This window comes from Amblyomma maculatum, chromosome 5 (genome assembly GCF_055883805.1).
Source record: "Amblyomma maculatum isolate TAMU_Amacu chromosome 5, ASM5588380v1, whole genome shotgun sequence".
Classification (NCBI taxonomy): domain Eukaryota; kingdom Metazoa; phylum Arthropoda; class Arachnida; order Ixodida; family Ixodidae; genus Amblyomma; species Amblyomma maculatum.
In genome coordinates this window covers 72683681-72754972 of record NC_139348.1, presented here as the reverse complement: position 1 = coordinate 72754972, position 71292 = coordinate 72683681, and the positions used below count along the sequence as shown (strand labels likewise).

The 71292-nt window shown below is 47.8% G+C and overlaps 2 protein-coding genes across 4 annotated transcripts; one reads left to right on the top strand and one right to left on the bottom strand.

The window, feature by feature from the left end:
* Positions 1 to 16246: 16246 nt before the first annotated feature.
* On the bottom strand, positions 16247 to 40199 carry LOC146188501 (uncharacterized). Its single transcript, XM_084603812.1, has 3 exons — positions 39979 to 40199; positions 39003 to 39104; positions 16247 to 22560 (listed from the first exon to the last, which is right to left on the bottom strand). Exons 1-3 carry the CDS (start codon positions 40179 to 40181, stop codon positions 22350 to 22352), a joined length of 516 nt encoding a protein of 171 aa, XP_084459938.1. The 5' UTR covers positions 40182 to 40199; the 3' UTR covers positions 16247 to 22349.
* Positions 40200 to 40329: 130 nt separating this feature from the next.
* Positions 40330 to 70723, top strand: Cox11 (Cytochrome c oxidase copper chaperone COX11). 3 transcript variants are annotated; one of them, XM_084603809.1, is made up of 5 exons: positions 40330 to 40720; positions 46301 to 46456; positions 49661 to 49786; positions 53480 to 53521; positions 59596 to 59810. In XM_084603809.1, exons 1-5 carry the CDS (start codon positions 40508 to 40510, stop codon positions 59626 to 59628), a joined length of 570 nt encoding a protein of 189 aa, XP_084459935.1. In that variant the 5' UTR covers positions 40330 to 40507; the 3' UTR covers positions 59629 to 59810. The 3 variants fall into 3 exon arrangements, with proteins under 3 accessions (XP_084459935.1, XP_084459936.1, XP_084459934.1); XM_084603810.1 differs by lacking the exon at positions 59596 to 59810 and adding an exon at positions 62570 to 62909 and having other exon boundaries at positions 40332 to 40720; XM_084603808.1 differs by lacking the exon at positions 59596 to 59810 and adding an exon at positions 68117 to 70723 and having other exon boundaries at positions 40339 to 40720.
* The last annotated feature ends 569 nt before the right edge of the window (positions 70724 to 71292 follow it).

Sequence of the window (71292 nt, the reverse complement as noted above, 5' to 3'; positions counted from 1 at the left end):
CGCCTCCACTACGGCTCCTCTTCCTCTCTTTCCACTTTCACTCCCATCTTCCTCCCTTCCCTTACAGCGCGGTTGGGGTGTCCACAGAAAAACAAGTGAGACAGTTACCACGCCTTTCCCTTCCTATCAATAAATCAGTTAAATCAGCAACGTCGCTACCCGGGTTCGAACCCGACCTCGGCGGCTGCGTTTCCTTCTTCCTACAGCCACAAACAACAACAACGTTAAAGATCAGCGCACGTTAAAGATCCCTAGGTGGTCGAAATTACTCCGACTTTTTCTGCAAGCTCCACGCCGCTCCAAATCATCTACCGAGTTCTTTTCGAGGTTTTCTTTTAACTGCGCTAATTCTTCTTTCTTTTTTGCCCCGCCGGGGTGGTGCAGTGGTAAGACACCCGACTACTGTGCCGGAGTACCCGGGTTCGAACCCGACCTCGGTGGCTGCGTTTCGATGGAGGCGAAACGGAGTGGCGTCCGTGTGCTGTGCGATGTCAGTGCACGTTAAAGAACCCCAGGTGGTCGAAATTTCCGGAGTCCTCCACTACGGCGTCTCTCATAGCCTTAGTCGCTTTGGGACGTTAAACCCCACAAACCAACCAACCAACCAACCTTCTTTCTTTTTCTTGTTTGCTGCCGAAGCTCGAAGAACTGCTTTTCTTTTGGTCCGGACTGCCCAGGGTCGAATCCGACCTCGGCGGCTGCGTTTCGATGGAGGCGAAACGAAGTGGCGTCCGTGTGCTGTGCGATGTCAGCGGGGCTGGGACAGGTAGGTCACCACCGCTTGCAGCGGAGGCTTAAATAAATAATTGCTTCACAAGAAGGGAAAGGCGCAGTATTTGTCGCATTTACTCGGGGGCTTGCCTGCCACCAAATTTTTGTGTTTTATCTGTTGTGGACCGTCATTGCCACCGCTTCGGTGGTGGACGACGGCTGTTGTTGCGGCGCGCGTCTTTCTCTCCCTCTTCTTTCTTCTCTACTTTCTCTCTTCTGTCTACACGAGGCAGCGGAGGTGGCCCAGCTAGCCCCGCCGGGGTGGTGCAGTGGTAAGACACCCGACTACTGTGCCGGAGTACCCGGGTTCGAACCCGACCTCGGCGGCTGCGTTTCGATGGAGGCGAAACGAAGAGGCGTCGTGTGCTGTGCGATGTCAGCGCACGTTAAAGATCCCCAGGTGGTCGAAATTACTCCGTAGCCCTCCACTACGGCTCCTCTTTCTCTCTTTCCGATTTCACTCCCACCTTCCTCCCTTCCCTTACGGCGCGGTTGCGGTGTCCACAGAAAACAAGTGAGACAGTTACCGCGCCTTTCCCTTCCTATAAATAAATCAATAAATCAGTGGCCCAGCTACAGAGACAGTAGCAGGCCCGTGCATTTTCTTTTTCTTCTTCCTATAGCCACAAAAGACACAAACTTAAAGATCTCCAGGTAGTCGAAATTATTCCATAGCCCTCCATTATGGCTCCTCTTTCTCTCTTTCCACTTTCAGTTCCACCTTCCTCCCTTCCCTTACGGCGCAGTTCAGGTGTTCACAGTGTAAGATGGGGGTTTATTGATCAGATCAGCCGGACTCGATCGGCAGGACTGGGCAGATCAGCGGCGAGCACAGCAACAGCAAACACCGTCAGGTCGAACACGCACAGCGATCACGATGCCACTGCCTAGAATGTTCCTCGTGTACTTCTTCCTCTTCACAATTACCCGCGGGACGAAGAGGAGACATCCTGGCGACTTACGGCGTGAGCAAGACGGCAGGGTCGTAATAGGGTTTAAGGCGCTGGACGTGAACAGTCTCGCGTCCGCGCCGGCGTAGATCATGAGACGGCGTAAGAGGTTCCACCACATAATTAACCGGAGAGGTGCGCTCCAGAACTCGGTATGGGCCATGGTACTTAGCAAGAAATTTTGAAGACAGTCCAGGAGCATTGGAAGGTATTCACAGCCGCACAAGAGCGCCAGACGAGAAGTCCGGTGTAGAGTGTTGGCTATCATGGTTGGACTTATGGCGGTACTGGGTGTTAGCCGTGAATGAACGGGCAATTTGTCGACAGTCTTCAGCATACTGGGCTGCTTGAGACGCAGGAGTATACTCTGATATGTCTTGGCTGATACGGGAGTATGGTGTCGATTGTAGCAGAGGGGTGACGGTCGTAGAGGAGAAAAAAAGGATAGAAGCCAGTAGTAGACTGCGTTGCGGTCTTGTAAGCGTAAGTGACATACGGAAGGACGAAGTCCCAATTTGAGTGGTTGGAGGAGACGTAGAGCATGTCGCCAAGGGTACAATTGAAGCGCTCTGTGAGGCCATTATTCTGGGGATGATAGGCAGAGGTTGTTCTGTGATTAATGTTACACTTGGTGAGCAAGGCTTTCACAACGTCACTCAAGAAAACGCGTCCTCTGTCGCTGAGCAGCTCTCGAGGTGCGCCGTGGCGAAGAACAAATCGCTGCAAAATGAAGAAAGCTACTTCTGACGCTGTGGCAGATGGAAGTGCGGCGGTTTCTGCATACCTCCTCAGATGATCAACGGCTACAATAGCCCAGCGGTTGCCTGCTGCTGTGTAGGAAAGCGGCCCATACAAATCAATGCTGACGTAGTCGAAAGGGCGGGGTGGGTTGGATAACGGTAGCAACTCTCCAGCGGAACGTTGAGGAGATGGCTTGCGACGTTGACAGGTGAGGCATGAGCGAACGTACTTGAGTACGAAGGTGTACATGCCCCGTCAGTAGTAACACAGCCGGAGACGAGTGTATGTCTTGAAGACACCCGCGTGACCAGATTGTGGATCAGCGTGGAAATAGTCACATATTTTCGAACGTAGCTGCCGGGGAATAACTAGCAACCACTTGCGGCCATCTGCGCAGTAGCGGCGGTAGAGGAGGTTATCACGAATGGCGAAGCGGGAAGCATGGCGGCGGAGAGCAAGCGATGGGGGAAGCAGCTGTGGGATTGGAGATAAACTCTAGGAGAGAATTTATACAAGTATCTTGTCGCTGCGCTGACGGCATGGCATCGATGTGAAACAGAGGCGGGGAATCATCGGAAGAGGAAAGGCTCGCGACCTCAGCTGTAAGGGGGCAGCGGGAAAGTGCATCGGCGTCGTGATGCTTGCAGCCGGAGCGGTAAACAACGCGGACATCATATTCCTGAAGGCGAAGAGCCCATCTTCCCAGTCTGCCGGACGAGTCTTTCAGTGAGGAGAGCCAGCAAAGCGCATGGCGGTCCGTCACTACGTCAAAAGGGCGGCCATAGAGCTAAGGGCGGAATTTAGTAAGAGCCCAAATAATCGCTAAGCACTCTTTTTCACTGACAGAGTAATTGGACTCAGCCTTCGTGGGTGTAGGGCTAGCATAGGCAACCACGTATTCAGTATAACCTGATTTGCGCTGAGCGAGCACAGCGCCGAGACCAATACCACTGACGTCTGTGTGGACCTCAGTAGGCGCTGTGGGATCGAAGTGACGTAGGACAGGTGGTGCCATGAGCATCCGGCGTAAAGTATTGAAGGCATCGTCGCACGTTGGCGCCCACGACGAAAGGTCGGAACTGCCGGACAGAAGGTCTGTCAAGGGAGCAGCAATTGAAGCAAAATTCCTAATAAAGCGGCGAAAGTAAGAGCACAGCCCGAGGAAGCTAGGTAGATCTCTGATGGAAGTCGGTTTGGGAAAGGCTGATACGGCACGAAGTTTGGCAAGATCTGGAGATACACCTATTTTGGAGACAACGTGGCCAAGAATAGTGAGCTGGCGGGCGGCAAATTATTTTTTTTTTCAAATTCAGCTACAGTCCGGCATCAGATAAGCAGGTCAAAACGTGCTTCAGACGGTAGAGGTGTGTGAAAAGTCAGGAGAAAAGACGACAATGTCGTCGAGGTAGCAGAGGCACGTCTTCCACTTTAGGCCATGCAAAATAGTGTCCATCATCCGCTCAAATGTTGCCGGAGCATTACAAAGGCCAAACGGCATAACTGTAAATTCGTACAAGCCGTCGGGAGTTACAAAGGCAGTTTTGGGGCGATCGGCCGCTTCCAGAGGAACTTGCCAGTAGCCGGAACGTAAATCTAGGGAAGAAAAGAACTCGGCGCGTTGCAAAACTGATTTATTTATAGGAAGGGAAAGGCGTGGTAAATGTCTCACTTGTTTTCTGTGGACACCGCAACCGCGCCGTAAGGGAAGGGAGGAAGGTGGGAGTGAAAGTGGAAAGAGAGAAAGAGGAGCCGTAGTGGAGGGCTACGGAGTAATTTCGACCACCTGGGGATCTTTAACGAGCGCTGACATCGCACAGCATACGACGCCTCTTCGTTTCGCCTCCATCGAAACGCAGCCGCCGAGGTCGGGTTCGAAACCAGGTACTCCGGCACAGTAGTCGGGCGTCTTACCACTGCACCACCCCGGAGGGGCTCGGCGCCTTGCAAACAATCGAGAGAGTCGTCGATGCGTGGTAGAGGGTCGCCGTCCTTTCGCGTAATCTTATTCAGGCGGCGATAATCGACACAGAAGCGGATAGAACCATCTTTCTTTTTTACGAGGAAAACAGGTAACGCCCAAAGGCTGCTTGAGGGCTGAATCATTAGGTCGACGTGCTCTTCGATAGCCTGGCGTTCGGTTGCAGACACACGATAGGGGCGCTGTCGTAGTGGTGCATGGGTGCCGGTGTCGATGCGATGAGTGACTGTAGCAGTTTGACCCAAACAACTTTGATGAGAGTCGAAGGAGGAGCGAAAGTGATGCAGTAGGCTCAAAAGCTGAGTGCGCTGCTCTGGAGGGGGCGTCGATGGAGCGGAGGAGCAAGTCTGTAGAGGGAGGAGCGGGCACAGGTGAAGGAGGGCTGAGCGCAGTCACGGCAGAGTGCGACGTGTCCTCAGGTTCCTCGGAGATCAGAAGAGATGCGATTGGCTGGATACTGCCGAGGCATTCACCATGGCGCAAAGCAGTAGGGGAGTTAAATGGGTTAGAAACCCATAACATGGAAAGGCCAGCGGAAATAGCGAGCACAGCGTAGGGCAATGGAAGACACTTGCGGCGCAGGAAAGTATGGGCTGGTGTGAAGAGAACGGTCTCATCGCTAACAGAGGCACAAGCGACACGAACAAGCACAGAAGAGCAAGGAGGAAGGTCAATATCTTCGGCGACGAGGGCTTTAGCACAGGAATTCCGTGAATCAGCGTCTGGTGAGGCATCGGGCAAAGTCGAGAATCCCACCAGAATCCCACCTGCGGCTGGGGCTAGCCTGCCACAGAATTTTTATCTGATGTTGGCCGTCATTGCGCCCACCACCGTTTTGGTGGTGGACGACGGCTGTTGTTGCGGCGCGCGTCATCTCCCTCTTCCTTTCTTCTCTATTTTCTCTTCTGTCTGCACGAGGCAGAAGAGGTGTTGCCCGCCGGGGCGGTGCAGTAGTAGGGCGTCTTAACGCCCTACTACTGTGCCGGAGTACCCGGGTTCGAACCCGACCTCGGCGGCTGCGTTTCAATGGAGGCGAAACGAAGAGGCGTCCATGTGCTGTCGAAATTACTCCGTAGCCCTCCACTACGGCTCCTCTATCTCCCTTTCCACTTTCACTCCCATCTTCCTCCCTTCCCTTACGGCGCGGTTGCGGTGTCCACAGAAAATGAGCGAGACAGTTACCGAGCCTTTCCCTTCCTATAAATAAATCAGGCAGAAGAGGTGACTCAGCTACAGAGCCAGTAGCAGGCCCGTGCATTTTCTTTTCCTTCTTCCTACAGCCACTTCTTTCTCTCTCTATCTCTCTCTCTCTCGAGCTCCCGCACCAGGGGGCGTTCAGGCTCCTGGACCAGGAGATGCTCCGGCTCCAGGACCAGAAGGCGATCCTACTCCAGGACCAGGGATATATCCTCATCCCGGGACCCTACAAATGCGTGGTGGATGAAGCGGAACCCGAGCAGCGACCGTAAAGAAGTAAGCTTCGACGGGGAAAAGGGGGTTCCCAGGCAAAAGACGAGAAGTATAGGAAGATAGATAGATTGGAGAAAGAAGTAAGGGAGCTTAAAGAACTGATTACAAAGCTTACCCACGAAAAATAAACAAAAAATGCAAATGCGGGCGGAGACCCACTCTCCCCGCAGTGCACCACCAAATGTTATAGCCAAAGCAAACCCTCCGGCTCCGATGATGGCAAACCACAAGTCGCTAGCGACCCCGGAGAACGAGAAAATGATAGTGGAACCTGTAGACCACCCCCAACGAAACGTAAGGGGGGGGGGGGGGGAGACGTTGACCCGGTGGCGGCACTTAAAAAGAAGGTAGACGCCAATCACGCTAAGGTCAAAAAGTTAATGGCACAAATCATGGGATCAATTAATCTCATAAGAGAAGAGATGGCTAAACAATTTGACCAATTGCATCAAAGACAAGAACAGACGCATCAAAGGCTGGAGCAGGTGCAACAGAGGCAGGAACAAAATGACAGCTGAACTGCAACTGCCAAGAACAGAACTTATTAACCATGCAGAATGGCAGCGAAGCACCCAGGAAACAATTATACAGCTTCAAAATGGCCAAAAACGCAACTAACGATTCCATCATCTGGCAATGGAACTGCCGTGGGTTCCAACGTAAGCGAGCGCTGCTGCAAAAATACCTAGCTCTAATAAGTGAAACAGCGCTAGCCATAGCCTTACAATAGACAGGTAAACCAGCCACGCTCTCGGGCTATCAGGTCTTTCATAGTGATAGGGGAAACAAGAGCTGCCACGCTCGTTAAAAAGAACATCGCTGCGATAGAACACGAATTCAATTCGAAAGACATAGAAGCAGTACTGCTAGAAATTTTAACGGGACGAAAGGAGAAAACAAGCTTATTCCGTCTAAACCTGTACACTACCCCGAAGCAAAAGAAGTTAAGGTTCAGGGCCCTTTTTTGTAAGGCGATCAAAGCGGCAGGAACCAACCCCTTGAAAATAGTGGGAGACTTTAATGCTAGGCACCAAGAACAGGGATACGCGGTACACGACCCTAAAGGCAGGCAACTATGGGAGGCCGCGCATGAACTAGGACACCCTGCGCACGGACCCTGAGTGTCCGACTAGAGTGGGAATTAGCTTATGTGCAGGTATCTCCCCAGACCTAACCTTCACAAAAACGTGACAAATCTAAATTGGTATAACTCGGAGCAGACGTTTTGCAGCGACCGCTTCATCCTAGCCGCGGTCCTCAAAAAGGGGTCAGGACACGTCGGGCGCGTCAACCGAAAGTAACGGAATGGGAGGAGTTCAGAGAGATACGAGAAAGGGACTCCATAGAAAGAATCACGAACATAGCAGGTGCCTCAATAGACTCCACGTCTTAGAGAGGCTCATGCCTTTTTCCATATCGTCGCATCTGCCACACCAATTTTATTCACAAAGTTTGATCGCGTAATCATCGATCTACCTATTGTGTCTGGCAAGTCTCTATCTGAGGTTGCGATTCAACCTTTGCTTTTTTAGCCAGCGTTGCATGCTGCAGTAGTTTGCTATCAGCTGTTTCTGGAGCGTTTTCCCCTTCGAGTGTTTTCGTTGCCTCTTCAACATGTCGCTTGAGGGGTTTTGCCCATTCGTCTTAAATTGGTTGGTTGGTTGGTTTGTGGGGTTTAACGTCCCAAAGCAACTCAGGCTATGAGAGACGCCGTAGTGGAGGACTCCGGAAATTTCGACCACCTGGGGTTCTTTAACGTGCACTGACATCGCACAGCACACGGACGCCTTGCTTTTCGCCTCCACCGAAAAGCTGCCGCCGAGGCCGGGATTCGATCTCGTCTTAAATTGGTTGGTTCACAGGAAGGGTGTGACAGTTACTGCGCCTTTCCCTTCCTGTGAACCAATTTAAGACGAATGGGCAAAACCCCTCAAGCGACATGTTGAAGAGGCAACGAAAACACTCGAAGGGGAAAACGCTCCAGAAACAGCTGATAGCAAACTACTGCAGCATGCAACGCTGGCTAAAAAAGCAAAGGTTGAATCGCAACCTCAGATAGAGACTTGCCAGACACAATAGGTAGATCGATGATTACGCGATCAAACTTTGTGAATAAAATTGGTGTGGCAGATGCGACGATATGGAAAAAGGCATGAGCCTCTCTAAGACGTGGAGTCTATTGAGGCACCTGCTAGACCCAACTAATTCAAAACCCCAATCAGGAATCATATTATCAAAAACCAGACATGATTGGTGGTGGTAACAACTTTTATTGCCACGAAATGAAAGGAATTATTTCGGGCTGGGGCGAGTCTAGGGTGGCCTCCAGTCGGGAGCGACCTCTTGAGCTCGCGTGACGAGGGCCAGTTGCGTAGTTTTTCTTTGGCTGGCCAACAGCTTGTCCCATTCCTCCGCTGAGGGAGCTGGCAAGAGTGTCTTTGGAGGGGGATTGCTGGCGCATTCCCACAGTATATGGTCTTGAGTGGCCTGCGTCCCGTCACCGCAGTGCCGGCATGCAGGGTTGAATTCTCCGTTTGTAATTAACGATAGTCGGTAGGGGCTAAGAATGGCCTTTGTTTGTAGGCGTCTGAGTGTCGTGGCTTGCGCCCGGTCGAGGTCGGGGTGAGGGGCGGGGTACGTGCATCTTAGCTCGCGATAAAAGTTTGTTACCTCCGCGTATGTGCGCGGTGCCTCGACAGGCGCGTCCGTTCCCGATAGATCTCCCGTCTCCCGGTTGGTTAAGCCTCGGGCTAGACGGTCGACCGACCCCTTCGTTTCCGGAGTTACCCGCGTGAGCCGGAACCCATACGAGACTGATGTTGTGATTAAGAGATCGGTTGCGCAGAATTCGTGCCGCGAGTGCGCTTACAGAATTTTTGGCGAAATTTTGAACGGCGCTTTTTGAGTCGCTTAGAATAGTTTTGGTGTGGGGATCCGCGATGGCCAGTGCGATAGCTACTTCCTCTGCCTCGCATATGGAGCTAGCATGAAATGTTATGGCGTTAATGAAGGTTGACTTTGGAGTGGCCATACATGCCACGTATGCTCCGTTTTTGATGTGCTGAGCTGCATCCACGTACACTGCTTGTGGATCGTCCTCGTACTGTTTCTCAAGGGTCTGTGCCCTTGTCTTCCTGCGGGCATCATGTCTACCTGGTAGCATGTTTTTGGCTATTGGTTTAACAACTAGTCTACTAGTTATGTCAGCCGATAAATGGGATGTTGCGCACACCTCCTCAGTGGGGTGTATGTGGAGCTTGTCGAGAATTACGCGTCCCACAAGGCTGCGTGACAAGCGGGTCACTTGTGCTGTCTTATGGGTTTCAATTAGTTCAGATAGTGTGTTAAAAATTCCTAACTGCAGTAGTCGATCTGAGTTAGCGCATACTGGTAAGCCAAGGGCCGCTTTGTATGCTGTTCTAATTATGCTATTAAGTGCATGTTCGTCCCTACGACGCAGATGATAGTACGGGCAAGCGTACATGATTCTGCTTATCATAAAGGCTTGAATGATCCTGCACAGGTCGGCTTCTCTCATACCCCTGCGACGTGTGGCAATGCGTCTCACCAGCCCACCTATCTGGTGCGCCGTGACGCGTAGCCGGCGTATAGCTTCTGTGTTCTGCGTATTATTCTGAATCAACATTCCGAGAACTCTGATCGTGGCTACCGGGGGTATCGGATGGTTGTCAATGTGTAACTGGATAGGTTCTCGAGAATCTGGTTTTACCTGTGAAGCTTGTTTGTTCCTTATAACTAATAGTTCTGACTTAGCCGGTGAACAAGTAAGGCCGTTTTCCTGCACATAAGACTGTACCGTGTCGATAGCTCGTTGTAATGAATCTGTAATATCTCCATCGGAGCCAGAATTGGTCCATATGGTGATGTCGTCGGCGTATATGGAATGATGTATGTGTGGGATATCATCTAACAGACGCGGGAGGCCGCTCATAACGATGTTGAAGAGAAAAGGTGAAAGTACGGCGCCTTGCGGTGTTCCTCTCGTCCCTAGTGTAATTTTGTCGCTAACTTTGTCAACGAAATGGAGCGTAGCCGTACGCGCACTCAGAAAGGCAGCGATGTAGTCGTATGTCCGTTTGCCTACGTGTAACTGTGAGAGGTGATTGAGGATGGAAGCGTGTGACACATTGTCGAAGACCTCGCTCACATCGAGTCCCAGGATGGTTCGCGTGGCTCTTATGCGGTTTGTATCTAGAATGTCTTGTTGAATTTGCCACATAATGTCCTGAGTCGAAAGACCTGCTCGAAACCCAATCATGGACGGGGGAAACGTGCCTTCCGCATCGGTGTGCATAAGGAGCCTGTTTAAGACAACGTGTTCCATTACCATCCCGAGACATGACGTTAGCGAGATTGGGCGGAGGTTCCCCATCTCGAGTCTTTTGCCCGGTTTAGGTATGAAAATTATTTTAGCGTGCTTCCATTCCTCAGGGACGCTGCCCTTTGTCCAGTACCTGTTGAAGAGGTCCGTAAGAGCCTCTACTGACTGGTCTTCTAAATTGCGCAACATCTTATTGGTGATGCAATCTTCCCCCGGTGCCGAGGTGGTGTTAATTTTGTTAAGAGCAGCCCTAATCTCTGCTACGGTAAAGACGCTATCCATGCGAGGATTATCCAATCCTGAGTACCCATCTGGCGTGGGTATATCCTGGGAGGTGTTATGTATTTATCTTTTAAAGTGGTCATGAGCTCTTCGTCGGTGCCTTGGAAAGATTGCGAGATCCTATGTAGGTTCTTGTGGGAATCTGCCTTAGTTCTCGTAGGATCCAGTAAATGTCTAAGTAAAAACCACGTGTTCTTGTTGCCCAGTTGCCCATTAAGGCGGTCGCAAGTCTGATGCCACTGTTCTCGGCTAAGTTCCCACGAGTAAGCCTCGATTTCCTTTTCAAGCCGGGTTAGCCGAATTTTTAAACGTCGGTTGTGCTTATTTTTACGCCATCGAGCATGGATACTTCCTTGTGCTTCAATCATGTGCACTAGCTTAGCGTCCGGACTGGGACTGCTGTCCTCCAGGGCAACAGTTTTTGAAGTGTTTGCGGCGTCTTGCAACAGACGCTCCGTCCATTGTCTTAAATCTACTATACTTTCCGCTGGCCTTTGCGAGCGGACATATCTAAAGGCGTCCCAGTTCGTGTGCTTCACTTCCTGGCGACGCATTTTGCAATGCGTAGCTCGGAAAGTGGTACATAGTACATAGTGGTCGCTTCCTATGTTTGTATTTAGGTTTTCCCATCTCGCATCGGGGATATTTCTGGCAAAGGTAAGGTCAGGGCACGTATCCCTGGTTACACTGTTACCAATGCGCGTAGGTTTATCAGGGTCGACGAGTAAGGTATGCCCTAGCGCCTGGGCTGTCTCACATAATTTAGTTCCCTTTCTACTGTTAACTGAGTAGCCCCATTCTGCATGGGGTGCGTTAAAGTCTCCAACAGTCAGCAACATTCCATTATGAGCGGCTACATGCGCCTTACGGAAGAGTGTGGCTATTTTCGTGCTGTTGTCTTTAGGTGGACTATATACGTTTAGAATGTAAAGGGGAGATTGTGTTCGTTTGTTCGGCAGGATTTGTATAAATGTATGAGAGACCTCCGGTATTTCCAAATCTAGTTGGTTTGCAGTTAGATTACGGTGTACAAGTGTAGCTGTGATCGGCCGGCACTCAGCCGACACTTTCTCATTGTATGATGTATACCCTGCAAGCTTTACTTCTGTATTCGTCTCTTGAAGTGCTATGACTACCGGCCTGTTTGTTTGGGCCAAAACTGCATATTCCAGAGCCTTGCGCTTGGCTCGGAATTCCCTGCAGTTCCATTGCCACACTATAACAGGTGTACTAGCCATCGCGTATCGGGTAAGGTTCCGCTCGCGCAGGTTGCAATACGCTGGGTCGGAGAATGCTGCTGGGGGACGGACGCGCCGAAGCACCGTCAGCTGGGCGTGAGAATGCTGTGTGGGCGGGAGGCAAAGAGCCTGCATTTGGCGTTGGAGATATCAGATTGCTAGGGGATGCTAGTGCGTTAACCCTGGTTGTAAGTGTGTCGAGTTTAGCTAGGACAGTTTCGAAAGTAGTCGGAAACTTTTCCATTGTGTCAGTTACTTTGTTAAGCTGTGGTATTAATTTCTGGATAGTTTCCTCCGCCTTGGCTAGTCTTTGGTCTATTTTTGCAAATCTCTCTTCATAATTACGCTCTAAGTCATCTGTATCTGGCCGAGGTACCAAAGGTGCCTTTCGTTTGTTACGGCGGTTTTGATCTACTTCCATGTCCTCATTGCGGCTGACTTCAACGCGAGCGCAAGCCAGAGACGACTGTTCGTTTTTTGATTGCGCATTTGCAGTTTCTAGCTGTTTGATTTTTGCGTTAGACTGAGCTAACTGTTGTTGCAGTTGTCGGACTAACTCTGCCAGCTCCCTTACATGTGGGTCGGGTGCTCGGCGTTGCTTGTCGTCTGTAAGTGGCATCTTCCATGCCAAATGTTTGACAGGTCTTCCTTCTTCTCCGGAGTTGGAGTTGATCCGCGAGCTGCGTCTCTGGGACGATGGCCTGCTCCTATCTCTGCTCCCACTGCGTCCACGTAGAGGGGAAAAAGAGTCATCTCTTGGTTCCTGCAGCTGAAGTGGTTGACTTGTGGCGAGGCCAGTTGGGGGACTGCTGCTTTGCAGTGGCGGGAAGAATTCATCCCTTGGAGGTGGTTGTTGGTGGCCGCGTTCTCGGGGACGGGACTGGCGGCCGCTTGGCGAACTGTCTGGGTCAGTGGCAGTGTACGTGGGGGATTGTGAAGATTTGCGCCTGTGGCTAGACACGAAGCGGTATTTGCAGCTTCTGCTGCCTGTTGGATGTGAGCCTTTGCATACGATGCACATGGCTTGGCAGGTAGGTGGTTGGCCGGCTGGTGGGGAGTCGTGAGCGACGCCGCAGCGGCGGCAAGTAGGTATTTGTGGTTGGGGGAACACGTCCGCTCGGTTACCCAGCTTGCGGCAGTTGAAGCACGCCTCCGGGCGAGGCTTCAAAGGGAAGACTTCGAAAGTAAACCCCAAGTACCGCACGTATCGGGGCAGCTCGGTGTTGGCGAACGTAACGACGAAGTGCTGCGTCTTGCCCATACGACGCGCATCAACGATGGGGAGATCGGGATTACGAGCGCGGAGCTCAGCCAGGATCTCGGCATTGTTTTCGTAACTGTAGGCTCGGTACAAAATCCCCCGTACGGAATTGTCCGGGGCTGGGGCGTAGGCAGCAACCGGGACTACTGTCTTGTCGATGGTGATGGTGCCGATCTTGGCGTAAGACACTGCATGGGCATTGTCAGGCATGCTCACTGTGATGGTGTTGTTAGTGGGGTGTATGCGGACTTGGTCGGCAGTAACCGCTAGGCGGTGGTCGACGTTGGCGGCTGCGTAGATAGCAAGTGCAAGTCGTGCGGGGCCTACGGTGTGAAGGTTCAGCGTGCCCTGTGGACGGAGGACGATCTTGAGGTGTTCCGAGGGCAGGCGGGGCAAAGGACGCTTTTTGGTCAAAGGTGGAGGGCGTCCGCGTGGCCGCGGATTCAGTAGAGCCGATGTCGTGGCTGGCGTCTGGGCCTCGGCAAGTTGTTTCTTGGGCGGAGATGGTCTTCGGTACCGGCGTTGCATCTCGAATGCCGTCCATGAGCCATCGGATAACTCCGCGGCGGTAATGTCGGTGCCTTCCACAGTGTAAGGCATAGTCAAGGCGGTGTTGGGCTTGGTGGGACGCGACGTCGCCACCGCCGCTGCGCGCGAACGCGCCGATGTCGTGAGGCAGCGATAGGCTTACCTGTCGCAGCTGTTGCGGCCAAAAATATTTTGTCGAAAAATCATCAAACTGCTTGCCTTGGTCTGGAAATCACCACACCGGGTCCGGAGCGATAGACGAACGTCCAGGGCAAAGTTGGTGAACGCAAGACATGATTTCGAAGGTACGGACGAGGAGTTCCAGGACAAGGTAGCAAAAACGTACATGGGGGACACCAACAGGATCGCCCTCCCAGAGTATCGTGGACGAAGAACTTGACGCGCCTATCACAGAAGCAGAGGTCAAAGCGGAAATTTTAGGATAAAGTCAAATCAGCCCCAAGACCCGACGGGGTCACCAACAAAAGCCTGAGGAACCTAGATAATGACTTCATAAGTGCCCTGACGGAGTACATGCAGGAGCTCTGGACCAAAGGAGAGCTACCCCAGAAATGGAAAGCGGCAAACGTAATCCTAATAACAAAACCGGGCAAAGCCCCAAAACTGAAAAACCTAAGACCAATTTCTTTAACCTCATGCGTAGGGAAATTAATGAAGCACGTGGTACAAACGATACTAACGCGTTTCATGGAGCAAAACAGCCTGTGACCACACGAGATGGTTGGTTTCCGAACAGGCTTGAGCACGCAGGACATGATGCTCCGACTAAAGACACGATCCAGGGACGCTAAAGTAATCTTGGGACTAGACTAAATGCAAGCCTTCGACGTCCACGGAGACCTAGCCTGAATCAGACAACTACGTTTCAGCTTTTGGATCCACTTACATCTTTCTGCGCTGAGCTTGTGGCAGTTCAGGAGGCACTCTGCTCCGTGACTTCTATAACCGTGCTCCCTACAGCACACGTTGTCATCCGCACTGACGCACTTCAAGCAGTACGTCTGCTCCGACGTGTCAGCCGCTGCCCTAAAATTTGCCAGGACATCCACCAGCTTGCGGCGCGCATCCCACAATCAATACGCATTGAGTGGGTCCCACGGGATCTGCTGCCTTCCCAAAGTCAAGCTGATTTTGCAACCCGCCTCGTGAACCAAGACGCATCAATCCCACGGCTTCTCGAAGTTGACGACGCTACCCTCCTTTTGTCAAGAAAGGAGCACCTCCGGCGCCACACACGTGCACTTATCCCTCCGTGTGCGATATCCCTTCCCCGCGGTCTCACCCGTGCAGAGGAGGTTGCGCTTAGGAGGATCCGGGTCGGTGTTGCCCTTACTCCAGCTGTAACTAGGACGTGGTCATACTTCCAACACTTATATCCTCGCCCAGGATGCCCGATCTGTAACAACGAAGATGTCGAGGCCGACATCCGCCACTTGCTGTGGAACTGCCCAGCACTCAAGCCAACCCGAATCCGGCCCCTGAGCATAGCTGGCCTTTCAGCAATCAATCCTGCCTCATACGTCACTTGGACGCAGGGACCTCATCATCGCTCACTTCTGGACTTCATAAAATCAGCCAACCTTTTTCCATTCATTTAATCATTTATTCATCCTTCATCTCATAACCTACTGATGCCCTGAGGCAATAAATAAGACTAAAAAAAAGGCCTTCGACAATGTCAGGCATGAGGCGATTCTCAGCGGTATCCAGGAAATCGGAGTGGGATCCAGGACATATAACTACAGGTTTTCCCTATGAATTTATTCCTAGCGCCAGCGGAAATAATCTGAGCGCCGACTGATATAATCTAAGCGCCATGCAATATAATTCGAGTGCCAAATATTTAATCATAGCGCCAGCATATTTAATCCAAGCGCCAACTCGAATATTGTCCGCGCCAACCAATTTAATCCAAGTGCCAACGCAATTAATACAAGCGCCAACGAATTTAATCCGGGTGCCAACCAATTTAATCCACGTGGAAAATGAATGTGGTCGGTCGAGGGCTCCAAAGCACAAAACATGAATTCCAGAAATAAATAGTAATTGAGATCACATTCCAGACCATGCGACGAGTAAGCATCACATCTGCATGCACTATTTCGCTTTGTTCTTATATTTTTGCAACAACCAAGAACCATATGTGCAGCTGAAAAAAAAAATGCGGTTTGTGACACGTCTCTTGCAGCCTTTAGCTTAGACGCATGGCAAGTGAATAAATATACTTGTCATCTTCTAATTGTTTGGTTAAGCACTACTTATCATGGGTTGTCATATGCACTGAATCTGCATGCTGATGGCAAGTGCGGTCTTCATACAACAGCCGGCTGTTTTTAGAAATCGCAACCGGTGCAGAAATGTATTTGGGTTTCTAATCATGATTTAACACCACTAGCAGAAAAGGATCAGTGTAACACACAGTTGGTTTCGGCGTGAAGACTTAGAGTAACGCTACCACGGAAAGAGAGAGCGCGCCCCTGCTTTCAGTCTGGCCGCGACACGGTAGAGTGAATGAAACTATGTACAGCGGAGCTTACAACCCAGGCCAGGAATAGCTACTGGCTTCTCACTATGGTCACCTTAGCAGCAGTACTTAATTTGCCTGGGCGGCAATCTTAGCAGCGTAGGTTGCCAACAAACTATAAGCACGTACAAACACAGAAGTAGCCGACTGAAATGCAATTTTATTTTCTAGGAGACATTAGTCAAGTCTAACTCAGAGCGTTTTACATATCGTCTTCATGCAAAGCTGCCCGTATAAAAGAAAAGTTATGGCGGTCAAAAGCAGCACACTCTACCCTTTGTATTTGCTGCATACAGTGTCGGGCAGCGTCGAGCAACAAACTGCGTCGATGGTCCTTTTAGTCATTCCGGGAGGAGTGATTATACACCAGGTCTCTCCGCTCGCTGAGGAAAGCTTTGACTTCCGACTTGAACTTCGAAAAGACTTCCTCTATAGGGTTGAAAAATGGACTGTAAGGAGGCAGCCGCTTGATCAAGTGCATCTGACTGGCCAGGCTTGCCTGCTCCGCACGGCTGTGAGCTGGAGCATTGTCGAAAATAAAAACCGCTTCAGAACCAGGTTCTTCACTTTCAACACGGGCTGATATGTCGCTCAAAATTCATGAAAACGACCCAGTGAACCTTGTCTACGGCCGTCCAATGAATGACACCATTTGCGGACATGCAGGCGAGAATGTTAAGGTTTGCTCCTTTGGTGCCAGTCGTCGTCTGCGCCGCAGACTGTCCCGTCACTGGACGGCCGAAGCTCCTTGAACACCATATGTTATAGTTGGTCTCATCGACATAAAACCTGCACAAGCGAGGTGCTTCACACTGCAACAATTGCGCGTATGTTTTGCGGCTGCGTTTCACGTCGTCTCTGTTGCGGTCAATCGGCCTCTGAGTCATCAACTTCATAGCGTAACCGTGCGAATCCAGTAGGCGATCAATGCTACTTGTGCTGATGGCGATTCCCGGCAACTCTTCTTCCACTGCTTGCTTTATTTGCTTTAACGTGAAAGCAAGGTTGTTATCCACAATACTCTTTAGAGCCGTTACTACCTCATTTCCGAAGTGGCGCAGTGGTTACGACGCTCGACTACTGTTCCCAAGGACGCGGGATCGAATCCCGGCCTCGGCGGCAGCTTTTCGGTGGAGGCGAAAAGCAAGGCGTCCGTGTGCTGTGCGATGTCAGTGCACGTTAAAGAACCCCAGGTGGTCGAAATTTCCGGAGTCCTCCACTACGGCGTCTCTCATAGCCTGAGTTGCTTTGGGACGTTAAACTCCACAAACCAACCGATATTCCGTCTTTCTTCAACGCTTCTCTATCGCTAGCTGCAATGGATCTCGCAGTTTCTAAATTGATGCCCAGTGTGTCTGCCAATTTTTTCACATCTCCTCCACGCCTCGACACTTCGAGAATTCTGACCCTGTCATGCTCGGAGACTTTGCTGTTCTTTCTTTTTGGTGCACCTGGAGGCTTGAACGGCAGTCCCCGTTTTCGGTGGCCGATTAGGATGTCAGGGCACTGCTCATCAACTTCCATGGAAGAAAATAATGCGCGTTAAAGTTCATGCAAAATTAATGAAAAAGCGCAGACTACCATCTGCCTATAATATACGAGTACGCACCACCACCGTCCGGCTCTACTCCGTCGTGCAAATGCAGACGACAACGCGGCACACACAACGGAGGCGCGAAGATTGCCGCCTGCTTTGAAATCTCTTGTCCTCTGCGTTTCTAGCAGTTTTTGTTTTATGCTCTTGAGAAAACATTTCTATTTCTTGCAAAAGAAAGTCTAACAGTGAATTCACGTGTCTGTGTTTTCATTCATTCTCCTAGCATAGCGCAAAAACAGACGACAATTCGGCACCGAGTAAACGGAGGCGGAAAACTTGCCGTCTGCTTTGGAACCTTTTTGCGTTGGCTGTGTAATGTTTGGCTGATGAAATTACATACAGCTAAATTAGATACGGTTGATTAAAAATTTTTTAATGATGTGATAAAATAATTGTGTTTCATCGAAGACATTTTAATTCCGTATATATTCTGTAATCAGCAGTGCGCACATTTGTGGGATAAATTGTCCTCTTGGAATATAGAGCCAGTAAGCCACAGCTGTGGGACCCTTCAATATTTCAGTACCGAAATTGTGCGTTTGTCATAATATTGACGAAAGTCATCCCATAAGCTAACGCTTCGCTTACTCGTCGCATATGGTCTGGAATGTGATCTCAATTTCTATTTATTTCTGGAATTATGTTTTATGCTTTGGAGCCCTCCACCACATTCATTTTTCACATGTGGATTAAACTGGTTGGCACCCAGATTAAATTCGCTGGCGCTTGTATTAATTGCGTTGGCACTCGGATTAAATTGGTTGGCGCGGACATTATTCGAGTTGGCGCTTGCATTAAATATCCTGGCGCTATGATTAAATGCTTGGCATTCGAATTAAATTACATAGCGCTTAGATAATATCAGTCGGCACTCGGATTATTTCCGCTGGCGCTAGGATTAAATTCAGAGGGAAAACTTGTACATAAGAGGCTTCTTAACAGACAGAACAGCCTGTATTAAATTCCAAGACATTGAGTCCCCCACATTGCAGCTAGGAAGCAGGGGCACACCACAGTGATCGGGTCTCTCCCCATTCCTCTACAATGTGGCGATTAGGGGTCTCCCAAAAGAACTGAGCAACATCGAGGAGCTCAAATTTAGCATGTACGCGGACGATATCAATCTCTGGATAAACCAGGGGAGTGGTGCGAGCATAGACAACTGCAGGCCGCGGCAGACACTGTAGCAGACGACGCGGCTAGTAGGAGGCTTTCGTGCTCACCGCACAAAACAGAACTACTAGTCTACAACCCAAAACCGCTGAGGTGCAAGCAAATCGGAGAATTCGATATGAAAGTTGAAGGAATGTCCGTACCAAAGGTTAATCAAATACGAATCCGAGGGCGCTATACATTCAAGAGAATGGATACAACGATTGAATACTAAAGAAACTGGAAGACTACGCCACACAAGTCCTAGGCATATTCAGAAAAATAACAATGAAGGGCCGAGGCTTAAAAGAAAGGAGCTTGATCAGACTTATGCAGGCTTATATCATAAGCCGCATAAGCTACTCTACGCCATGTTTAAACCTTAGAGCAGAGGAAAAAAGAAAATTAGAAGCACTCATTAGACGAAGCATAAAGGGGGCCCCGGGCCTACCAATGAGTGCATCCACAGAGATGCTGCTCGCTATGGGAATACGGAACAATACGTTGGAAGAAATACCAGAGGCAGAGTGTCGCAACTCGAAAGGCTAAGTCAGACAACTACAAGACGAGCCATTTTAAATATGGTAGGCCTGCAGACATACAGAGGGATGCGACCAAAGTTGAGCATCCCACAAATATACCGAGATAAGCTAACCATCTCCCCTCTTTCTCGACACATGCACCTAATATACAATGCGGAAAGGAGGCAAAAGAGAGCAGAAGCACTCAAAAAGCGCTTCGAACCACTGGACAGCAAGTCAGTTGCATACGTTGATGCGGCGAGTGCGAAGTCTGGTGCGGCGGTAGCCTCGGTAGTCGACGGCCGAGGCGGCCCAGTATCGGTAGCCACTATCAGAATCCGAAACTGCTGAAGTTGCGATAGCGCTTGCTTGCGTAGGAATGGAAGCAAAATTCATAATTAGTCACAACAAAACTGCCATCTACAATTACACAAAGGGCACGATCGCACCAGAAGCGGTGAGAATCCTGAGCTGAAAACAGGTGAATAGAAGTCAGCTTAATATGGACTCCAGCGCACGCGTCTGTTCCTGGTAACGAGGCTGCACACGAGTCAGCCCGAGATCTCTACTTCCGGGTAACCATGAAGCCGCCTGATTGCCAGAACATGGATGAACGGATATTATATTACAAAGAAATAGTCGAAAATGATAGGCAAAGCAGAAAGCTGGTGCCACCACCAGATAAGCGTCTGAGCCACAAAGAGGCGACCGCGTGGTGGCGTCTACAGGCAGGGAATTACATCCACCCGGTCTGGGCCTATCACGCCCAGAAAGATGAGCGACAGGATGATAAATCTAAGCAATGTGGGGAGAGAGGGACCCTCAACCACGTAATTTGGGTATGCGCTAGCTCCACAGGAGCTAAGACAAAACTAGTAGAGAAGCCTGGGAAACCCTTCTGCGGAGCGAGAACCCATCTTTGCAGAAACAAGCCATCCGCCTGGCAGAAGAAGCCGCAAAGAACCAAGATCTCTCTGTCTGCCTATAATCGCGGAAGCCCCGCCCCCCGTCCCCTAGGCCTACGTGCCACGGGCGGGGGGCAGGGGGCCTCCATTCTGGTGGAAATAAAAGTTATTCACACACACTAGTCTGTCGGAGCTGTCCTCGCGGCCGCGCTTCGCTGCGCGCTCTGACGGCGCCGGAGAAGTGACATCACAACCAGCCGGTGCCAGCTGCGCATCACTCTCTCCGTTGGTTGTCGTTAAGGAATAAGGAAGAGCCACAGATTTACGGCGCTTACTATCGTCTGTGAGTGTGATACGTTGGAACTCCTCAAACAGTCTGCAGATGGCTCTGCATGGAAGTGAGGGCAGCAGTAAGAGTTGCATTAACTTCCTTTTGCAGAGTTTCTTCAAGCTTCCGTGTCTCTTGGGCGCGTTCCTGTCGGATTAGCCCCAGCATGTGGGTATAGGCGGAATCAGACGCTGTGACCGGTTGCGGCCGGCGGGTAGGCGAACGGCTTTTGCGGCCCTTCTGTGAGCGGCTGCGTTGCGGAGTCTGGAGTACTATGGCTCATGGGATTCAATGGAACTGCAGAAGCTTCAATCAGAACGGTCCTACCCTTCGTACATTTGAGCCTCAGCGCCGTCCTCTTTTCATACTCCTTCAAGAAACGCGTGGTCTTTGTAAAATTCCTGGTTACTGCACTTACCACTGTATGACGTCAATCGCTTGCCGTTCGCAGGTGGCCGACCGGCCGTGGAGCTTATCTGCGGCGCACTGAAGAGCTGACGGTCCCGCCGTCTCTCGCTTTGGTATGACGTCAGTAGTGACGTGAACGACTACCGCCGCCGCTCGACCATGGAGGGAGCGTAGCTACGGCGCGCCGAAGAGCCGACTTGCTACCCTGTCTCCCGCTCTGGTATGATGTCAGTTGTCACATGACCGACCATCGACCGTGAAGGGTAGTACTGCGAAAAGGCGAAACCTGGCGTAAAAACTGATTTATAGGAAGGGAAAGGCGCGGTAACTGTCTCACTTGTTTTCTGTGGACACCTCAACTGCCCGCAAGGGATGGGAGGAAGGTGGTAGTGAAACCAGAAAGAGGAGCCATAGTGGAGGGCTACGGAGTAATTTCGACCAACTGGGGATTAGCGTGCGCTGACATCGCACAGTACACGATGCCTCTTCGTTAAACCTGGCGTAATTAATAATTGGTTCACAGGAAGAGAAAGGCGCAGTATCTGTCACACTTGTCTGTGGACACCTGTACCGCGCCGTAAGGGAAGGGAGGAAGGTGGGAGTCAAAGGGGAAAGAGAGAAAGAAGAGCCGTAGTGGAGGGCTACGGAGTAATTTCGATCACCTGGGGATTTTTAACGTGAAATTACATCGCACAGCACACGGACGCCTCTTCGCTTCGCCTCCACCGAAACGCAGCTGCCGAGGTCGGGTTCGAACCCGGGTATTGCGGGCAGTAGTCGGGCGTCACCACTGCCCCAGCCCGGTGGGGAAAAACCTGGCGTAGTAATGCTTTCGCAATAAAAGAAGAGGGAGATAAAGACGCGCGCCGCAACAGCCGTTGTCCACCACCTAAGTGGTGGCGGGTGCAATGACGGCCTACAACAGATAAAAAATTCGGTAGCTGGCTAGCCCTATACCGCAAGCGGCGTTGACCAGTATCATATATTCCAATATCACATATGCGTCCGCAGACAAACATGACACTGACCCAAAACTCGATGTAAGGCAACAGCAGCTTCTACATGCCGACACATTGCGAACAAATAATGGAATCGGCAATCGCGGTCACTTTACCAAATAATTTGGCAGAATTAACAATGGCAACACAAAACAATGTGCACTTTATTCTACATAGAGGCCACGTGACCATCTGCCTTCGGCATGCCTATGCAAAAAAAAAAAAAGATTTATATGACGCCCAACAGCGGAAGATGGGTATTATCCATCGTTGTATCCGGCACATTCGCAGCCAAGCAAGTGTCTATAGTATCTGGGTGCCTCTAGGTCTGGAGTCAGCCACGCCAAGCCGGCGGCACCCACTTGGTCGGTGCGGGTGCTGGTGGTGGTGGGAGAACCTTGTCTATGCCTGGAATCGTTTCCGACAGGGGTCGCACCAAGTGCTGATCGAACTCATTCTCCTCGCGTAGTATGAGGAAGTAGACCATGAAGATTACCACGCTGGCCAGCACAGACCAGCGCTGCACCCCCGGAGCATCAGGAATCCTGCACATAATGCCAAATGGTATGGCAGACGGTTAGAAATACTAAGGCCAGGTAGTACAATGGAGATGTAAGGCTGTTCGCCGCACTCAGGGGTGAAGGCGTGACCTGCTCAGACCCGGGACCGCTGGGACACCATGCAAGGGTGGTTGAACGGGCTATATCACGACTGGTAAATACCGTGAAACACCGACCGACGAAGGAAGCATTGGAAAGCGCTTTTGTGTCCAGCCTTTCCTTCTTCCGAGTCCCAAAGTTGTACTGTTTTGCTGAGACACTATGACCACATTTCAAAAGCGAAAGCTTTTACTACTCCCCTGTATAGCTTCTTTGCTGTTTGCACGTTTGGCCTCGAACCGAGGAGAAACCATGTGGCAGCTACGGCATCACACAGCCGCCGCCGAAACCGAGGTAACCACGCACGCGCCTCTGTCTAGTCACGTGACAATCATGACCATATAGAATTCCAATACACGATCTGCAAAATGTACGAAAGGACTACATTTTGATGCGCAGAGCTGATGCCTTTCAGCTCTGTAGCTCTGGCTGAATAGCTAGAAAAAGTTGTCTGGGAGTATAAATAGCTTCTGCTGCTGTCTAAAATAAAGAAGCGCCGTCTTGGCCCAAGCTAGCGGTTCGGGCAGAGTAGATGGCTGATTATGTCCTTCTTTGATTCCGCCTAATAGTGAACTAGAATAAATATATTATAGCTGATTATGTCCTTCTTTGATTCCGCCTAATAGTGAACTAGAATAAATATATTATAGCTGATTATGTCCTTCTTTGATTCCGCCTAATAGTGAACTAGAATAAATATATTATAGCTGATTATGTCCTTCTTTGATTCCGCCTAATAGTGAACTAGAATAAATATATTATAGCTGATTATGTCCTTCTTTGATTCCGCCTAATAGTGAACTAGAATAAATATATTATAGCTGATTATGTCCTTCTTTGATTCCGCCTAATAGTGAACTAGAATAAATATATTATAGCTGATTATGTCCTTCTTTGATTCCGCCTAATAGTGAACTAGAATAAATATATTATAGCTGATTATGTCCTTCTTTGATTCCGCCTAATAGTGAACTAGAATAAATATATTATAGCTGATTATGTCCTTCTTTGATTCCGCCTAATAGTGAACTAGAATAAATATATTATAGCTGATTATGTCCTTCTTTGATTCCGCCTAATAGTGAACTAGAATAAATATATTATAGTTCATTATAATCCCGCCACGCGCCGAAACCCAGGAGCGGATACCCAGTGACCTTTAAATGCAGGTTTAAATGCTTTCTTTCGGCGCCAACGGATTGCAACAACTCTTGACAATGTAACAGCAGCAGTAGTCATGTTTGATACAGGGCCTCGTGAACAGTCTGCGTTTCAGAGGTTGAGAAGACGACAGGCTGAATCCGATCATGCAGTGGACATAGCAGCCGCGGAGCTGCCGCACAGTGACGAAGATAGGTAGATGAAGCGAATGTTCCGCCGCTTTCGTTTTGGTTACTTGGCTTATCAAGGTTAAACTCCTGCCTAAGTATTTCCTCTAAAACATGAACTCTAGGCTGAAAAAAAAATGTCCATGACGAGCTACCATCTGCACTTCGTCGCCTCCCTTCTTATCAGACCACGAGCTAGGAAGATAAGCTCGAGGAAACGCAAGCTTCCTGGGCCAACGCGAATACATTTATGTGTCCAGAACACGTAAGCACCTAGGCGCAAATGTATAAAACGCTGGAAAAATAAAAGGCCAGCACGTTAACTGCAGCTTAGGTATATGACAAGGTAAAATTAAGTGAACGGCGTCTCTAATAGTTTTCATTAATGACTGCGACATGAACATGGAAGCCCAACTGTCTTCCATGATCATACTTTAATAGTTTGCGTCGCTTTGAGACGTTAAAAACCAAACCAAACCAGTTTTGCAAATGTTACGGTTGCATTGAAGCCACAATTATTCTGTGGCCTCAATGCAACTGGTTTATGGAACAATTCCCAGTTGGTTCCCATTGAGTTCCCATTGGAACATTGGAACCAATGGGGACTCAAAATTGGAACTCGATGGGGACCAACTGGTACCAGCTGGGAATTGTTCCGTAAACCAGTAAGATCTGGGATGTACAGTCATATATACCATTCCATTGCTTTTCTGCTGCCAGCAGCCCAAGGAGAATGAAACTCAGGGTGCAGAAACTGCGGACTGGCAATGACAAGGCAGTCGTGTGTTTGCGATATTTCCTGGTAGACAACCTTCTTTCAAGCAGCGACTCGTTGTCATTATAGCTTTGTTTTCTTTTCAGTAATCATAGCTGCAGCACACACGACTGCCTTGTAATTACCAGTCCGCTGTTTCTGCCCCCAAAGTTTCATTCTCCTTGGGCTGCTGGCAGCAGAAAAGCAATGGAATGGTACATACATGTGATCGTATATCCCAAATCTTCCAGGTTGTTGGCATACTAAAAGGCACGCCACTCAATCGTGCTTTTCCCATGGTAATAGCGCTCCGGGGAGAACACCTGAAAGGGCTTGCTACGCAGCCCAGCAGCCCGCAGCACGAATCTGCTAAAGGCCGCTGTACGTTCACTTTTCGACCGGTTACGCAAGCCTGCGGTCCGCACGTTTTCTGTTCGCTTGCAGACGTGGTGCGGAAGGGGTGTTGTACGATCGTTTTGCTGACTGCCGTTCAGCCGGAAGGTTCCAGCATCCCGATGGCGGGCATCGCCTTCTCTCCAATAGCGTGCTCTCTCAAATTACATTCAAAGCTGGCGCGCAACCCGTGCTGCGGAGTGCTACCGACTTCGGCACCTCGGCGCAATTCACTTGCCTCGGGATCACCATGACGTGGTTTTTGCTGTGCTCATGGGCTCTTAGCTGCCAGATGAGTAGCGCATCAGTAGAGTTCTTGAGTGCTTACAAGGCCAGCACCGTAAATTTGAATTGGCTTTTGCTCGCACGGTTCGTAGCTGCCGCCGCAATCGTCTGTCCACTTTTCTGGCTTTTCTAGCATGCCTTCGCTGATTTATATAGAAGTCTTTTTACACCGAATTTAAATTGAGCACTGTCGAATGAACGTGCATTCATAGTTCGACGACCGATGAGCACGATTGCTACTATTGACGAAGCCATTTTACTTTATTGTTTTGTGGACCCAGTTATAGTTGCAAAAGTAGCACGCACTGGTCCCGTTGATGCCAATGTATATGTGTGCAGTGAGGATAAAAGACGAGAATCTATAATGGCGACATTCACTACGCGTTAAAATCACGAATGCTGAAAGAAACATTCAAAAACGAATGATATGACGATTCCGGCATACAGAAAAGGGCTGAAAAAAAAAAAAAAAAACGTAGTGAAGTCTGCACCAGCGCAACCCGGGAAAGATACCAATCATGGAATAGGATCTAACATTGAATAGCCTCAAGTATGAACAAATGCAAGCTCTCTTTCGACTTCCACCCAATCTCCCTAAAGGAAAATTAAAATGAAATATGGGACAGATGTGTGAAAAAGAAATGGAGACTCAACGGCATTACCTGAAGAGAAAAACAGCTCACTCACAACTGATTGATTTCTTGGATGCAGTTCAGGGCTGTAACATGCAAGCTAAAGCATGAGCATTTCGGCATGAAACGTGTAGCTATTGCTATGTGGGACTAGACCCAAGGTAATTATTGCCCAGGATGGAAATGAAGGTATTTTAGATTAGCTACAGTTTGCCCTACATTACTACATGTTTGTTCCAAAAGACTCTCATTGTGCTGCTGCTTTATGAAAGCGTTGATGTCGGGTGAATGCAATTTATTTTAATTTGAGAAATGCTTGTGCAATAAAACACATTCTTTTAATCCTAGAGTTCAAGAAACCAAATCCTAGCATATTGTGTGATGTACTTAAAACAGAAGGTGGCTGTGACATTAAAAATAAAAAAAAAAAAAAAACAGAGACCATGGAGTGTGGTATATACCAGGCGTCCTAGCTTTCAAAAAGGCGATGTTCCCTAGCCTAGTGAATTAATCCAGCTGCGGGCCGTTGAGAGTTGCTTGGCCTAGTTTGGTTTTCATTATTGAACCTTATAATGATTAAGACTATAAATAGTTAGCATTCAAATTAGCTTCAAGAACAATCAGTATAAAGAAAGAGTAAACTGCCTTCCAAAACAGCTGACAGAAATGTTTGCCCCAAGGTGCCTTCTATTATGCATTTTTTTTATCATCTTAAATGGCAAAAAGCCCAATAAAGGATGCGTCTGCATGACAGCAATTACACTTCAATGTCCCGAAACGTGGCTCAGTGAAAAAAATTGGCTTTTGTCAGAAGTGCTCTCCATGGTATGGCTTTGCATGATGTGGGTGAGATATGTGTGAGCAGCTAGTAATATGGTAGCTCGATTTGGAAGCCAGTGAATAAATTTATGGAAATCATACCGTGATGAAAACGTTGTGGGTAGCTGTTTTTCAACACTATCTACAACTTTAGAACGGATGCTTTGCTCTTGGGGCCAATGAAAAAAAATTTAACTAATTAGTTTTTGCCAGCTGCAGAAGAACCATGGCAAACGAAAAGCCACTGGAGACTAGGGCAATCAACTCTGAATAGTTCTCTATTGGTTTCACTAGCCTAGACCACTCCACCTAATTTATTGTTTGATTAAATTCAGCCGGGATACTTGGTATGCATGGTTTGCTGGCATAAAGACAGGTAAGCTTTTGTCTTGGGGTCACCTTCAAATGAAATGGTCGTGATGCAGCTGTGGTCTTAACTGATATGGTAGAAGCTGAATGAGTTGTAATGTGTTGTGTAAAAGTTTTAAGAGCAGGTTAAGCTGACACATTTTCCACTCAACAAAGTTTTGTTCCATGAAACAAAGTGTTGTAATTATCTTGCACACTTTCCAGACAGAAACGTCCTTCTTGAGTCCCACAGTTTAAAAACACACAGCCTGGCTGTTCGTGTAATTACCATAACTAAAAAATAAATGGGTTAACATACACAGCAGTGCCTCGTCAACATGGATCCTGTTAATATGGACATGCACGACTCACATTACGAAAACATTTTCTGCAGATGAACCTTGCAATGCCTTTACACTTCATTAACATAAAAGTTTGCTGTTTCGACAATAAACAAGAGCCTATGGGGGCTCTGTGACCCATGTATTTTTCATTAATACGCACGGCAATGCTTGCAAACAAGACTGCCACTGTGGTAGCTAGGTTTATAGTATAGTGTGTGAGGGCTTTTAGGGCTCTTTGTATTTGAGTACAAAAGTAAAACAGACAGAATTACATGGCTGCTGCTCTGTGAAACTGCCATCGTACAGTTCATTATACTGTGCACAATATTTTTGTGAACCTATTACTGTGAGGCACACTGAGTCCTTCAGCTCACGCTCTGGTTCCCAAATCACTTTTACTTATGTTAAAATAGTTAGCAGTAAGTCACCACTGCAAGGCTTGGCAGCTCATTGGCTAGTCATTGCACAAAATGAATTAAGCAGGGGTGGAAGCAGGCTCGAGCATTTTGGAGCAGCTTTGGGAGCAGTAGTAAAGCCATTTTGAAGCAGCTTTGGAGCAACGAAACGAGTTTTGGAGCATTTGAATTATGTTTTGGAGCACAATTCTAAGGTCAAATGCCTTTGATAATTGCAATTTTCTGTTTAGGAAATGCAAAATCTCAAATCTGATTCTGTTTTATGCACGTTCAATGCCTTTGTAGCTTCGCACTCATCTCTGACATGACAAACGAACAAAGCATGTAAAGGTATATAATATACCACAGGCCGACCTTAGCAAAAACTTGGAACAGACTAGCAACAAACGTAACGCTTGCTGTTGCGCTTCATAACTGAACATGTAGTCTGACCTAAAGCGTTTACCTATGTTGAATTGATAGATTCAAATGTCGATGCACTCTTACAGCGATACTAATTTGGAGTTCAGAGTAATGGGCATGACATTTCCGCTCCCTATCTAGTGGATATCTATTTTATATTTATTTATTTAGAATACACCTCAAAGCCCCCTGATATGGTCTATTACATGATCCTTTTAGATCCTATGTCTGGCCTGATAAATTCCCGAGTACATGGCTATTTCGTCTGCCAAGAAGGCACCTTCAGACCACAATAATGCGCCTCGACAAGCTTGGTGCTAGTGCTGCTCCCATGCTTTTTGCCTACTGTGGGATCGCAGACGACTACAGCACGACATCGATCGTCTTGTCCGTTTGTAAATATGGCGGAGGCCTACAGGAGTGGATGCAGGCTTGAGCATTTTGGAACAGCTTTGGGATATAGATAAATGGCATTGAAGGGCAGCCTGTCCATCCTACTGCTTTTTTACTTCACCATCTTCTGCCAATAGTCCATTCTTTGCTTGAGCAATGCTGATGCTCATTTTTAATATTTTGGCGATAGAGCCCGTATGCCTTTCCAATACTATTGAGAAGCTCCCTAGTGTTTGACAGCTTTTGTATACTGTGAGGTTCTTTTCTTTAGATCTTTTGGCCACCTTATTCTGTGGCTTATTCAGATTCAGCAATCTAAATAGACGACCAGACTGACCAAGCTAACAACGAATAATTTATGTACACATATGGACGGGACGAGAGTAGGTCAAGCAAATGGGACGATGACAAAACACAAATTGTCAAAAAGTCACCAAGTTGTTGGATGGAGAAGCCGGTGCAGACGCTCCGGGTGGTCAGAGTTTTGAAGGGTCGGTGCAGTAGGGCCTCAGTAAGCCCAGCGGAAGGCTAGGCCACCGTACGGGGCCCAGTAGAGGCAAGAGGCCTCGGGTTGCCTTTCCACGGCCGATGCGTCAGGCCTCCCCGACGTGTCTGGGCTCAGCACGGCGCCGAACGCTCGTGCCAGTGAAGAGCTGGCGCTGTGGCACTCCCGGGCCCGACCACCGTTCCGAGTTTCGTGGACGACAGGACAACAGGACAGGATACGGCCAGCAGGCCCCAGGTCTGGATCCCCGGGTCAGGCCTGGCAGAAGACGCACCGCTCCGAGCTCCTTGGACAGCCAATCGGCTCCGCTGCTCGCCTGTTCTCCCCTGCTCGTGCCTCGCGCTCCTCGAGCCAACCTCCACGTTTTTCTCTTCTTCTTTTTCCAAACGTCGTCTTCTTTCTTCGTCTTTTCTCAAATTATCACATGTTCTTCACATATACAAACCCACATAACGCTCCAAGTATGGCTTTGTTTGCCATAGGCCTGGCAAGCTTGTCACTTACAAAGAGGCTTGATGGTGAAGTACCAGCTTGTTTTCACAGCAGAACCATTAAAATAACTCATGCAGTTTTTGAAGTCGGACAGGGTTCACAGCAGTTTGTGCTACCTACTTTGCTTGCTGATCTCGCTTCTCTCCATTGGCAATTAAAAAGACACAGGAGGTGCTACATCACATGTACAGTGCATTTTTTTTTTGCAGGTATATCCAACTGCTGGCGGCTCATACTAAATTTACTTGCAAACAAATATTTATTATGCTCCATACTTCCTTCCTTTACAAAAATTTCATTTGTATTAAACCTAGCGCAAGATGCGTTATATCTCTGCTACTGGTGCAATGACATTGTTCCCATGTTCTGCTAAATTTGATGGCACAACATCAAAACAACCAGTTTGGATCAGTTTTGGAGCAATATTGCATTTTCGAGCAGGATGCAGCAGGGAATGCAGTTTGGGGCAGAATGGAGCAATGGAGCAGCACTTCCACCCTTGACTGTAACCATTCCGTTATAACCTTATCCTGCAATGCTAAGGTAACAGTCTGCATAGGTGCAAAGCAAAGCAGTGAGTCTGTGAATGCAAATAGCAAACCCATTCCAAGCAGAAAAGGTATGAATTCAGATTGTTACGTGTTACCTCAGAGTCAAAAAGTCAGATGTTACATCCATGCCCAGGAGCTTTCAGAACGGATCGACATCAGCATTATAGAACCAATAACCATGTGATAATACTTAACACAATGAAAAAATTAGGTAATTAACCTTTGCAAATGTGGTATGAGACCATGTACAGTGGTGCCATACAAAAAATGTAAACTGATATGGCCACCAGAAAGCCCGGCTGATCACTGTGCAAGGTGCAAACAAATTTAGACGAACAGCAAATGCAAAAAGGACTAAAGAAATCTGTAATGTATCCTACATTGTCAAAAAACGTAAGGTTTGCGCATGCTCACCAGCGATATCACTCAGCAGGCAAGTATTCATGGACGTCACAGAAAAATAAAAGCCGCAAAAAGCCGACACGTGATCGACACGTCGCGGAAACATCGTGTGCTCTTTTCTGTTGTGATCACTGCGACCAGCGGAACGGGTGCTAGGCTAGCTGTCACCAAGTTAATTTCAGCATTAGGAAAATACAGTGCGTGACGAAGTTTGCAAACACGGACAGTTCTCTTCCTTGCTAGGAGGCAGTCGCTCAAATCCTAAACACTTTCGCAGCATATACACGGGCACTTTTCGATGCGCTGAGGAGCCGATTCGTGCACATGAATATCACCGTGAACTACTGTTGCTGGCCGTCGGCCGTGAAAATTCTCGCGGGTATTAGAAACACTTGCGATAATCACAAAACATATTGTGACATCGGTGCTACGTATACACTTCGCCGGTTGGAAGATCACTGTCTTCAGCTCAGCCCAGATAGCAGTGGCGCATATGATCCGACTTGAGGGGAAATGTTTACAGTCGATAGGAACACTAGTATTAGCAATGCGCGCTAAGTATATTGGTTTTCGCGGCAAAGCAACAATCCCCATCTACGCTTCGCTCGTCACTTCGCTTCGCACCGCTGGCGGCCATGTTGCCCTGGCGAGATCGAGGAGAAGGAGCCGGAGACGTTGCCTACAGGGCAACCAATAGGGGAGAAAACTTGGGCCAGGGGGCGCTGCGCCGCTCTGTGCGTCAGCGCCCTCCATAGAGACCCCGTCAAAATCTCTGCGCAGTGCGGCCGCGTCGTCTGCTCCCTACCACATTGAAAAGCATGTTGTCATCTGCTCCGCACTGCTTTCCAGCATGTGTTTGTGCGCGCGCGCTCGGTTGTTTCTCTCCTCCTCCGGACACGTTCTGGCTGCCGTCGCGCTCCAACAAAGAGGGAAAAAAAAGAACAAGAATAAAAAAAATGACAGCACGCTTTTTTCGCAAAGCTTGTGTGAAAACGGTAACAAGATGGTTGTTGGCTTTTTTTTTTTTTGAGGGGGTATCTCGCACCTCTGTAACTGGCGATGCCGCAGCAGCCATTGCAGAACCAAGTCGGCCTCAAAAAACAGATATTCGTCATTTATGCGATCACAATGGCGCTTATAGAGGAAAAACACATACGTCAATCATTCTATCCTCATACGTGATCCTGCATCGGGAGCTCAAAACTGTGCATTCGCTAGAGGAGATAGCTGAACTAGGAATTGCACATTGTAGCTGTAGAATTAAGACAAAGGTTTACATGGAGAGATGTCCCCGTCTGCATGGAAAGTCGTCAGGCATTTCCTCGCTCTTCGTCTCATGGAGAGAGGTAACTGCCGCAAAAATGGCATGCCTCAGCTTCTCGTCAGTGACCCAGGTCGTTAGAAACCCCTCATTGTTAAAAGTAGCTAGGTTATTGATTTCGGATAGCAGCGCCGCAGGAGCGAACTTCTCCTGACCACTGTCTGCAGGAACCAAAGGGTAAGGCAGCATGCTTTGGGCCTTTGTAGGGAATGCATCCTAAACGTGCCGAGAACAGGCACCACGGCGCCGGTAGCATTGCCTAAAACATTTGTCCCCAAAGAGTTGAATAGACCCCTTTCAAGTGAGCAGTCATAAAGGGAAAGGAAGCTCCCCAACCAGCGCCCGGAGCACTTGTCGCTGTGTACAAGCATATCGGTTAGTCTCAACGAGAAGGCTGGACCCTTAATTCTCTGAACAACATTGGACAGAGACATTAAGAGGTGCCACCTAAAGTCCTTCAAAATACCTGTCGTTTGCCTCTCGCCTTCGAGTAGCGAATTAATGATCATGATATTTTTTTTGTCTGCGCCTGGCAACAAGTGCTCTTTGAAAACCATGTCCGCGGCGATCAACTAGTCATAATTTCTTGCTTTCAAAAGCACCAATAAAAAAACATGCCTCCAGCCAGCCTCTATGTCAGCCGAGGCACAGAAAAAAGCAAAAATAAGAAACCCCACTGGCAAAGAGCGCCGGCTTTGCGCGCAGACGTGCGACCATCCCCACTCGTCCTCACTCTCCTTCTCCCACTCCGCGTGCGGCTGCCCATGACACGCGTTCCCGAGTGAGCGGGCTGCACAGGCTCCGCAAACAGCCGTGCACAGCGCGCGCGCGGATGCACGTAGGTTTTATAGTTCCTCTCCACTCTACTAGAAACCGAGCGCTGGCGTTGCGGAGCAAACTCCCAGCTTGGGTTCCCTATAGCTGCAATCCGGTCGCCTTGCTGATCAGCACGTGCGGGCAAAACGTTGAGATTGAGTCAACTTTTCTGCGAATTACGGATGCAGGTGAGGGCTATTGTCTGCCCCTCCGGACTGGTCATCTCGGCGCGCCCGCATACGTGCAGGGCGGGCCTAAAAAGCATCCGTAAAGCGGCCTTAAACGAATTCTCCGTCGATGGGTTGCAAAATGGCATTAAAATCACGATTTCTATAAGATTATGAAAATTTAATAGGGTGCATTTAAATCTGCTTGCATTCAGAAATACGAAAGCCTTGCGAGTGCCAGGCCTGATTTCGTCATGAGCTTGTTCTACATTTCGTTGCTTTTTCACGCATTTTAAAATTATCGGCTTTTTCGCTTTTAGTCATATCTCTGGCATTATTTTTCTATTTTATTATTTTGTTTTTCATTTTATTATTTCTATTTTTCTTATCTACTACAGCTGTTCTTTCCCTCAACGCTTTCCAGCGTCCTTGCACTGGACAAGCATTATGGATTCATTCTAATTCTCAGGAAGTCAGCATAGACTAGTGGTTTGCACGCTTGGATAGGAAAACGATGTTCGTTCCGCGTCCTGGTGTAGGCAGGATTCACTTATTTTCCTTACTTTCTTATTGTCCCCGTGAGGACACGCCGTGGTGCAACTCGTGCCCATGCCACTCATGAGGCGAGAAATATGGCAGGTGTTTTGCTGAATGGGGCCTTAAAACTAACCATGAAATGCTATTTACTATAACAAACCCGCACAAACAACTGGTATTACATCAGTCATGTCCACAACAAAAGAAAGTTCAAACTAGCTTCACTAAAACTGAAGATATCGACTAAAATTATGCTCCTCCTCTCCTCCCCCTCAACTCAGCGTGCGCCAGCGTGAGTAGCTCCAAGGCATAAAATTGAAGTGAAAGACTGATATCAATGAAATGCAGCTAGAAACTGGCTAAACAAAATTGAACTGAATTGCATGTCTGCAAGCCTGTTCTTGAAAGTGTCATTTGGCTAAAAATTAAGTAAGAACAAACAGCAAATCAGGTTTCAGGTAAAAGATCAAGTTTCACGGCAGTATTTTTCTTTCTGTTCTCAAAGACCTTGCCGATCAAAACAGGATGGTGCAGGCAGAAAACTACAATGCTATAACACGTGCATCTGTTGGCACAATCTTTACGGTTATAGCACTCAACTGCTGGAATAAGTATGCAATGCTCTGGCAAGAGGAAATCCTCATAACTTTTTTTTAAGTCTTGTATGCCATTTTTTTTCTCCCTTTTCCCTCCAACAAATAATAGTGAAGTTTAAATGCTGAAAAAGAATACGAAGCATACATTTCTTGCTCGCAACACTGAAAGGGCAACAGAGGAAATGTAAGCATCATATCCCAGCCATAGAAAACCAAGCCACAGCATGCATTCACCCAGTCCAAGGGCCAAAGACTTGGTGGTTCAGCCACTGGCAGCCGCAGGTTGTGCCCAAAAGGAAGTAGGAGTGGCGACGTGGACAGGGGAGGAACGTTCTAGGTGCACACGTTGGTGCACGGCCGTCAACTGCTGCAGATGGTGTTCGTTCGTGAGGACTACCGACCAGGGTGGTCCCTCTGATACCCCGGTCTCGTGGATCACGATACTGACCCCGTCTTCGGAATGCGAGCCCTGTGTCAACGCCTCTGAAACGCCGACTCAGCCAGCAGCTGTTGCTACCTCCGAGACCTCACCACCGGTACGAGGACGCTCTAATGTCGACTTCCAGTGGCAGTACAGACTCCTTTCACCTGGCTGTCCATGACACTCCTCTTGTAGAGCAGCGGCGTCTCTTGAGACAAGGTACCTCTTGGGCTTTGGTCTTTACTCTGCGTCTTAGATAGCATGCGAACCACCCGCGCTTGGTAACAAGACGGTATGAATGGGACTTTGTGGATTCTGTGTGAGGACCATTAGTGTGGTAAGGCTGCGTCGTTTTCTGTAGCATTATTTTCGTGTATGTGTAGTGCGCTGTTTTGTTTGTTGTTCAGTCTTATACAGTAAAACCTCGTTTATCCGGATCTCGTTAACTCAGAAATTCGGTTAACTCGGACTCGCGGCGCGGTCCCGGCAAAACTGTGTATAGTTCAATGGTGTGAAATGCTCGTTAGCTCGGAGGAATTTAGCCACGCACCGGTTAACTCAGACAACTCCCGAAGGCTATCGCAACTTCCAGTAAGCCGCGCGATACTCGGCGGTTCGAAGGCACACACTCCTTGCCGTAACCGACGGCGTAGCAGGAGACTGCAGGAGAGTTGGAGAAACCGAAACCGAACGAAAGCTGCATGAGGAGCTCGAGAATGACGATGATGATAGTGAATGAGCGAGCAGTGGCTAGGTGGCGCTAGCCACCACCCGATGCATGGGTTTGGGGCCGCTGGACCATCCAGCATCTGAAAGCTGCAAGGACGACGGGACGGTTGGTTCTGCTGCTCAACGCCACGTGTGACAGAGCTACGCCTACGCTACAGTGCCCCTACGCTGCTTCATTCTTTGTGTTGTGGGTGTACGTTGCGTTCGTCGACTGTGCTTGTGCGTTGTGCTATCGCCGTCGTTCTTCATGGTGATGGCGACCGCCACCCCAGCGAAACGACCACAGCAGCCAGCAAATGATTTAGAAAGAAAAGTAAAGATATTGAAGGAACTGAACGAAGGCATTTCTCGGCAAGAGGTAATGAAAAAGTATGGAGTCAAGAGAAGCACGCTAAGCGACTACGTGAAAAACAAAGAAAAAATTTTCGAACCGTTTGACAGCGGCAAATTCACCAGGAACAGAAAAAGGCTAAGGACGGCTGCGCACCCGAAACTGGAAGAAGCACTGCTACGGTGGATTACAGATATGCGTGATGGACAGCTTCCTTTGAGTGGTCCGCTGATCTGCCAGCAAGCTGACAGGTACACGCAGAAAATGAACACAGAATCTTTCAGTGCGTCTGAAGGATGGTTCGCCCGCTTCAAAGAAAGGCACGCATTAGTCTTTAGAAACGTGTGTGGGGAGAACGAACGCCGCATTGCTGACTGGAAGACAACTGAGCTTCTTCAGTACCTGGCTCGTTATGAACCTGCCGACGTCTTCAATGCCGACGAAACGGCACTGTTTTCCAAAGCCTTGCCGGACAAAACAATCACCTTTAAGGGTGACCCGTGCGTTGGAGGGAAGAGGAGCAAGGAAAGGGTCACTGTGCTTCTCGCTTCAAATATGTCGGGCACGGAGGGCCTGCCACTACTTGTCATCGGGAAGGCAAAAAACCCAAGGTGTTTTAAGAACATTCCCCGTTTGCCTGTGGAGTATCGAGCCAATAAAAAAGCCTGGATGACCTCGGATATTTTTCAAGCTTGGCTGCGGCAACTCGACCGCCGTTTCTCCGCTAACAAGCGCAAAGTTTTACTTGTAGTGGACAACTGCAGCGCGCACACCCGAGTGACAGGGCTGGAGTGCATCGAGCTCGTATTCCTTCCTCCGAACACGGCGGCTGCACTGCAACCGCTGGATCAGGGCATAATTCGGCACGTAAAATGCAGATACAGGAAGCATGTGCTAGAACGGATGCTGCTGTGCAAGGAGGCAGGGCGAGAATATGACCTAAACCTCTTCAGTGCAATTCACATTTTAGCGCAAGTTTGGAACAACACGCCGGCTGAGGTCATAGCCAACTCCTTCAGGCACAGCGGGTTTGACCGCCCTGATGACTGTGACGTTCCTCCAGAGGTGACTGCAGAGGATACCCCGGAGCCCACTGAAAATATGGACAACGAAGAGGTGGATGACAGGCGCTTTGAATTTCTCCTACCAAGTGGTGTCCAGCTTGCCGACTACGTAGCAATAGACGATGATGCTGCCGTTGCTGGCCTGCTGACTGACGATGACATATTATTGGAAGTGCTCGACGGGGACGAAAATCATTCCGATGAAGACGATCGCGACCCGCCGTCGCGACGTCGCACCGTGCAGGAGGCCGCGGAGGCCCTCGCTGTACTAGAGGAATTTTGTGTAGAGTGCCGCGACAGTGAGCGTGCGCACCACCACCTGATGGGGTTGAAGAAAATCGTTCTCGCGCAAATTCCGGCGACTAGGCAAACAAAAATAACGCAGTTTTTCATGCAATAAAGGTATGTTTATGCGTCGTACATTTTTCATGTTATTTTCATGGTCCATTCGATAATCCGGAATTCGGTTAACTCGGACATTTTTTCCAGTCCCTTGAGATCCGGATTAACGAGCTTTTACTGTATAAAGTGTGGTGGCTTGAGTTTCCCCTTCGAAGCCTTCTCTCTGCTTTTTCAGTTTTCACGCGCACAGAGCGCTTACCATTCTAAACCATATGCAGATTTGTGTGTGACAGGCACTCTATTACATTTCAGCTGACTCAAGTAGTCCGCTCAGCTTTCACTTTCATGAGGCCAGCCTAAGAGCACAATTTGCATGCAAAAAGATGCAAGTAACATAGCTAAAAAAATAAACTGTGATGTTTCTTCTCTGCCACACTTTGCCAACTATTGCAGCAGTTTCTACTTTTAAGATAACTAAATAGGGAAATTCTGCCCAGGCAATGACCCTGTTTTTATTAGATGCATGATAGCAGATTGAGGTTCCACACCTGTATTTTGCTCAATTGTCGAAGAATCAAGTCACGGTTGCTCTTTCTCTAATGCTGATTTCCAATGGCAGATCCGAATCATGTTTTTCTGCTTCGTTTGGGGCAGTTGTATTCCAATGGCAGAATGGGGCTAAGAGCTGTCTGTTCCAATGGCAGATTGGGATCAGGTGTGAATCCTGGATTACTATGTGAAGCAACGATATTTGCTCTGCCGAAGTTGGGGGATTTGGCCGGAAGTGCGTATGCCGCGTCTCATGCTTCCACTTTTGCTCCCTGCCACGACCGGCACATTCTCCCTTCCTCGTCGCTGCATGGTGGTTCGTGCAGCTGTGGATGACATGAAAGCTGCACCTGCTAGCCAACCTTTAAGGAATCGACTTTCACTGCGAAATCGTCATGATGAAAATTCCTGCACGGTGGGCTGCATCAAAATCGAGCAAGGAGCGAACGCCACCGGCAAGCATAAGCATCAGGCCTATCGCAGTGAGCAGCCATCGCAACAACGTTGTATAGACGAGCAATGGCTACCGGTAGCAAAAGAAGCTGCTGCAGCATAAGACGGAATAACTTACCTGTCGTAACCTTTTCTTTCATTTTAACCTTACAAAGCACGTCACGTGAGCTGTATGTGCGATTCTCAACGTTGCTCCTGCACACTTAGGTGGTAGCAAGACGATGAAACCCTGTAGCTAGCACAACGTCGACATTCGAAGCATAATATTTTCACATTTGGATCTCGTAAATGGTTCCGCATCCCGACTGACGCAAGAACAATGTTTTTAAGCATTCCTCAGATTATTTGTTTTATAGCGAGCGAGCCCCTGAATTACTGCAGGTAAAAAAAGCTTTAATTCCCTTCGCTGAAGATGCCGTCGCGCTGCGCTCGTCGTTAGCAGCTTTTTCAAATGGCACCTCTGCCACTTCAAAGACATATGTTAGCTCTAAACCAAGACCTGATTATGCTTTATAAGAAACGTAAACATTCACACCCTTAGATACGCTTGTTTCACCAACAGCTGCAAAAATGTGCTCACAACAGAGCAAAGGCAACGGAGGCCCTTTGCCGAGGGCGGAGCCACGAGAAGCAGTGTGCACGCTGATTAGATTACGTCCACCATGGAGCACGCTCTCGCGAGAGCGAACGCATTCCAATGGCAAATATGGGGGAAGGGATCTACACCGGAGTGATACACTTCGTTTGTGATCCGGCCAAGCGCTCGCAATCTGCCATTGGAATTCAACATGACACAGCTTTAATGACCCGTTTTGTTCATCATACTGGCACAAACTAAGTGAGCATTTTGAGAGGCTTCACAGGATGACTTCATATTCAATCTGCTCTAAGGCACAAAAATTAAGACACAGTACATGATGATCCCCAACAATACGTACTCTGAGCGAAAGCTCTGTTCGGCTTTCCACTTTGCTGCCTTGCTGGTGCTGTACACAACAGGCTTGTCGTCTTCAGCATCAGCCTTCCCGCCAACGGCACGTCTGATGAAAAAGAGTGAATGGCATGTCAGCATTTCGCTTCGTTTCACTCAATTTATTACCTTAATGACCCCAGTTCGGGGGTACCACATAAAGTATGGATACGGGTATAAAAGTATTGTATACAAAGTAAACATAATATTGGTTAAATATGGCAGTTATACAATTACACACTGTGGATGGGCAGGTGATTGCAGCAATGTTGTATGCACAGCCAGCAGTCTACGGCTGAACGAGGAAAGAATGATGCTGCAAACGTTACCATAAAGTTATGCTGCCAAATATGCCAAAATATTCTTCATATGCAGTTGTACAAAGAAAGTCGGTAAAGAGGGACACAAAATAAAGAGACGAGTTAGTTGTCGATAGCAATAAGCAGATTTTAACTGCGCAGACGACCAGTGACATTACGATTTTTCACCACCTGCATGATGGATGAAATAAAATCGCGAGAATGCAGCGAAAAGTCTATCAGTACTGTTCACAAATCAGCACTGCTGGTTTACCTCCGTTAAGGATAGGGGGCCAGCAACTTTCTCTAAACTTCCGCAACGCACAACCCATTCAGTGGCCAGAACACAGAATGAGTGCTCTTAGTAACTAGTACTATGGCCATTTTTTTTTTTTTTTTTCGTGCAAATGCATTCTTTTAAATCCCTTTCAAGTTGCGCTACGAAATAATGTGTGCTAACATAGGGGATATTTTTTTGTTTTTTTGTTACTGTGCGCAATCGCACGTCCCTCAAAAAGTAAACCAAAAAACCCAACAACACGTAACCTCCTAGCGCACACTCAATCGCTTCTGATGAACAGCCATTTACTACAAGATCTCATACAATCCGCTAAGACGCAGTAGCTCGCAACGACAGCGGCGTACCTCTGCAGAGCAGGCAGAATGGGTATTGCTGCCCTTCTGGAAACTGTCCTGAGAAGAAGAAACTTGGGCAGCAAGCCCCCTGATCCCGTGGGAAGCATGCTATCACCTGTCGTTTCCTGTAGTTGTATTAACTCTATGGCTTCTCTAGTTTCACTGGTTTCACTTAGCTCGCAGCTCACACCGCACCGGACGCCGCCATGCATGTGCGAACTTGAAGGTCACGTGACGAAATTTCAACAACCTATGAGCGTCCGCATGCTGATACTTAACACCAACTGCCTTTATAATTGCATTTTTGTATCCTTGCGTGGAAAAAAAAATAATAAGATGTGTTAATATAATTTGTGTTTGTGCAGAAGTTGTTTTATAATCCGAAACTAAACATATACGGACAGATACAAGCCAAGCGCAAAGCCATACACTTTCAGTGCGAGTGAGAAGTGCGTGCGTAGAGGGTAGCATTTGGCGATGGTTACGATAGTAAACAGGTAATGTGTTTTGGGAAATCTATTTGTGTAGCACCGTGAGCATGTACGTGTACCACCTGTTGCGATCGGCGCTTCATCCCGAGAGGCTGAAGCGTGCGATCACATCGCCATGCTTCTTGCGACGCCTGCATCGCAGCGGCGCGGGATCCCCAGAGTACAAGAACCGTACTGTGCTTATGTACGTGACATCGATGACGGTGCTCGTTGGGGGAATGAGCTACGCCGCGGTGCCGCTCTACAGATTGTACTGCCAGGTGAGCTGCTTGGAGAGGCGTATGCGAGCGCATGCGGAGCAAGGTCGTTCAGCCTGTGGTTTTGTGTGTTATGTCATGCGAAACTGTTTTCCTGGCGATGGTCGCCGAGCTACACTAGTGGTCTCCGGCGACGACGACACCCTGCTATTCTTTACGAAGTTCTCTACGCCGCACAGCGACGGAATATGGGGCCCATCTGATCAATGCTTATGGCAATTGTATATATCTGGTTCCGACCAGCGTCCCGACCACTTTGGAAAAAAGAAAAACGAGGATTGTTTTTGCAGCAGCACGGCAGTTCAACTATGAACTTTCCACGCGGTTTCTCGCGGTAGACGTGAGGTGTGACTGATGTGAGTGTCGAGGTTTTACCTGCGAGATCTTATACAGTGGGCTCGGGGAATCGACCAGTGTGTCTCAGCGTCAATATGCCGCATTGCATTTTTTGGCGGTGCAGAATGACGTGCCATGATCAGTGAGCCCTTCGTCGTGAGTATCTTTAGAGTGTGGCGAAAACCGTTGAAGTGAGGTATAGGTGGGAGGCTAGACCCAACGGGCCCCGTCGTCATCAGTGGCACCTCATTCAAGGCGGCGAATCGCATCAGAGTGCAACCAATAGTTCGAACTGTGCCCTCGCCTTCCAGTCACCGCAGGCGTTTTTAAGCCTGCCTCTTGTGGTGACAGCTGCAGAAGGGACGAGTCCGACGCACGACGGACACGTAACCCGGGCAATGACCCTCACGAAAATGCGCCTCTTGTGAGTAGCTCTCTTTCAAGTGAGGTGCAGACATCGATGCCATTTCTATGATTTACGATGAGGGCCGGATATCTTTTTCCAACCTCATTGTCTCCTCATCTATCGTGTCAAGTTTCTGACCTGCAGCAATGGTCTCTCTTTATCGTATTCATTTTTTCTGCTCTTGCATGCAAATCAAGAACAAGCTGACAAGTTCCCCATGGGGCCTTCAGCCATTAGCATTGACCTCTTGTCGTGGCGGGCCTCTCTCGTAGTCTGAGTCCCTTTGGAAAGTTAAACCCCTTAAACCAAACCAAACCTTGTTGTGGCTTTATGGCTAATCTCCATCTCTGTTACAGCTGCCAGCAACTGCAGCATATTTGACCTGATGCACTTGGCTGGAGGGCCTCATTTAAAAGACATTTGCTGCTTCTTTCTTCACTACACAACACTAGTGTTAAGCTTCACGGAAGCAAATAAATGTTCCATGTGACCACTTCAGTCACAAATAATTATCTGTTGGAGAGGGTTTTCATAGTTTTACAGGAAACTTGCAATATAACACAAACATTTTCACCCTTCCAGACAATGAGCAATTTCTGCCAAGACTTTATATGCCCATACCATAACTTTGCATTGCTTTTCAGTCTCAGTTATGCTTCTTTCTACCATTTTTCTCTCAGGGAAAGTCATAAAGAAAATGACACATTTTATGTCATTCAGCACTGTGACACCCTTGCCTGACCAATACTGTGGCTGTAATGTTATGTGGAGGCATCCATCCTAAATATGGTTCTCTGGGGTTTTTTTTGCATCTTTGGATTGAGATATTTCATTGTGGCTTATCTGAAAAGGCCCCAAATATGATCTCAAACCATCTGTAATGCATTACATTCCAGCAGGAATGAAAACTGACGTGAAGAATCGTGGGCACATGCAGAGGCACTGCAACAAAAGGAGGACAAAACTCCTGTGTCAAAACTGGCCTGTCCTTTATGGGGGTTATTCTTGCAAGAATGCGCCACGGGGGGGAGGCTAGACGCTACAGTCGCCTTCTTGCCCCGACGTACAGCCCTAACAGACAGAGCTGTAATCCCCAACCCGCGGTGTGAGAAGTCACTACTGCGGCGGGTTCGAGCCAGAGGGGACAAACACTGAGTTACATACTCGAATAGTCTTTATTATGCTCGAGTACTCGGCAAAAGAAAAAGCACTCAAGAACAACCATCGTATAGCGAGCGAGCGCGTCATACAATAAACCACCTAATGAGGAAGCGCGTGCAAGAAGGTGAGAGGAAGAGTCTGCTCACCTGGCGCGGCTTCGCGCTTACATCCTGTTGCGATAAATGTGTACGGTGAGTGGGCGATTCTTAGTGACGACTGTGGTCTCTTCGGCGAAAATTGTGAACCACGCGCATGTGCGCACAACCACCGAAATGCCCAGTCAGTTACCACAGATGCGCTTCTTGACTTGGAACAGGAGAGGAGGTCTCCAGGTTACGCCGGAAGGAAAGAGGGAAGGCAGCATCACCGCGGGAGACTGAGGTGGTGGGGGGTGGTCAGTGTGGTCAGTGTGCCCTCTCCTCCGCGAACCTCCTTAACGTGCGCGTAATCACGTGTGTTAACCACGTGCGTCATTATAATGGAGGCAGGGGATTGTGAATCCTCGCACCTTACAGAGCTTCTTTCCAAATAGCCATTACACAGCTTCCACTGGGCTCAGTGGCAACTCTGTGCTGACTTTGCGGCTCAGCTAAATGGTTTTCACCAGGCCATATTCTGTGGAAAAATAGTACCGCCTGTTATGTGCAGTTGAACATATTGGTTCATTGAAATAGGTGTGCACTTCTTGGGTGAAGAAACAGGTCAGCTCAACCCAGTCTTTCATGCCGAACCCTACCACAGTGGCTCAGTTTTTGTGTTACTTGACTGCCGAACCCACGGACGCGATTGTACCTGGCAGTAGCAACTACTTTTCAATACAGGCGAGAGAAAGGTGCCTGTATACTGCCAGTGCACATTAGAGAACCGCGGGTGGTCGAAATTTCTGTAGCCCTCCACTATGCCATCCTTCATAGCCTGAGTTGCTTTGAGACATTAAACCCTACAAAGCAAACCAAACCATCTTTAATTCCAAAGCTGCAGGAGTATTAGTGCCTTCAAGCCGTTGTTAGTCTTCAGGCTGCAGAGCCACTTGTGCCGGAGCGGTAGCATTTTAAACCGTTAGGCTCCGTAGTAAGTGGTCTGAGAACATACCTTTCTGTTGCCTTTCTTTCTCTCACCCCGTCACATCCGATATGGACAGCGTGTGTGCACATACAGGGTCGTCCACTCTTGGGGTGAACCCACAAGCACGTGTCCAGCTCGGCCGCGCATCCGGGCAAGCTGGCAGGCCATGCAAAGCTCCACCTCCAGGCCTCTCTGCAACTGCTTGTTTCTGTGTGCATTCGGTCAGGTACACTGATGCTTCAAGGAGAGTGGCCATGCACTCAGATGTTTACCACAACAGTGGACGACCTTGGACATGTTTCATTTTTTCCAAGAACCACAAAGGTCCTCTGACCTAGACACCCGGGAAAGCTTGGCGAGGCCCAGGAAACACATGCAGTGTAGAAAAGCTTAAAGGTGCACTAAAGGGAATTTTCAGGGCATCTTGTAATTGTGGAAACTCTATCTACATGATCCAAACATGTTTATAACTTCATATTATTGCCCTATGTGGTAGCTTTTGCATTTAAAATGAGATAAATCATCCGGGCTTCTACCTCTTTCTTTTCTTTTTCAGTTCATCGCCGACAGTAGAAGTCGCCCAACGCACATAGTTTGTTTGAGGCAATTACTTGGTGGCTTGCCACTCTGCCATCGGTGGAGTAATATGTGGAGTGATCTTGTGAATGTAGTATACTTGCTTAGGTCTTGTTGTTTCCGTGACTTTTCCTGAACCACAAATATGTAGTTGTTTTGTCAAAATATTATTTGCATTATGTCCAAAGACACGAATAGATTACTTTTGGTTGCCTTCAGAGATCAGCGAAATTTTATTGGCTACCGCAGAGTGATGAAGTGGACTCTCGCAAAAGTAAAGAGTATGGGCGTATGTCTATTGCTGTGGGCTTAATTTATGACTACATTTTCTGGGATTAAAACTGGTTATTTGTAGAAATCCAGCAAACAAACTAGAATCAAGAAGGAAATTTTCCAGAACACTCTTTGGTGCACCTTTGAATACTTTCATGATTGCTTGCACAACACATAACCCAAAAGAGATTGATTTCACTGTTGTCAGATGGAGCAAGAAAATTGATGTGCATGTCACTTAAAAAGCCAGTCTCTGAACAAAGTTAATGAACATGGAGGAAGTGGAGTCACAGGGCATAATTTTATGAAATATGGCTCCAGCTTCTCCTTGATGTAACCACCAGTGAGGTGATGTTTTGTAGTGTAAGCATGAAGTTAAGGTAAATGTTTCATATCTGCTAAAGATGCTGCAGTGCGGACTCATCCATATGTCATTGCTTGTTGCAGTTATATCAGTGCTTGGAATGTGTGCTGTACTAAAGTTTTCAGATTTGTGTTTATCAAATCTGTAATTTCAGTGGAATACCTGTGGGCTACGCATTGTAAGCAAAACTTATACTAATTTTCCTCACATGTAACAATTCTTTGCATTTGTTTTGAATGTTTGGCTCAATATCTTCTTTTTTTTGCACATTATATTGCATCAGCAGTTGTGGCCATTCTGCTTCTACTATTTGTTTGATAGCGCTTGGGTCATGTCTGCTGTTGTGGACGCTGTGCCTGAAAGGGGTATTAAAAATAATGAATCAGTCTAATGCTGGCCTGTGGTCAGGGGCCTGATTCCAGATTGTTGCAAAGTGAAGTTTGCGTGTATTTCTAGATTACTACTTTTTAATTAAAAAGTGGCTACTCAGAATGGACCATTTATATAAATGACAAAAGTCCAGAAAGTTCAATACAGCTGTGACCATCGCCAGCCGATTTTGGAAGCTAACTGCAGTGCAAGAAGCTGCGCAGTTTTTTGCAAAAGGGTTGACCCCACACGTGTAGCAGCGAAATTGAGAAGTGACAACATGAGTCAAATCTTATTTGGACATGTTGAGATTTGGAAGCATGCAGAGTAGGTTAGGGAACCAAATTTAGTTACTGACATTCTTGTTAAAATGAAGAAAAATGGGCATGTAATGCAGAGGCCAGATGACCGGTAGTCAATATCGGTAACAGACCGGATTTCGCAGGAAGGAAAGCGTAGGAAGAGGCAGGAGAAAGATAGACGGGCGGATGAGATTAAAAAGCTTGTGGTGATTAGATGAGTACAGCTGGCACAGGAACGGGGTAATTAGAGGGTGATAGGAAATGCCGTTGTCCTGTATTGATGAAATATGTGTAATAAATGTACAGGGCTGAAAAGAAACTTGGCATAATTAGCTGGGGTCCAAGTCAGGCGAGCTTTCGCAAGGCCACACAGACACATTTGTACTGCTTGGTTTAAAGTGCATATTAATTTTTTATGTGTTCTTTCACATAATTAGTGTGATTGTGAGTAGAAAGACTGTGTCCGGTCTATGTCGGCAAGGGGAACTGCTGATGGGACCCTTTAATGGTTTTGCATCATACTCTTAGAAGCGCAGCTTAAGTGTTCTCGATATTTTCAGTAAAGAAGTTGCGACTTCGAGTCAGACGGCGGAAATTTTTTTAACTTTTTGGCCGTAAATGCTCCTTCTGCTTCCAAGCAGTCGTCAGTGGGCTCAGAAAGCTCTGTAGAATCTGTTTATACCCGGCAAAAGCAATTTGATGAAGAGTGTGTGCACCTTTCTTGCTTACAGTCGACTGGCAGGGGTGGCCAGGCCTTTGCCGCGGAGTCCAGCGAGAAGATCGAGAAAATGAGCAAAGTGGGCCACCGGCAGATCAGGGTCACCTTTGCGGCAGACACGGGCTCCGGACTGCGCTGGAGTTTCAGGCCACGCCAGCTGGACGTAGTGGTGTGTACACTTTGCACGCCAGTCAGCGGTGTGCACTCCTGAGGGCTTTTGTAACTGCACCTTCAGCCATTGGGCAGCTCTTGTTTTCTAAATGTGCATGCCCGCTATGACTGAAGACAGCTGTGATGCTGACTGTGTTTCTTTCCTTATGAATAGTTTGTGTCTTAGAATAATTAATTTTTGCATACTGACTTTCTCCTGCTCGCCACAACTTCTGCACATGCTGACTGCCTGCACTGTAAGTCACGTCGTCATAGTAGTCAGCTGTACAAGACTTGCAGCTAAACAGCCACAACAATAACGACAGCGTCTTTAAGGCGGCGCATTTTCACCACTGCTGTGCTGTGTGTGCATGGGAAGGCTCACAAAAGGCACGACTGAAAGTGCTGGACTTTCATCATCATCACAGGCTGGACTATACCCACTGCAGGGCAATGGCCTCTCCCATATTACTCTTTAATCCGGTTCTCTGCTATCTGCATCCACTTGACTCCTGCGAACCTGTTAACCTCATCCACCCACCTAACTTTCTGCTGCCCCTTGCTAGCCTTCCTTTCCTTGGAATCCAATGTGTTACCTTTAGCGGCCATTGGTTATCCTCTTGTCACTACATGCCCTGCCCATACCCATTTCTTCTTCTTGATTTCTACTAGAATCTCATTACCTCGAGTTATCTCTCGGGCCTACTCTGCATGCTTCCAACATCTTAATGTTACACCTACCATTTTCTGATCCATAGCTCTCTGTGTAGTACTGAACTTAAATATAACTGTTTTTGTTAGCCTCCACGCTTCAGCCCCATAGGTGAGTACCGGTAACATGCAACTGTTGTATACTTTCCGCTTAAGCGATACCGGTAAGCTGCGAGATTCTTGTTATTTTCCTCTCATGGTCTGGATCAGCAGTTACTACCTTTCCTAAGTGGACATATTTGCCTACCACTTCTAGTGCTTCGCTACCTATTGTAAACTGCTGTTCTTTCTCACGGCTATTCAGCATTACTTTAGCCTTCTGCTTATTAATTTTTAGGCTTACCTTTTTCGCTTTTCCTGTCTAGGTCATCAATCATTCTTTGCAGTTCATCCCGAATTACTTAGCAAGGCAATGACATCTTTAGGAAACATATTGTTAACATATCAGTAGAGACTCAGGTAACTCGTAAGTTCCTGGTTTTGCAATTTTGAAATTTTAGTGACAGAGGCTAACCTTATGCGGGAACTCCCGAATGTGTGTCTGTTACTCTGAACCTGAAGAAAGTGTATACTTTGTGTGACAGCATGGATTTTTGCAGGTTGCAGGATGTGCAGGTTTCAGAGTGCATTTTCATGAGTTGCAAAAATTGTGCCATTTACATCGTATGTTGGCATTTAGTGTGACCTTCCTCTTGGGACCTGCCCCAGTGGTTCAGTCGTTAGGTCAGTTGACTACTGAACCCAAGAATGGACGATCAAATCCTGATTGCAGTCCCCGCTTTTCAGTGAGGCAAAAAGCAAAGCGCCCATGTGCTGTGCGGTGTCAGGTGGTCGAGATTTCCGGAGTCCTCCACTACGGCGTCTCTCATAGCCTGAGTCGCTTTGGGACGTTCAACCCCACAAACCACCCAGGCTCATGGTGCATCGGCTGGACATGACCGCCAGACACGTCATCAGGAAATGTCTGCCATATGAAGACAACTTAAAAAAAGAAAAATGATGGATAGTGATAGTGATAGTTAGAGATTAACAGAGGTTATAATAAACATTGTTAGAGGGTATAACAACTACTAATGAGTTGTAATGAACCGTATGTCTAACGACAAATTTTATCTACAATTGATTAGGACTAAAAATGCTTAGTAATGAGTAGTAATAGCTAAAATGACTACTATTGACCAATATGTCTCACAGCAACTTGTTATGACTACAGTTAATTAGAAATGACTAAAAATGCTTATTAATGACTAAAATGAGAGGCCAAGAGAAAGAAGGAAAGAGAAAGAGGCAATTGATAAGAGGACAGAGAGTAAGCTTTCACCATCCACCTCTTAAAAGAGACCCTGTCATTTTATGGCTATACCGCTACTGTAGTATTTGATGAATGATGTTTTTCTTCTGTACCCAACATCGCGCAGTGTGTAATGTGAGGAGTGTGCTGTAAAAACAATGTCGTAAGGTCGCACAAAGTAGTTGTGCTTGATCATGCGACTTTTGCATTTAGCTTGGTCTTACGCATGACGCATTGAACATTTTGGACGTCAGTTATGTGGTAAAGACCATGTAACTTGAGGCATGCTACATTTATTGATATAGTATTTATTTATTTATTTACATGTACTTTTACCTGTTGCATGAGTGGGAGAAACAAACCAAGTAAAGCGTAATGAACAGGCGACAAGATAGCATATTTGCAGCAAAGTCTGAGAAGTGTTTATACTGCATTCATCGAGTGCACATCACCGAGAATTGAATTCTAGCATTCAATAACAGAGGAAGAAATTAAATTTGAATAGTAAATCTGTATGCATATGAATAAGCGACACATTCAAGGAATGAGAGCTCCCTGTTGATAAGGTCATAGGAAAGTGCTGGTATTCGAGCAAAGTAGCAAAATGTGTTGAATGAACATGACAGGGGAGGTATTTTAAACGCTCATGATTGCAACAAGTACAAAGGAGAGTAGGGCTTAAGGTTGAAAAATTCCTGTCGTAATGTTAATGAATAAGCGCAGCTTTTGTTTTGGTCTGATTAAAGATTATTGATACCAGTCTGCTTTTGTGGATTCTAAAGTATTGGACCATACTCCAATAGCTTGCAATAATAGTTTTGAAGTTAGCATTTTAATGCATTGAGCGGCAGCACAAAGAGTGTGTTTCAGTTGATTTTTGCGTATTTTTACGATTACGTTGTTGATTCTACTTTACAGCTTTTTTTTGTTATTTAGCTGATCTTTTATGCATGCATAAGTGTACAAATGAGTTGTTGGCTACTGGAACATTGGTATTTTATGTTGCATACTTATTGCAAGGGATTGTACTAGAAACTTTTTAAAGGACCAGGTGAAAATTTCTCCATGTTTGCTCCAAAGTAAATAAGCCCGATAAAATGACTGAATGGCGTAGTGGGCAGGCATGAACTCCTACTGCCATTCATGTTTTTGTGAGTGTAATTGTGACACCGTGCCCACAGATGCTGAGTACTAAGTGGAGAACATACTCCGGTGTAACAGGTGGCACCCGGTGAGACTGTGCTGGCCTTCTACACAGCCCGGAATCCCAGTGACAAACCGGTGGATGGCATCGCCACATACAACATCCTGCCCTTTGAAGCGGGAAAATACTTCAACAAGATCCAGGTAGTTGATCTCCGCATTGCTTACTGCTGCTTGGTTGACCATAGCGAGCCTGCATGTTTTCACTTCTATACCCTTCCACATAGCTTTTGTACAAAAAAAGCACGCAAACTCCAGAAAAGTGTGCCCAAATTCAGTTGGTAACAACAGGCTGTGTAGTGAAACAGTCTGCTGCAAACAATTACTGTATGATCGCTCTCAAAACAAAGTGGATAAGGCAAAGGTAATGGTTGGTGAGCCTTGCGTGCCTTTAGGCTAGCATGCTTGAACTGATAGAGCAGAACCTGCTGAGAGCATCTGTGTCTTGTGCACTGAATTGAGTGGTGTGTATGTCTGTTGGGAACTGCTGCCTGAAGTGAGGCAAAGTGTTTCCACCATCCCTTTCGTGGTACACACTCCCTTCATGGTTATCTTGTAGTGGCTGTTAAATAGCAATGCCTGCAGCTGTTATTAGGTAGCCAGGTCATTCATTATCCCAAATATTGCCGCATTGAAGAGGATGCAAAAGATGATGGCTGGGAACAAAAAGCGTGAGCCTGGAAGAAGAAAGAGGAAGCTTGAGCGCAAGACTCATTCCAGTCGACTATTACAACCTTCTTATCTTAGGCCATCCTTGGCGTTCTATCGAGACATGACAATATGTTTGTTTTCCTTTTTATTTTTGGACACACTAACCTGCCTTTAACTAGTGTCCAGGGAAGGAGAAAAAATGCCGATGAGGATGACATGCAAATGGAATTGTTTGGCTGAACCTATAAACTTTTCGCGATCTGGTATTGTATCAAAAGAATTAATTTTTCACTGATGTTTGTTGTGTGGCTCTTGGCCTGGTTATCGTGCACGGAAATGCAGCCCTCAGTAACCCCTTGAATGAGATGGCTTTGATGGGAACGTGACTACAGAACGCAGAGAGATGGCTGACAGGTGACATTCTGAGGCCTTATTTATTTGTTTTTTTATTGTTGCAAGAGGAGGCAGGTACACTCTGTTCTTGGCTCGCACATGCACACATGTACGAGCGTGTATTGTGATGCACCTCTGTGCTGTAGAAACAAAGGATGGAAAAAGGTTTGCAGGCGCTTAAGCTCTATCTTTGAGGATATGACACATCATTAATGGCTCTGGTCTGCGGCTCCTGTTCCTGGTCCTTATTCGCACACGTGCACTTTTCTGCTTGCTTGATCCTCGATTCGTTAATCTGTGTCGCTATTATCTAAGAGGGACTCATTTGCGTAGTCACTCGATGCCGCATTATGGGAGAGAACACCTGGCATAGATATAAAGCACCTGCCCTAACCAAGCCGTACAAATGTGCGTGCATAGCCTTGCGGTGGTGTGTCCACCTCGGGGGTCTAAAGGTCCCTGCTTTGGGTCCCATCTCAATGGCGCTACCCGTGTCCACAGCGCCTGCCAACTCGGCCTTGTCACGTGGTCTTGTGACGTCACACAACCCACCTGCCACTCAATCCCAGTCGTGTCATGTGCCAGCTACCACCTGCCCGAGGCCTGCGTGTGATTTTTCGCTCACAATGAGTGCAGCACTGAAACCAAAGTTTCAGGAGAAAGCAGCTTTTAACTCTGTTGTGTTAAAAGAGTTGTTTTAGGACTTGCGCTTTTGGTGTGCCACTCCACTGCAGCCTTCTGAAGACTCGTTTTGCTCCTCCTTTGCGTCCTTTGTGCTGGTGACCTTGAAATGGGGCCTTGTATCGGCCTATGTACTCTAAGAGTGAAGTGGCCGACTTCAAGTGGGCTGCGTTGGAGTCGTGGGTGGCGTCACCAGATGTGTTATTCCAACGACTCGCTACAAAAAATTTGCAAGTTAAAAGAGAATAAGTAAAAACATAATATTGATGAAAATAAACAGAAGTGGGGATGCGGCTTTTCGTGAGTGACGTGCTGCGAGGGCTGGAAAGTGGTTTTTGTAACAAATGAAAACCTCAAATAACAAGTTTTGTGGTAATGAACGAGCCCTGCCATCTTGTAACTCGATACAGGGTTAGCTGGGATAACTTGGGTTTTCTGTGCTGTGACTGTGGTGTGATGACAGCAGTTGCCTCATCATAATTTAATGAGTTAGTTTTGTGAAGGGGAACAGTGCACCATCCGTCTCACACTTGGTGAGCTTGTCAGCCACTTCTTGTGGGGCCAGAGGTGGAAAAGGAGAGGGAAGAGGGAAAACTAATTGATTGATTTATAGGAAGGGAAAGGTGTGGTAGCTGTCCCACTTGCTTTCTGTGGACACCTCAACCGCGCCGTAAGGGAAGGGAGGAAGGTGGGAGTGAAAGTGAAAAGAGAGAAAGAGGAGCCGTAGTGGAGGGCTACGGAGTAATTTCGACCACCTGGGGATCTTTAACGTGCGCTGACATCGCACAGCACACGGACGCCTCTTGTTTCGCCTCCATCGAAATGCAGCCGCCAAGGTCGGGTTCGAACCCGGGTACTCCGGCACAGTAGTCAGGCGTCTTACCACTGCACCACCCCGGCGGGGCTGGAAGAGGGAAAGAAGCGTGCTAATGGAAGACTCTGGATTAAGCTGGACACCAGTTCACACTGGGTAAACGTTAGACAAGGGAATGATAAAACAGGAAATGCAACTAGTGCTAGTAACAGTGTGTTGTAATCAGTGTGATGGCTTGGTTAATTTCACACTTTACGACATAAGCAAACCAGCTGAGGTTGCTAAATGTGTATGCCCAAACAAATTCCGCAGGAGGACACAGAAGGTGCTTTAAGGCCATACTGTATGCAGGCTTGTGTAATGCCTCATCATAATTTAATGAGTTAGTTTTGTGAAGGGGAACAGTGCACCATCCGTCTCACACTTGGTGAGCTTGTCAGCCACTCCTTGTGGGGCCAGAGGTGGAAAAGGAGAGGGAAGAGGGAAAACTGATTGATTGATTTATAGGAAGGGAAAGGTGTGGTAGCTTTCCCACTTGCTTTCTGTGGACACCTCAACCGCGCCGTAAGGGAAGGGAGGAAGGTGGGAGTGAAAGTGAAAAGAGAGAAAGAGGAGCCGTAGTGGAGGGCTACGGAGTAATTTCGACCACCTGGGGATCTTTAACGTGCGCTGACATCGCACAGCACACGGACGCCTCTTCGTTTCGCCTCCATCGAAATGCAGCCGCCAAGGTCGGGTTCGAACCCGGGTACTCCGGCACAGTAGTCGGGCGTCTTACCACTGCACCACCCCGGCGGGGCTGGAAGAGGGAAAGAAGCGTGCTAATGGAAGACTCTGGATTAAGCTGGACACCAGTTCACACTGGGTAAACGTTAGACAAGGGAATGATAAAACAGGAAATGCAACTAGTGCTAGTAACAGTGTGTTGTAATCAGTGTGATGGCTTGGTTAATTTCACACTTTACGACATAAGCAAACCAGCTGAGGTTGCTAAATGTGTATGCCCAAACAAATTCCGCAGGAGGACACAGAAGGTGCTTTAAGGCCATAAAAATGTATGCAGGCTTGTGTAATGCCACCTGTGTGTGTGTGTGTATGTTAAAGATTGTATTATTTCTTGCCGCAAAACATGTATCCCTTGCCTATGTGTGTCTGTACTAGGCCTGTTACATGTTTACCATTTTCCTTTTTTGCGAGGTTTTTACTGACTGACTCAATGTGTGTTCTTTGGCAAATGAGCGCTTTTATTTCCCCTTAAATGCCACAGTTAACGAGTGTGTGTGTGCCTTCTCTTGCAGTGCTTCTGTTTTGAGGAGCAGCGCCTGAATCCACACGAAGAGGTGAGCACTGCTTCCTGTTGCCGTGCCTGTGGATTGCATGAGTGGGGGGGGGGGGGGGGTATTATAGGCATCACTCGATGCAGGTCCAAGAGAGGGACTGCTAGTGTAGTATGCCATCCAGGGAAGTGTAATTAGCTCCAGCATTGTAACACTCTTTTTCCAACATTTATATATTCTCATTGTGGGCAAGCTGCAGTTGAGGTCAGAGATGTGAGGCTGGCCCAGCATAGCAGCTGAGAATCCTTTACGCTGGGCTAGTCGGCGTCACTCGTGTTGATGTAAAGGCGTGCGAACAAAATACTTTTTGTTAGCGCATCTCTTTTAGTACAGTCGAACTTCGATATATCGAACACGGATATATCGAATTATTGATTATTTTGAACACTTTCTATATCACGCGGAAAATCGCATGCATTTTTAATTTTTTATTTCGAACGGCGTCGGTTGCCAAATAGATAAATCGAACTCCGCCACCCCAAACCATGTGCACTTTGTTGACAGGAGGCGAGCTTTCCCTCAACGCCCTCGAAGATAGCGGCGGCGCGATGGGCGTTCCCGACTGCTGCGCACAATCGCTGCATACATCGGTCGCGCCGAGGGCGCCATTTGAACATAGCGGCGTATGCACACGGCGGCTTGGCCGGGCTAGGGTGGCTAGCCTGATTTAGTTTGTCAACGACTAACCGCGTCTCGGCGCCGCCACTTGTGCTGCGCCAGTCGTTGTTATCGTGTGTGGCCTAGGCAGCCTAGGTGGCCTAGGCCTGTCACGGCGTGGTCGGTGTTGTGATGGCTGCAAACGCGAAGAAGCGGACGACCCTGACATTTGCTGCGAAATTGGAAGTGATCCGCCGCGTTGAAAATGGTGAAAAAAAGTCAAGCGTCGCCGAAGCTTTCAGCATACCGAGGAGCACTTTGAGCACTCTGCTGAAAAACAAGAGTGACATTAAGACCAAGGCGGAACAAAACCAGCACTCAGGCGCGCGGCGGGTGCGCAAAGCTGCCTTTGAAGACGTTGAGAAGGCGCTGCACAAATGGTTCATCGACGCAAGGGCCCGGAATATTCCTGTATCGGGACCGATGATACAACAGAAGGCCAAGAACTTTGCGTTCATTCTCGGTGCCGAGAACTTCAATGCCAGCAGCGGTTGGCTGCAACGTTTTAAGGCCCGCTTTAACATTGTCGGGAAGACAGTCTCGGGGGAAAGTGAGGACGCCAATGAAGGCGAGATCAAGAAGTGGCTTGAAGAAGAGTGGCCTAAGATTCTCGTCAAGTATGAGCCCAATCAGATATTCAATGCTGACGAGACGGGCCTGTTCTGGCAAATGCTTCCGCGACAAACGCTCGACACGTGCGGAGACAAGTGCCACGGCGGCCAGCAAGGCAAGGCTCGTATTACAGCTCTGTTGGCTGCGAATATGGACGGCAGCACGAAGCTGCGGCCACTTGTCATAGGCAAGTTCCAAACCCCGAGATGCATGCGCAACTGCCCCAGTGTTCCGGTGACATACGCATGGAACAAGAAATCGTGGATGACTCGGGAGATATTCCAAAAATGGTTGAAGGCATGGGACTCGGAGCTGGCGCGTCAAGGCCGGACGGTTTGCCTCATCGTTGACAATTGCACAGCACACCACACTGATGTCCAGCTGAGCAACATTGAAATTAAAGTTTTTGCCGCCGAACACGACGTCGAAGCTGCAACCATTGGACCAGGGCATTATTCGCGCTTTCAGATCTATTTATAAACGTCGGCTGATTGACATTTTGCTTCTCAAGCTGCGGATGGGCCAAGAGCTAAAGATAGACCTTTTGGGTGCCATTCAAATGCTGAAAGCCTCGTTGGACAGCGTCAAGCAGTCGACAGTAGTTCACTGCTTTCGGCATGCGGGTTTTGTAAGCCGCATTGAAGAAGCTTCCGAGCAAGCAACTGAAGAATCAGCGTTGGACGACGGCACAGAGGAAGAATGCCAGCTCGGAGAAACCTGGAGCCAATTGGAGCGCTTTGTCGGTGCTGAGCCACACAGCATGTGCATTGATGACTTCGTTGGCGGTGATGACAGCACCGGAACAGTGGCGGAGTTGACAGATGTAGAGATTGCGGCGGAAGTTACTGCTGAGCGGCCAAACGAAGACGCTGCCGAGGTTGATCCCGTAAGCGCTGCCCCGCTCCAGACTGCAACTGAGGCTGTAGCTGCTTTGGACCTTATACGCCGCTACTGCGGCGCAATAGAAGGCGCTGGACTATCGCTTGTGGACCGTTTAGACTACGTTGAGGACGCCGTGGTTAAGCACGCGGTTGCCAATTTGAAGCAAGCTACGCTGCTACAGTACTTTAAGCCAAAGGAATAAATACTTTGTTTGAAACTTCAAGTGAGTATTTATTGCGTCACTGTGCCACGATTGGTTCATTGATTGATTTGTACTAGTTTTTGACGCGTTTTCTACGTGATTTTGTATATCGAATTCCGGCTATATCGAACTATTTTGCAATCACCGCTCTGTTCGATATATCGAGGTTCGACTGTATTTTATTAGAGAACCTCTATGTCAAGAAGAATTTATCCCCGTACATTATGTCTGTTTCAACAGAGTGCAACATTTTGGGACTAGTGACTCATACGTCCCAATTGTCTGCCATTCCACCACTTGTGAAATTTGTGAGGCGGCGAGAGAGGGTGCACGGTGCATTCTGAGCAACCCTGCTTGCGGTGTGCCAGTGTGCCCAGCCTGGAATAGAGACTCGTTCCATGTGCGCACTAATGCAATCCACCTGGAGCTGTGTCGGTAGTCAACCACTGTTGGAGTCCACAGGGTCCTGACAGTGCACATCATTCGAAGCTTAAAACTTAATGTAGTTACTCGAATCTAGACCGACCTCGATTCTAAGCTGACGCTGAAAACTTGAAGGCCAGTGGTAGAACGAAAAAATTGGAAACTTAAAAGCACCTGCAAAATGAAAACATTTATTTGTGAAAGGGCCCGTGTCTGCTTCTTGCGGACTTGCAGGGGTCGTTCATATTAACAACATGCAGGATGCCAGGTCACTTGGTAGGGCGAAGTTCCATGGCCCATAGAGTTCCCCCTGCATGAAGTCACAGCCATACTCTCGGGTACTTTTGTTGGCTACTACTAGTGGTAGTAATGGCTATGCTTTTGTCTGAAGTTTCCAGGTGGCGCCACCTGCGTCCCATTTTAGCTTTCACACCCGAGTCAGGTGCGAGGCCTGACTTTGAATTGACCTTGTAAGGCTAGCATAGGAGCTGTCAAATGAAAAATAAAAAATAAAAATTTTATTGTCGATGTAGATTTGGGATCATTGCTGGAGCCGATCACACTGCATGTTTTACTGTCACTCTCTCACACTGTGCGTTGCGTGCCGTCGTCTTCATCAACTTCCATCCATGTACAATGGATCCAAACACACCGCTATTGCATTGCCCTTTTGAGGTGCTTTAGAGGGAAAAAAGATGGTTTCACTAATGGCCTTGGCCTGCCCCCAAATATTGTTTGGTTTATGGGGTTTAACATCCCAAAGCGGCTCAGGCTATGGCTTTGCGCATTTCAAAAATTGAAATTGTAAAATTGAGTTGGCCATTTAAAACTACCTTTGCCCACATCAAAATTTAGGTGGACTGCCACTAAAATTCGGTCAGAAAGTCTTTATTTTTATTTATATATTGTTACGATGAAATAGCAAAGGGGTGTTTATTTACAGTGATATGGCAGTGGGATAAGGTGAAGCCTACTAGCCTCAGGCACCAACGCTTCTTCTTCCTCTTCTGTCCCACCATCACCATCCTTCATCGTCGTCATTAGCGTGACATTTCCCCCCTACTCAGACGAAGCCCTCTGGGCATGTTCGTGAGTCGTGCGAGGCTGACACGGCTTCAAGCGGGCAACATGACACAGTTCGGTTTTATTCCATAAGTTAAATCACTAAGGCGTTTGATAACCACATATGGGCCGTCATAATGGGCCAAGAGTTTTTGATGTAGGCCACGGCGCCGAATTGGACGCCATAGCCAGACTAAATCCCCTACAGAGTATGTGACCCTCCGGTGACTGGCATCATATCGCACTTTAGAACGTTCTTGTGAAGCACCAGACCGTAATCGGGCGATTCTCCGTGCTTCTTCGGCGAGACAGAGGGTCTCAGCCAGGCAGGGGTCTTCACGGCTTGTGAAGGGCAGGATAGTATCCAGAGAGTAGCGTGGCGGTCTGGCATAGAGCAGAAAAAATGGACTGTACCCAGTAGTCTCATGCGCGGCGGTATTAAACGCATACGTGATGAAGGGCAGTATGGTGTCCCAGTTCTTATGCCCTGCGTCCACATACATGGCTAGCATGTTGATAAGCGTTCCGTTGACGTGCTCAGTCAAGCCATTTGTCTGGGGATGGTATGGCGTCGAGTGTCGGAAAGTTACGGCGCATAAACGCATGAGCTCTTCAACAACATCAGCAGTGAATTGTCGGCCCCGGTCAGTGATGACAATTCATGGCGGCCCGTGTCGTAAGATGACTGAGTGCAGCAAGAAAAGCGACACCTGATGCGCCGTAGCAGATGGAAGAGCGGCGGTTTCACAGTAATGTGTGAGATAGTCCACGCAGATTACAATCCAGCAATTTCCATCCACGGACTTCGGAAACGAACCTACGAGGTCAATTCCTACTTGATCAAACGGTGCTGTCGGGGTCTTCACAGGGTGCAGCAAGCCAGACGGAGTTGCAGTTGGACGTTTGTGGCGTTGACATTGCTTGCAACTGGCAACGTATTGTTCAACCGTCGAGCGCATTCTCGGCCAGTAAAATCTTTCTTGAGCACGGTGGAGTGTTCGAACCGATCCCAAATGCCCAGAAGTTGGATCATCATGCATAACACGCAATACGTCCGTGCACGTCTTGGGAACTACGAGTAGGTATCGCTGGCGGACAGGCGAATAACTCTTTTTCCATAGGAGGCCATCATGCACACAAAAACGGCTTGTAGGTACGTTGGCTTGGGCAAAGAGAGGCTGCAGACTGGTATCATTTTGCTGTTCCGTTTTGAAAACATTCGTGTCGGGGAACGCTGGCTCGAGGGTCGATATATAATTGTCGAAATCGTCGCTTTCAGGTCCAGTCGTGGCCATTGGCATCCTAGAAAGACAATCTGCGTCTGCATGACGCCTCCCGCTTTTGTAAACCACGGCAAAGTCATATTCCTGTAACCGGAGGGCCCAGCGTGCGAGGCGACCACATGGGTCTCGAAGGTTCCGCAACCAACAGAGGGAATGATGGTCAGTTACGATAGTAAACGAACGTCCGTACAAATATGAACGGAAACGCTGCACAGCGAAAACTACAGCTAGGCATTCCTGTTCGGTGACTGTGTAGTTTCGCTCCGGCTTGCTCAGGGTACGACTTGCGTACGCGATAACATGCTCTCGTTCATCGTGCCGTTGGACAAGGACTGCACCAAGACCAATTCCACTAGCGTCCGTGTGTACTTCTGTCATTGCAGTAGGATCGAAGTGACGTAGGATGGGTTTCGATATTAAAAGAAACTTCAGTTGACGGAATGACGCGTCGCAGTCTGGTGTCCAGTTAAAAGTAGAGTTTTTGTGGAGAAGGCACGTCAGTGGGTAAGCAACGTCAGCAAAGCGATGTATAAAGCGTCTAAAATACGAGCACAACCCTAGAAAACTGCGCAGCTCTTTCACTGTCTGCGGGGGTTTAAAAGACTCAACAGCGGCAGTTTTCTGCGGATCCGGCATTACACCATCACCACTGACAAAGTGTCCTAGCACCAGCGCTTGGCGCTCTCCAAAGCGGCACTTTTTGGAGTTCAGAATTAGGGCGGCGTTGTGCAGACAATTCAAGACACGTACTAGACGGTCATTGTGTTCTTGGAAGGATTTCCCAAATATGACGACATCGTCCAGATAGCAAAGACAAATGTCCCATTTTAAGCCGCGCAAAACTGTGTCCATAAAGCGTTCAAATGTAGCTGGCGCATTACACAGCCCGAATGGCATAACATTAAACTCATAAAGGCCATCTGGGGTTACGAAGGCTGTTTTTTTCTTATCCGCAGGGTCCATTGGAATTTGCCAGTAGCCAGATCTGAGATCAAGACAAGAAAAATAGGACGCACCAGAGAGGCAGTCGAGGGCATCGTCTATGCGAGGAAGAGGATAGACGTCCTTTTTCGTAACAGAATTTAGACGCCGATAATCGACGCAGAATCGCCACGAACCGTCTTTCTTGCGTACAAGAATAACAGGGGCAGCCCAGGGGCAAGATGACTCCTGTATCACCTTCTTCTGTAGCATGTCCTCCACTTGCTCATGAATGACTTTGCGCTCAGATGGGGACACGCGATATGGCTTTTGACGAATGGGACGAGCCGAACCAGTGTCGATGCTATGATGGGTCCGATGTGCAGGGCGAGAGGTTGGTCCATCTGTTTCAGAAAAGTCAAACATAGGCGAAAAAGGTAGAAGAATATCCACAAGAGTACGGCGTTGAGGTGAGGTGAGATCGGCGCTGATCATGCGGAAGATCGAAGTTTCATCAGCAGGCAGAGGTACGGTGGCACTCGTAGCATCTGTGACCAAAGCAACGACGTGGGGCGCATCGGGTCCACAGGAGGCAAGCTTCAATCCCGTTGGTAAAACTGCGGGCTCGGACAATGGATTGATGGTCCATAACGAGGCACTACCATGATTCACGGATATCATACAGTGAGGGATAATTACATTTTTCTTCAGGCATGCTGAGTGAACTGGGTGCACCATGGCCTGGAATGAAACCTTCTCAAGAAGTGGAACGGACACGGGGACGAACATGGCAGACAAGGGTGGAACTACTGTGTCTTCGGTAATACTAAAAACTGTTTCTTCATCACGGCCACTTTCAAAAAGAGTCTGCAGATGCGAGCCGTCAAAATGAACCTCTTGACTTCGGCAGTCTACGGTAGCGCCACAAAACTTCAAGAAGTCCATTCCTAAAATGATGTCATGCGTAGAGTGGGGTAAGACTACGAATTCGGCTTGAAAAATTGCACCACCCACAGACACTTGCGCACTACACACACCCAGTGGCCCACAACGCCTCTCCACTCACACCACAAAACGTTGAAGCACGGTCATATTCAAACATCACTTTGCGTCCCAACAAGCGCCTAAATTGATTACTCATCACAGACACAGTCGCACCCGTATCCACCAAAGCTAATGTATACACACCATCAATAAACACACGAATTTTGTTTTTGAGCATTATAGTTGGAGGGATGTTGGCACACAGCACATTTCCAGCGGCCTCACCCCCATTGGTCGCGCTGGTTAGTTTTCCTGCTGAGGATGCTGAGGCGACATGGAGCGCCGTCGTGGTGATGGAGAACGACGCGCACGGAAGGCGGGTGGTGGAGTAACACTTCTATCAGATGCAGGGGAGTGGTCGCGGATATTCTGGTTATGGATGTTGCGGTAATACCCACGCTGAGTATTTGATTGTTGAAAAACGGGATTGTATTGCCAATTGTTGGGTGCTGTTGGAAGCGCCGGACGGTTATAGCGAGGTGGGAACCTACTGCGGCAGTATCTGGCGATGTGACCCTCGACGCCGCAGCGGTAGCATATCGGCGGGGAAGGTAGAAAATGCTGTTGCGAATAAGAGCAGGGAACAGCTGGGTGCGTCGTAGGTCTGGCTGAATGCTCATACTGCTCAGGAATCCTGGTAGATCGAATGGAAGATCTATGTGCACTTGAGGCGACGTCATACCTTGGGGCGTCAGGCACCGACGCATTCCGGTTGGCGAAATGCATAGGAGGATAGTCAATGGAAGCTGCAACTTCAGGAGCTTGTGGGAAAGGCTGAACGGTAATCGCTTGTGTTGGTGAAGCCGGCCGTCTAGATACCCTCTGGACAGAGACCTCAGCAGATTCGTGCAGGGGAAGTGGGTTGAGCCGCAGGAGTTCTTGCCGCACGATTTGCCGGATCGTCGACGGAAGATCTAGTTGGCCGTGGTCATCAAGGCTGGCCACGGTAGGCACGTTGGCCAGCCGCCCAAATTTTGGCACAATACGACGCGTTTTCAGAGCTTGAAAAGCACGGATGTGTTTAATGACATCGGAGACGGTTGCAAGGCTGTCTTTGGCGATTAAAAAGTTGTACACGTCAGCCGCGATACCCTTCAAAATGTGGCCGACTCTGTCTTCTTCGGGCATGTTGGAATTGACACATCTGCACAATCTGAGGATCTCTTCTGTATAAGTGGTACAAGTTTCATCCGGCAATTGAGCTCTTTGGGCAAGGGTCTGCTCAGCCCGCTTTTTGCTCGGTACAGAGTCACCAAAACGCTGTTTGATCTCGGTGGCAAACCGTTCCCAAGTTGTCAAATTGTCCTCGTTATTCTCGAACTATGTCATCGCCGTGTGAGTTAGAAAAAAGACGAAATTTCTGAGCATGGTGATAGGGTCCCACCGGTTGTACCGACTAACTCGTTCATAATGAAGTAGCCACTTCTCAACGTCCTCACCTTCCTCTCCTGCAAACGGTCGTGGTTCCCGGTAAGGCTGGCAGGGAATAGAGCTGGAGGGGGCAGGCCTGTCACCAGCCTGGCTTGAAGCGTCGCGGCTGGCACGGTTAGAATCGGTGTGGTCCATGATGTTTGGGAGCGGTGGCAGTCCAGCAAGGCGGCGACTACGTCGAAACTCGAGTTGTTCTTGCTGCGCCGTACTTGGGGATCGAACGGAGCACCTTCCACCAAGTTGTTACGATGAAATAGCAAAGGGGTGTTTATTTACAGTGATATGGCAGTGGGATAAGGTGAAGCCTACTAGCCCCAGGCACCAACGCTTCTTCTTCCTCTTCTGTCCCACCATCACCATCCTTCGTCATCATTAGCGTGACAATATTTATTTCCTAATACTGCGGGCAGTGGTTCTGCCCAACTTGGAGGGGGTTGTGGATGGACAGTTAAGATACGGGCATTTTCGCATGAGACAGTGTCAGTTGTAATAATATAGTCAAACTGTCTCGCAATTTTTTTTTTTTTTTTTCAGGTTTAATGGATTGCAGTAGAATCTCGTTAATACGATTCCCACGGGCTCCGACAATAAAAGCGTATTATCCGAAAATCGTATTATCCAAAACGGACTCAGAAAGATCGCGAATAATACATACTTGGCACAGAACTTGCTTTTATTAAAGCACGTTAAAATAATCCGTCACTTTGCGTTGCACGTTTTGCTTTTCGAGGTCCTGAAGAAAGCTTTTTTGGAACTCGTAGAAACGAGTAGCAGTTTCCTCACTCAGCTCCGCAGACGCGACAAAGCCACGAAGCCCGTCCAAAGCTTGGAGTGCACCGTCAGTATTTAATGGCCGACGATCGCCGCTGCAATCTCCGGCGTCTTGGTCGTCATCGTCGTCGCTTTCCTCTTCAGCGGTAACATCTGCAATGATGTCTTGGACGGTGCGCAATTCGCATGTCGCCAGTTGGTCGTCCGCCGATATAAACTCTTCCGGAGACACGCCGACATCGAGGTCACCCCAGTCTGGGATGTCAATCTCTGCGCTGTCAGCTCCATGTTCCTCCGTATCGCCAGATGCACAAAGAAAGCCACACTTCTTGAAGCAGTTGGCGATGGTGTCGGGTTTGACGCGATCCCATGACATCGCTAGAAAATGAATATCATCAAGAAGATCCACCTTCAAGCTGGCATCTTTCCGGTCAATCTTGGCCAAAAAGCGTCTGACCAACAAGCTCCTAAAGTGAAATTTCACGTTTTTAATGATTCCTGCTGCAAGTGGCTGGTGCAGTTGGGCGGCAGGAAAATTACTCTGACGTTTTGCAGCCACGAAGTATCGACAGGGTGCGCGGCACAATTGTCGAGAAATATAAGAATTCTACGGTTCTCGGCACGCATCCGGGCATCCAGATGGGTGAGGAACTCTTGTGAAAAGGGCTCCGGTCATCCATGCCTTCCTATTCGCTTTGTAAACGACAGGAAGGCGTGGGTTACGCGAGAAGCAGCGTGGCTTCCAGAACTTGCCAATGACGGTAGGCTTGAGCTTCTCGGTTCCATCAGCATTGCAGCACAACAATACGGTGACTCTTTCTTTGCTTTTTTTTCCACCTTGACACGTCTCACCTTTCATACTGAGACTTTTCTCGGGCTGGAGGTTGATGAACAACCCAGCTTCATCTGCGTTGAACACGTCCCTTGGCTGGTATTGAGCAATCACCGCCGGCAGAGTCGAAAGCCAGTTGGAGACCTGATCTTGGTCGGCAGACTTCCCTTCGCCGGAAACGGTTTTATACGACAGGCCATGTCGTGTTTTAAAACGATGGAGCCACCCGCCCAAAGCTTTAAAATCTTCAATGCCCAACGAGAGTGCAATCTCATCAGCTTTCTCGCGAACAACTGTCCCGTCCACGTTCACGCCCGCCGCCCTTACTTCCCTGAACCACGCCAGTAGAACCTCTTCCATCTTGCCATGCTGGGCGCCCCTTGTTTGCTTCACGCCGGCGCCGAAGACTTGAATGTTTTTCCGAATTTCTTCTCGCTTGCCGACGATCGCGTTCAGCGTGGAGACAGGCAAACAAAGTTCGCGTGCCAGGTCGACACGTTTCTTCTGCGGATTGTCGTCGACTTTTACGAGAATATCAAGTTTTTCTTTCAGCGATAACGCTTTACGCTTCCTAGACATGGTGAAGCGCACGGGTGAAACGCGGCACCAAAACAAAAACGATAAGTGCGAAGTGCAAGCTGAACGCTCGGAAAACCAAAATGGCAACGAGAAATGGCAAACACAAAGCCAACAAAGCCTACAGCATCGTCAATGCATGCGCCAATCACTGCTTCTTGGTCACGTGATTTTACCTTGATTACTATGTCTTAGGATAGATGGCGCTAAAAACCTTCGGTGCGCTTCGGCGCTTTTGTTGTGCGAGCTTGGGAAAATGGCTCCCAGAGGCCGCCACACTGCTGCAGACGCTGTGCTGAGGCGCGGCCGGACTCGAGCCGAGCCGAGCCAGGCCAAGCCTCGAGCATACGAAGCGCGTGTCGTCGCGTGTTCAGTCCGCTGTGCCTGTAGTTTTGCTCGATGCGATAATTTCAGTAGCTCTGCCCACCCTCTGCAAAGGACTGGCTCTGATGTCATCATCATAGTTGGAGAGGTGTGATTCCTACACGTATCTAGCAAAGGTCATGTCCAACATCGAAAATCGGCCACGAGCGCTAGGGGAGTTACGACCACTGCAGCTACGGTCAGATCCCGCTAGGACACTTTTGCTGCCTCCTGGCGCGAAAATCGAAACTTCGCGAGATTTACGGAAGACGTTTCCACGATCGTATTATCCAAACCGACGTGGAAATACGATCGTATTAGCCGTACAAAAATGCATTACCTCTATAGGGCATCGGCCGGGAACGAAAAAAAAAACGTATTATGCCGAAAAGCGTATTTAGCCGAATCGTATCAACGAGATTTCACTGTATCATATTTTATGAGTCAGATTTTTTTAATCCTTGCATCTAAGCCAACCTAAGAGTTTCATCTTCTGTATTCTTAAAAAAAGCACACAGCTTAGTTTCGAAAAAATATGGCATCTTAAGTGCCTCGTGAACAGGAAGCAATCAATCCAGTTATTGCAGGAAGACTGGGTTTATTTCGCAGCTGGACAGCATTGCGTGGAACGTAATTGGTAATTCAATTACTACTCGACAGAAATAGCGGGCTCTCTCTGGCCAGAGTACAGGAGTTTTCTCACCAGAGTTGGCTGTGTACAGCTTTTTAAGAAAGTGCAGTGAAAATAGCAAGACAGGACAGTGGAACGAATTGCTCTCCCATCCAGCACAAACGACTGGTACTGGAACTACAGCAGTGTAATATGGGTAAAGTAGCATCTACTCTAAGTTTTATTGATGTATATTAGCTCAAGTATCAAGAGCACCCTGAGGGAAATTATTGTAGGTTGGAAGAGAGGGAAACATCCTAGTAAGGCCATCTCTACATGGTGCTGATCTTAGGAAGCGTGACTTCATGAATGCCCATAAAAGCTAAGCTGTAGCACTGCATGTCTTTACTAGTCTTGAATCAACACTGCTAAAAAAAACATCCTTTTTGCTCTTTGTTAGTCTTGCCTTTGTCATTGACTGGCTTGACAAGTTGCAAGAAATGGATATTCTCTGAGTCATTCATTGTAGCATGTTTTGATAGCTTTCAGTTCAACATCAGAGTTTCCAGGGTGTTCAGCAGAATATTAGGAGTTGAAGCCAAAAAGCCTTTACGAGGCCTGTTGGTACCTCGGTTCTGTTTACTTGGCAGCAGAGATTCACTGACATGAATCTCGAAGTGGAAATAAAGGATAGAACCGAGATGCGATTAGAATTTGTCGTTTCTGCTGAATGTGCTAACGTGAAATATAAAGGCCCAACAGCGGCAGGTTTACGCTTTGAGCCTAGGCTAACTAGATTGTTCTTTGTGCAGAAAAGCAGAACCATCCATGGTCCTCCATTTCTCCGTTAAGTAGAGACATAATAAACATCATCTTTGTTCTCCCACTTGACCAGCATTCTCAGTACAAACAGTAGGCTGTTGTTGATCACACTGCTTGTTGACAGACCAATCAGCTTTTTGTGAAGTAATAGAGCAGTCTTTGCAGCCAAAGTAAGGTTCCAGGACAACTGCTTTTGTAGAGTAGAATCCCCAACATACAAACAATTTGCTTGGCCTTACTGTTCTATATAATAAGGCTTAATTTCATATTGCTGATTATTGTAGACGTAAACTTGTTAATTCAACCTTCAGGTGACCAGATTCGAAATAACTAAATGTTGAAATTATTGGAAGGGCCTAAAAAAACAGCTAAAAACTGTTTGCATTCTGAATTTTATCTAATGAACAACTGTATGAAGTCTGTCTGCATTTGAGATGGATCCCAAGAGACAAAAACAGTTTTTTCCTGTTCGTTCAAGTTCTTTACTTTGCACACACTTTCGAGAATGTTGAAGAACTGCTCCACAGTCAATTAAGGGACACTAAAGAGAAAAATGAAGTGGGCTTGCATCGATAGAATGCCAGTTCCTGGCTACAAAAAAACCACTCTTATTGAAGACAAAGCTGTTATAAGGTAGTAAAGAGGAAGAACAGAAATACAGATATCGCCGCCACAGCCGAAACGACTGAGGCTCGCAGCTAAAAATCCCGTGATGCTCAAGGGATCCTGGAAGCTGACAAATGCGAATTACGTTGCCCGTTTGAATGTGGTAGTAGGTTTTGTCTCAGATATGATAAAATGCTTTTATTGCACTTAAACGACGGCGAAAAGACAACGTAAATGTTGCAAGGCAAATATAAAAATATACTTGGAGGCGCCACAGGTGTCCACTTCAGTTTCGGTTATGTTCGGGCTCAGGCACTTCATGCGTGCTCCGACCAGCAGCGCCTGAAATAAGACCTCGGAGCAGCAAATGCGCCTACCCTAAGTGCGTATCGAATTAAGGTCATAACTCAGCACACACCTGCGAAGTATTCTCCGCTCCCCGTGCGCCAGCAATCCCGGGGTCTCCTCTTGCGTCATTGTGTGCGTCATGCTACCCTACTTACCCTACTACGTAGTAGGAGAAAACAGTTTGAATTCGACTGGCGGGAACAAAAAAAAAAACTTCAACTTCTTGTCGCAATAACTCAGCAATTATTCGATTTTTTGGTGCCGGATATGCGGCGACAGTGTCATCAAATGCAGTTATTAGATTTTTACAGCATGTTTGAGTGTCTTTAGTGTCCCTTTAAGGTCTCTGCTACCCTTTTCGCAGTGCAACGCAGTAGCATTTGTTCCTCCACAAAACAGCCCCCTCACGTTTTGAGGATGGTTCGCCGCATTTTCCATGCAGTAAAGCATCACGGTGAAGTGTACAGTTAGTGAAACTGCAGCTTCAGTGATTTCGGTGTACTGGAAGCAGCGCATTGGTGCACGCAAGGGATGGATGCGTAGGCATGAAAACAGCTTGACGCCATTCCAAAATAAAAGCAGTGACGTGCCAAGCAGCATCCAAAATGCCTCAGCTAGCCGACACATATACATGCACCCAGTCGCAGTCGCAGGGCAGCATAAAGTTAAAGTGAAACCGAAACTATGCTATCGAGCTATGTATAGGTAATGGGAAACTTCTTACCATTGCCATGTCTGCCATAGCAAGCATTTCGTTTGCTGGCACCACTTTCCCATGAAACTGAGGTTCAAGGAGGTCCATTTCAGTGATCGTTGTAAGCGTAGGTGTCTTACACCTACGCGATCAAATGTGATCTCCCATTTGAATTGGCCAGAGAAAGTTCATCGATTATTTAAACTAACGTGTCTCCGCCGCCATAGACTTACAGGGCACCAGCCAGGACGGGACCGCGTGCCCCTTTGTTTGAATTTCCAAATTAATGGGGGTTGAACTAACAAAATATTATACTGTGTTACCTTTAGGTTGCCTGATATGGTTGGTAGCCCATAGTAGCTGCATGCTAGAAGAAGATTAAACGGAGCTGAAAGAAGAACCTTACGTTGCTTATGTTTCGTTCAATTGCTCCCCTCTCGTTTTTCCCATGGCCGGCAGGTGGACATGCCCGTGTTCTTTTACATTGATCCCGAGTATGCAGCCGACCCACTGCTGGAGAACTGCAATGACATCACCCTGTCGTACACCTTCTTTGAGGCCAAGGAGGGCTTGCAGCTACCGGTCCCCACCATCCGGTGACAAGAGATGGCGCCACTAGACTGCTTGTTATGTGCACCCAATTGGGCGCAGCTTTTGGAGTGTTGGTAGAGTGGTTAGGGAACGCAGGAAGGATCGCTGCATTATTCTGAGAATTGTGGTAGGGCTAAGCAAATGTTGATCTCACGATGCATGCCTGCAGTGGCATTGTTATTATAGACAGATGACAATGCTTCTGCTGGGTAAGCAAACTAGAGGATCATTTAAAAGCATCAGTCATGCAGACTTGGCAAAAACCTGGTGGTCACTTAACCTACACTTAGGACTGAACTTATTCAGATGCAATTGACCCAAATGAAATCAGCTGCCAGTTAAGTAACTGCTTATTGTACAGCTGGCATCACAGGTTTGGGCACTAGTTGAAGCCGGAGGAGGGCGAAGGGAGGACTGAAATGGTAGATATTCCACTGCACAGTTAGGTCCCTAGAACGCGCATAATTCTATACTCCACATACCACCCCGGCCTCATCATGAGGAATGCATTGGAGTCGAATGTGCTGATGTGCAGAACTTACCACCAGGTGCCATTTTGCGTACGAGACCTCAGGTGAAACAGTCCACTAGTTCACCCACAGTAAGCATTGGTACCTGTCTGTTGATGGATGGTAGCATGCAGTGTGAAACCCAGTTCTTTCACGGTGCTTTTTGTGAGCAAATCTTGGTGAACTGAAAAAACTTGTTTCCCTTGTCTAGGCCTAAAGGGGGAATGTGGCTAGTAAAAATAATTTATTTATGCATGAAATGCAGTGAAATTTGGTGCAAATGCGCAACTTTTTATAATTATTTCAGAACTGTATTCTTTTCTTTAAACATAGCTGACATAGTTCCTGAGTAATTAGAGTTTACATTCTTGTAAAGTGACTCCGGTGTGTTAACCTCGGAAGAAAATGCACAAGCTTTCAGTGTCATCATGTTCACAAAGCTACATTCTGTAGCTGCGTTCTGTGCATTAAAACTGTTAATTCTTTTTGCAAATGCTCCGGTGCTCCATAGAGCTTGTAGAAGCAAAAGTTAAATTACAGCCTGCATTTATTACACAAAAACATTTCTTACAAAATTAACTTTTAAAAACTATTCCTCATGTACATAAAAAAAATTCTAGAACTTTATTACCACTTCTCAGTGTCACTGGATTCATGCACTTTAAGTAAGTATTCTGCAGTGATTTTTTTTTACAAAATGCCGAAGGGATTAGTCAAAGGGATTAGTGAATCATAGAAAAAGTGAAAGCTAAGAAAGTCAACCTTAAAAGTTTATGCCGTCATTTTACATTCTCGTATTCTTTTACTGAGAGAAATGCAGCACTACAACCTGTGGAATGAATGTTTTTAGGAGATTCCCCCAAGGTGGAGTAGGTTTGTAATAAGGGAGTAATTACGAACATCCACCCAAGCGCAGCCATACAGCTACAAAACTTTATAGTTAAAGAGCCTGTGAAAGGGTCTCTCTTCATGATGATACCAAGGTGTTGACGCCCTGCTGTTGGAAGTCTGCAGAATCCGGAGTGTGCCAGCTCTATCATAAGTGCAATTTGCCCACAATTTTTTATGACTATCCATCAGTGAATGGTCACTTTGTAAATTCGTACTGCATACGTAGCTAAAATATTTCGTAACGAGTCAAAGTCTGAAGGATTAGAGAAACGACTGAAAAATAGGAAATTCTGATCGAATTGGGTACTTATTCACCGCATCTCCGTTAATAGACATTCATTTTTGGTCTCATAAAATGTAAGACGTTTGTATGGACTGTTAGGAAAGCTGCAGGCACACTCCGAAATTGTAGCTTAGATGCACATGGAACCACGTAATGCCTCAATGCACCAAAGAGCTTTCAGTAGAGTTTTCAAATTCTGTAGGCGTATTTAATAATGTTAAAGTTGTACAGTGCTAAAGAAGGATGGACGCATGGCTAGACAGCGAACAGAGCAAGCACAATCAAAGTCAATGTCCATGCTATCCTTCCTGTTTCTTTGTGTTCATCCTTGTTTGTCACTGTGCGTTACCTTTGATAGCCCAGCAACTGAGTTTAGTATTATTCGGCAAGCTGTTTAATAGTATGCCCTGGTTTTGTGAAACGACTGGCTGGTAAAATGTTCTTTTGGTACTCCTCAAAAGAGGGGACTTGCGGCAATGCCCAGAGGAAGAGTCAGGTGGGCAGAGGAGATTGCTAAGTCAGAGTGGCTGCTGCTGTAGCAGAGATCAAGGTGATTTGTAGATCAATGCATTGAAATCGCTGGTGTTGGCAAACAACTTGACATAGTCGAGGCATGTGCTGCAGTACATTTATCTGTAGAAAGGCAGCTTTTAAAAAATCTGCAGCAGAAACTTTTGGGACACTGTGCTGCATACTGTGATTTCTGACTGTAGACACAAACTGCCTGTCATTAAATCGAAGCCAGTGGCTGGCATCCCATCCTCAAAGCCTTCTCTCACTTTTTGCTTCTCTTTCAAGTTGTCACATACTGAATACATGGTCCTGAAGTGTGCTGCTCTCCTCTGCTGAGGCACTGCACATGTGTGTTGTCAGCTAAGCATCACTAGCTATGACAGAGCAGAGAAATGACATACTGACACACTGAAGATAATTATGCATGCAGCTGGAAAGTGCAAACAGGACACTTCAAGTGCACGTGTAATGACTGAAGAATGAGAAACACAGATCCAGTTTGTTACTACAGACTAACACCATGTATACAAACAAAGGGGGGGGGGGGTGCTCGCAGACACCACAGCGGATGGGGGTTGAAAAGTAGGTTTAGCGCCCACAGGTATATGTGGAAGCAAATGTTTTTAAAGTACTTTTGATTTCACAGGGCACTTGTGATGCAGTCTTTGGTGCACAGCAACCATAAACATCCTCGAGCAGATTGTGAAAGTACAATGCGTTGTTTCAGAGCACAGCCCATATGATCGCAGAGGCGGCCGCTTTTTAAAATTTAGTCCTTTGAAGAAATTTGTGACAAAGCATGCTGCATCACTTCGAAAGCAATATGTTTTTTAAAAGCCACTAAAAAT

What these genes read in the sequence shown, in the direction of transcription:
- LOC146188501 (XM_084603812.1), bottom strand. Translation starts at nt 40,181, where the DNA reads ATGCATGGCGGCGTCCGGTGCGGTGTGAGCTGCGAGCTAAGTGAAACC. An exon ending in ATTCTGCCTGCTCTGCAGAG is followed by an intron (nt 39,105 to 39,978) that starts GTACGCCGCTGT and finishes CTTTTTCATCAG; the next exon opens with ACGTGCCGTTGGCGGGAAGG. An exon ending in GAACAGAGCTTTCGCTCAGA is followed by an intron (nt 22,561 to 39,002) that starts GTACGTATTGTT and finishes CATTATGTGCAG; the next exon opens with GATTCCTGATGCTCCGGGGG.
- Cox11 (XM_084603808.1), top strand. Translation starts at nt 40,508, where the DNA reads ATGTACGTGTACCACCTGTTGCGATCGGCGCTTCATCCCGAGAGGCTG. An exon ending in TCTACAGATTGTACTGCCAG is followed by an intron (nt 40,721 to 46,300) that starts GTGAGCTGCTTG and finishes TCTTGCTTACAG; the next exon opens with TCGACTGGCAGGGGTGGCCA. An exon ending in CACGCCAGCTGGACGTAGTG is followed by an intron (nt 46,457 to 49,660) that starts GTGTGTACACTT and finishes CCGGTGTAACAG; the next exon opens with GTGGCACCCGGTGAGACTGT.